Below are 71,089 nucleotides of genomic sequence, written 5' to 3'. Positions count from 1 at the left end.
TTTGGGATCCATGAGAGGTCAGTGCATTGACATATGTCTCTTGAGTATCTTTTAATCTGTAGGTCCCGACAACCTCCCCCACCCCTCAGAAATTAAGTTGTCCCTTCTTTAGAGTTTCCTACAGGCTGAATCTTGCTGATGGTATTCTTATAATGTATTTTAACCTGCTCTCTATCTCTTATATTGGCAGATCTAGAGGCTTGGTTGGGGGTGGTGGTGTTGCTGCGTGAGACGGCTTTATAGGTGGGGTGTATTTCTATTACCAAGTATATAATGTTGATTCTCCTCTCCTTGTGAAATGTTACTAACCATTGATGACCCCAATCCAAATTTATTTACTTGGAGTTGCAAAATGGTGATATTCTAATTCTATCATTCCTTCTTCATCTATTAGCTGGCATACTATAAAGTAAAACCTCCCTCATCAACTCTTTGGTTATCCTGAGGTCCAGATCGGTAGGAAACAATGGACCAAAAAAAATAAAATAAAAGTGGGGGAGGGGGAGAATTAGCCAGTGCTGAAAGGGGAAGTCTCTCTCCAAGTCTGTAATGCCTTCCTGAGATGTAAAACATCTTAAGATACAGAAAATAATAAATATGATTAATACAAGTCTCAAAAAAAAAAAAAGGAAAGAAAGGATAAATGCTTGGTTCTTTCTCATTTTTAAAGATTGATTTATTTGAGAGAGAGAGAGGGCGAGGGGTGGGGAGGGGCAGAAGGAGAGGGAGAGAGACTCTCAAGCAGACTCCCCACTGAGCACAGAGCCCCATGTGGGGCTTGATGTGGGGCTCCATCTCACCCTGAGATCATAGCCTGAACCGAAATCAAGAGTCGGATGCTTAACCGACTGAGCCACCCAGGTGCCCCTGCTTGGTTCTTTCCCAGTTCAAAGGTGAATAGAGATTTGGTTCCTTAACATCACCCAAAGGTAATTACTTGAGTAGTTCCTGCTCTGGTGGGCTTTTATATCTCTGTGAGCTCAGGGACTTAAACATATGGGACTTACTTCAATCCACTGCACTTTTCAGCTTACCAAAAATGTTTAAATGGTCTTATCTTTGGCCTATGAGAGCCTTCTCAAGCCTGGTTCCAAGAACTTTGAGACCACCTGAGTAGACTGAGAGCTTCTTTGTTTCCTGATAGGAGAAAGCAGGCTATGTTTGAGCCCCCAACCCTGCAATGGACCATTTCTTCAAGAACTCCTGATTATTTTTCGAGGACGATGTTCCCTGGAGATCCTAGTCTCAGTGCTGGGAGTGCTAATTCCGACTGGTGGGGGGGGGGGGGCGGTCATTGTGTCTAGGCGGTCATTGGCCTTTCCCATGGACAGAGCTGGAAGACTTGTGCTCTTTATTGGAGATTAATCACAAGGCGATTTTCTGATACTTCAGTTCACATCAAGGATCACAGGGATTTGACTTCATCAACCACAGAGAAAAGTCTTCAAATATACCAGCATAGTTACGCATTTGATTTAGCCCACAATACAGACATGAGTCTCAGAATAATAATATGAACACGACCACCAACAGCACGATTCCTGAAAGCTATTCATGGTTCTGTTTCCAGTTCTTTCTGTCCTGGGAGTAAGCCCACTGAGAATGTACCATCAAGTGGTGGCACTTCAGAGTCACCTGCAGAGACACCTCTGGTCACAGGGGCGCACATCCTTTGGTCCATTTGTTTCCTTTTACTTGCAGGTTTCCGGCATTGCTTTTTGATTTACTTTTGTTTTGTAAAATTATGTAAAATATTTATGACTCCAAAATAAATTCTGTAGAACTTGGTGTATGAAATAAGTCGACATTTATCCTCGCCTCCTATGGCTTATCCTCTCCCTTCCTCTACTTGTAAGCATTGAAAATTTATGGCCTATTCTTCCATTTTTATTTTTATTTTTTAAAAGATTTTATTTATTTATTTGGCAGAGAGAGAGAGATAAAGAGAGAGCACGAGCAGGGGGAGCGGCCAGCAGAGGGAGAAGCAGGCTCCCCACTGAGCAAGGAGCCCGACGTGGGGCTTGATCCCAGACCCTGGGATCAGGACCAGAGCCGAACGCAGACGCTCAACCAACTGAGCCACCCAGGTATCCCTAGTCTTCTATGTTTAGATGCTTGTATATATTTGTGTAAGAGCTGTATTGAGATATAATTTACAAACCACAAAATTCATTCTTTTATAATGTGTGTGTGTCATGTTTTCGTAAACAGCTGCATATAATAAACACTTCTCTCTGCCTGGTTTTTGTGCAGACAGTATACCCTAGGGGTCCTTGCGTGCGCGTACGTACAGAGCTTCCCTGCCCATTCGCATGGCCGCAGTGGCTACAAGTCGACCAATCTCCCACTGGTGGACATCTCGCTCATGTTAGATTGTTGCTTTACAAATAATGCGCATGTATTTTCAGATTTTGGCCAGTCTACTCTTGGGATAGATTTGTAAAAGGGAAATTGCTGGGTCAAAGGGAAACACATACCATTTTTTTCTAGACATTCCCCAATTCCCCTCCCACCATACGCGTAGGAGAAGTTCTTTCCTCCCAGCCTTGCTAGCATTGCTTAGTGTCGAACGGCTGCGTTTCCGTGAACCTGTTAGCAGAGAAATTACATCTCAGCTCAACATCACTTGGAGTTTCTCTCCATCTGAGTGAGGTTGAGGGCCTTTGGGTGACTGACAGCCACTCTCAGTTCTTGGGAACCATGTTCTCATTTCCTTTCCATTTTTCCATAGGTGGGGTGGCTTCTAGAACTCTCTGTGATAAGTGTGCAAACATGTTTCCTTTTGTCTTTTGTCTTTTTACTTTATAATAGGGCTTTGTGCCATGTAAAAGGTATTTGTCATTGTCGTTATTTTATATAAGCAAGTTTATCAATACCTTATTACTTCTGGGTTTGAAACAGAGTTAGGGAACTTTGTCCTATTTCTGGTGCGTGGATTTGAGATGTCTCCCTAACAGTCTACTAAATTCTCATATGTAGTTGGGTCCGTTTCTGAAGCTTCTTTCCTGGTTCTTTGGTCTGCCTATCTATCCTTGGGCCCAAGTTAAACAGTTTTATTGCAGAGATTTTATAATATACTCTAATGTATAGTCAGGCTACCCTGTTTTCTCCCCAGTGTGGCTCCTTTCCAGGATTTTCCCAGTTATTATTGTTGGTGTACAAACCATATTTTTAAAGTTTTAACAAGGATTTACACTATCTCAATACATGGATCTTCTTTAGATCCTCATTGAAACAAAAACATTATTTAAAAAAAAAAAGGTTTGTATCAAAACCAAGGAAATGCCCACATTGGGTACTTAATGAAATTAAGGAGTTTTTGTTAACGTGTGTATGTGTGTGTACTTTTGATAATGGCAATTGAGAAGTTGGGGTTTTTTTTTGAGTTCTTATCCTGTGATAACAGATTAAATCATGATTTTTATTTGCTTCCAAGTAATCCTGGTGGTGGTGAGAGGGGAGATAGATGGAATAAGATGGGCAGAAATTGATAATTCTTGAAGCTGAGCGATGGGTACTTGGGGGCTCATTTTATCAATCTATCGGCTTTTATGTATGTTTAAATTTGCCCATAACAAAAATTTTTAAATAGATAAAGGGGCATCAGGTTCTAAATTTTTTGAAATGTGGAGCAATATGAGACTTTTTAAAAAAAAATCAGATTTAGCAAAGAGTGGGTACTTTGCCTAAGGAAATTTGCAGCCAGAGTGGGGACAGCAGAAGTCACAGGTAGGGAGAAAATGCTTTGCAGTGGGCAGAGTACCAGCGTAGCTCAGGGCCAGGTACTTTTGCTAATCCTTTTCTCCAATAAACATTTACCTGTAACTGAACTATATTCTTCCCTGGGACTTAAAGTTCCCATATAGGCATGCCCGATTTATACACCAAGTGAGTTCCTGAATATTCTGTTTTGTAACTGTTAGCCTAGCATATCGCCCAGAGTTTGCTTTGGATGGTCCCTGAAGTTCTTAAGCATTTCAAAAGGACAGAATAAATAAGATGTCATAAGTGTCACTTTTAGGGAGCTCCTTTTATTTTTGAACAATGAATTTTTTAGAAACAAACATTACAGACTGCAGACCACAGGCCCCCTCATTTGCCCTTTCCACGCGTCAGCACTTCGTAAGGTCATGTTTGTGCCATGTTTAAAACCAGCACTCGATCCTGCAACTTGGTACCCTCTATTGATGGCAGAGCCTGAGGACGGGGAGATTGAGGTTTTGCTCACCAAAAGTTAGTGTTTTCTCAGTCCTTATCAAAACTTAAGAGATTGTGTGAGGAAAAGAAAATACAGATGGAACTGGATCATTGGAATTAGGGAGGAGGGAAACAAATATATTCTCCTTGATTCCTTTTTAAATTTAATCCTGGCTACATATATTACCTGTTAAACATGAATAGATAGAACTACTTTGAGAAACAGCTCTGTATTGACTGACAGTGAAGAAATAGATGCTATGACCCACACAGCCCAGCTCTTGAGATATACTTCAGAGATATGAGCACCCGGGCACAAGTACAAAAGAATGTGCTAGCAAGATTGTTCACAACAGCCTAATACCAGAAACAATGCAAATGTTCATCAGCAATGAACCAATACCAGCCAAATACCGGAAACAATGCAAATGTTCATCAGCAACCAAAAGGATAAATATGTAGTTGAATATTGACGTATTGGATAATCATACAGCAACGAGGATGAATAAACCATGGCGATATTCTGTAACACGGATCAGCAGTACAACAGATCAGCGGTATAAGAGTAATGCTGGTGGAGGAAGCAAAACAAATAAGATACAGTTATATTGTTTATAAATAAGTTGCTAAAGGATGCACACAGAGGTGTGTTAAACTCTACCATTCACTAAAAAGAATGTGGCCATCCTAGAAGACAGGACAGTGGTTATCTGGTAGGGAGGGGGAAATAAACGAGAAGGGACACATAGACACATTTCGGGTTCTGGAAATGTTCTTTTGATCATCCTGGTTGGTAAATGCATGGGCAGACAACGTTAAATGATTTATCAAGCTGAACATTTATTTACGTGCACCTTTCTGGATATGTTTTACATCTCTCAAAAAGTTAAAATAAAAAAGTTAAGCAGAGGAGTTTTAAAAAGGCATGGGAAACATAATAATAAACATGACAACATAACATAATAACCTAAACATTGTCTATACATAAAAATACATCACTTATAAAACAGTCACTGTGGACAGAATTATCTATAAAGTCACTAAACTGTTGAGTCATATCAATCACACTTACTTAAAGCATGTCAGAGAAACTAGAGATACATAAGGGATGCAAAACATCTAAATGTGTTAACAACAGTGCTTTTTGCTGAATTAGCAGTTTAAAAATATGCATCTGTGTGTCCAGGTTAAATAATGATTTGTAAAGAGAAAACATACAAATGGAAAAAAATAGTAGCTCACAGGGATAGATTGAGATGTTTAGAGAAAAGAAAACCCTGAAATATACTGCTTTGTTGCGGGGGGGGAATGAGGGCTTGGAATAAAACTGTTTTACTTTGGGGTGTGTATATGCAGGGCAGAGCGGAGGGGACTGTTTTGAGTCACAGAAGGAAATGACTACTGTTACTACCAGCTCAGCCTCTGGACGTCCTTATGGATTTGCCATGCCCTCAGCAGCCAGCAGAGCCCTTGCAAGAACCAAATTGTCCCAGCTATCTGCCAGCCAACAGCTCAGCTCAGGATGCGTTTCTAGATTTTAACATTGATTAATACAGCACAGATTAGTGATGGATCATTACAAGAGTTGTGTATCCCTTCCCATGGCATCGGGTTTGAGAAACGAGAGCCAAAGGGCAGAAATATAGGGGCAATTCCACAGACTATCAGCATAAGTAGCAGAATCACTCTGAGCAAAGAGAAAGGAGGATGGGAGCACGGAGTCTGCTACATGCCTGGTGCCATGCTCGTTGCTCTTCACGTGACGTCGTACAATCTGGCTGGTCGTGCCTCCCACTAAGTATGTACAAACCGTGAAAGATGGACTGTTCTCCCCCATTTCACAGACGGGGACACTGGGATCCAGAGTGGTAAAGTAACTTGTACAAAGTAAGTGTTGGGACCTGCGGAAAAGTGTGAATTTCAATGAAAAAAAAAACACAAATTGTGATCATCCACAAGATGTGAAGAAAATGTAAATGTTTTAACTAATACATTTATTATGAATGAAGGCTAAGCATTTAGGGCTGTAAATAAATTTTCCAAAATGGAATTCATTGCAGGCTTCCTGATTTCAAGACTGATTATATAGCTACAATAATCAAGAGTGTGTGGGATTGGTGGAGGGACAAATACTGGGCTCCATGGACCAGAAGAGAGATCCCAGAAATAGACCCACGTGAATACACTCAACTAATTTTTGATAAAGGACCAACAGCAATCCAGTGGAGGAAGAGTAGCTTTTCAAACAACGGTGCTGGAGCAAATAGTCATCCTCTTAGAGAAATTAACTTCAAGTGGAAAATGAACTTAGATGTAAAAAGTAAAACTATGAAACTTTTAGAGAAAACGTGAGAGAAAATCTTCAGGATCCACAGCTAGACAGTTCTTAGACTTGATACCAAGAGCATGTTCAATAAAAAGAAAAACTGATAAACTTGACTTCAAAATTTAAGATTTTGCCCGTGAAGGACCCCTGCTATTAAGAGGATGAAAAAGCCAGCTACAAAGTGGGAGAAAATATTTACAAACCATATATCTTATAAAAGATTACTATCTAGAATATATAAAGAACCCCTAAAACTCAACAGTAAGGGGCGCCTGGGTGGCTCAGTCGTTAAGCGTCTGCCTTCGGCTCAGGTCCTGATCCCAGGGTCCTGGGATCGAGCCCCACATCGGGCTCCCTGCTCAGCCGGAAGCCTGCCTCTCCCTCTCCCACTCCCCCTCCTTGTGTTCCCTCTCTCACCGTGTCTCTGTCAAATAAATAAATAAAATCTTTAAAAAACAAAAAAGAAAAAAAACCCTCAACAGTAAAAAAAAAAAGCAAACAATCTCATTAAAGTATGGGCAAAAGACATTGCACTGAAGAAGACATACAGATGTCAAATAAAAAAGATGCTCAACATCATTAGCCATTAGGGAAATGCAAATTAAAATCACAGTGAGATCCCACTCGGCATTTACCAGAGTGGTAAAAATAAAAAGCAGAGCCAACACCAAATGCTGATGAAGTTGCAGAGAAACTGGGTCAGTCATACGTTGCTGGTGGGAACACAGAATAGTACCACCACTCTGCAAACAGTCTGGCAGTTTCTTTAAAAAACTAAACACGTAACTAACATATGACCCGGCACTGGCACTCCTGGAAATGTATCCCCGTGCAATAAAAGACTTAGGTTCACACAAAAACCTGTATGCAAATGTTTATTTGTGATAGCCTCAAACTGCAGCTAACTTGGATGTCCTTCAATTAGAGAAGAGTCAAACGAGCCACGGTATGTCCACACCACGGAATCTACTCAGCAATAAGAAGGAACAAGCTACCGATACGCACAACTTGGACGGATCTCCAGAGATTCATCTTTTTTGCTAAGTGACGTATCTCGCCTCTTTGCCATTTTCCTGGGCTCACGGGATTTCTGTGGTTCTTCGTTCCTTATACACCATGTGTCTCTGATGAAAGGCTAATTTAAGGCCCTGGCCTTAGTGGCTCTAAGAGCAGTCTGAGTAAAATTCCTACTGTTTAGTCCTCAGTCAAAAATGGAGATTTAGAGCAATGAGCAATGTTTACAATGAAACGTTCTCATGTCTTTCCAGTGCAGCAGTTCTGACACTTTTTGGTCTCAGGACCTCTTTAGATTCCTAAAAGTTACTGAGGACCCCAAAGACCTCTTGTTTATGTGGGTTCTATCTACCCATATTTACTGCATTGAAACAAAAACCAAGGAATTTTAAAAATATTTTACTAATTCATTTAAAAATAGCAGTAATAAATCCTTTACGTGTTAACATAAATATTTTTATCAGAAAGAGTTCCATTTTCTGAAACAACATAACATTTAGTGAAAAGAGTAGCATAGCTTTCCACTTTGCAAATCTCCTTCAGCACCTTGCTTTCTAGTTGGCAGATCTTGTCAACAGCTGATTCTCACGTCCGCTTCGATCTGTTCTCATCTGTTGGTTGGGTTGAAATCTATAAGGAAGCCCAACCTCCCACAGCTCTGCAGTTGGAAAAGGGAGAACCAGGAGGACCCCCTGAAGGCGAGGGCTCCCCCAGGGATCCGTGGACCACGCTGTGAGAACCACCGATCTAGTGGATTTCCTCAGATCTCATTTAAGTGCTTCTTTCCTCGAAGTTGCAGAACATGTGAAAAGCCTGACTTTTTGTCCAAGTCTTTAGAGGACTTTGGCCTTTTAGACAACCCAGGGAATAGTAAACGGAAAATAGGGTATGAAGGAAAATGGCACCTCCAGAATGCTTTTTGTGGGGAGAGCGTGTGATGTCTGTTTTTTTTCTTAAAAAGAATACTCTGGAGACGAGGTCTGAGTGAGCGCACGAGGCCCCAGCATTTGGCCGAACTGAACAATGAGAGGAAACCAGCCTGAGCCCCAGAGGATGCACAGGTGACCCAGTCCTGGGAAAACGGGGCGTTTTAAGCGGCTATGTAAAAGCAGCGTCCATCTTCGCTTTCCCTTTAACGAGATTAGTCTTGCTTTTCCCCTCCTCTTTATTTCACTTTGTGCAGGCCACCTCTTGGCTCTCATGGTAATGTGATTAGCTGGCCTGTGGCCCACACCGAGGCCACTGTCACAAAGATCTCTGCTTACTTGAGTGCACCTCTCTCCTGAATGCAACATCTTGTGTTTATAGTCACAGGGGTATTGTTAACTCTGGGATTCCAATAGAAGGGGATATTTACGACCTCCTCTTACCTCCCCCACCCCCATAAAAGTTGATTCAGGGAGACATTTAGGGAAGAAATAGACAGAAGACAGATGTGTTTCCTTCCCCAGATGCTGAGGAGCTTCAATTGTTCTGCATATGTAATGACCTTTTATGGCTCCTTGCAAATGCCTCTTTTGACTTTTAAAAAGGTGCCAAAGTCAAATATAGGCACTTACTGAAAACGTTTTAGTAATCTCACCGGACGCTCCAGCTGGCTAGAAACCCTCTATCAGAGGATATATAACAAGCATACATGCCTTTCCCATTTTAAGAATATAACCGTGATTTCTTTGCATTTATATTTAAGACTGGTAACATACATGTAAAAGGCTATGGGGTCTTATTTGGGCACCAAATATCTTTCATAAACATTTAATGGTTCAATAAATCCTTTAAAAGCAGTTTATATAATTACAACAAGAAGGAGATGAAATTAATGGAGAATGTGGACCCTCGCTTTTTTTTTTTTTTACAAATATGTTATTATCATGTTTCTGATTTTGTATGGTGTTTTACAATTTACAAAACCTTTTGATGTACAATCAGCTCATGCGATCTTTACGACAACACTGTTTTGAAGAAACTTCTTTTCTTTTCATGTAAATCATTAAATCCGATCATCCCTGAAGGGGAAGTGTGGTTTTAGTGATTTTGATAATTTAGGTTAAACTGAGCGGAAAATGTCCAGGATTGGGAGAATTTCTGTCCTCGGCGCTGCATTTTTATCAGCTTTTTGCTGCGCTCCTCTCACTTGAAAGATGGTCTGCTCATAGTTGAAGGCACTTGGTTTGGTCCCAGCAAACAGGGTGTCAATGTGCACTTCTGACTTGGTTTCAGAGGGATGTGTATCAGAGTATTGGGTGCTCCACAGACCTGCTCCTCCTGTCATTTCTCCCTCAGAGCCTGGAGCTGAGATACAAATCCATGATTGATTTAAAAAAATGGCAAGAGAGCAGAGTCCATGGATTTCCCAAAGCACAGAAATCATTCTGTCTAGAAGACACAGTTCAAATATCTTCTCATCAAAGTCCTCGATATCCCCCAGTCCAAAAATGCTCTTTTTTGGGTTCTTCTTTCAGTTATGTGTGCTCAGTGGTAGGCTGGTAAATGTGCAACAACCAGCTCTTTGGGGGGAAAATGAGCCCTGATTTGTAGAGTTAGTGATTCCTGTGGTAGAAACACTCCTACCCGGGCTGACTTCGAAGCACCACCAAGATGCACCCCATGGGCTCTTGCCCAGGTACCCCGGTTCTGGCACACCTCTGTGCGCCATTCTGCATTTCTGCCCAAATGACAAGTCAGATGTCTACATGTTTGTCCCTCCAGCGAGATTTATAACCACGGTGAAGGCAAAGAGAGTGTTCTACGGGTTTTTACATCATCTACAGTGCCTGGCACAGTGTCCCACAATAAAAACTCCCTATAAATTGTCCCTGAATTGCATTACTGTTTTTATTGTTGCTCTTCTTCTTGTTGGTTAATATTTATTGAATTTAAATGTACTCTTCTAAGAGCTTCATTTGTCTTATCTCATTTGCTGCTAATGAAAACAAGAATGTGTTAGAGACTATGGAAAACAGTATGTTGGTTCCTCAAAAAATTAGAAATAGATGAACACTTCTTAACTGTACACTTGGAGATTGTTAAGTGATAAGTTTTATGTTATGTGGGGTTTCCTCTTTTACCACGATTAAAAATTTTAAAAATAGAATTACTCTATGATCCAGCGATTCTACTTCTGGGTATATCCCCCAGACGAATGAAAAACAGAGACTTGAACAGATATTTGTACACCCGTGTTCATAACAGCACTAGTCATAATAGCTAAAAACTGGAAGTAATTCAATTGTCCATTGACAGATGAACAAATAAACAAAATGTGGTGCATATACAATGGAATATTTATTATTCAGCCTTAAAAAGAGAATTCGGACATGTGGTACCTCATGGATGGACCGGTGAGGACATGGTGCTGAGTGAAATAAGCCAGTCGCAAAAGAACAAATTCTGTATGATTCCACCTAGATAGGTGTCTGAATGAGTCAGAAACAGAATGGTGGCTGCCAGGGGCTGGAAGGAGGAGGGAATGGGGACTTAGTGTTCACTAGATAAGGGGTTTCAGTTTTGCAAGATGAGAAGAGTTCTGGAGCTGGATGGTGGTGATGATTGCACAATAGTGAGAATGTATGTAATGTCACTGAACTGTACAGCTGAAAATGATTAGGATTTAGGATGGTAAATTTTATGTTCTTTGTATTTTCCCACAATTTTTAAACATAAAAAATGTTTAAAAATGTATTAGAATAAATATATTTGTTGAAAGAGCTGTTACCAGAAATATACTTGTTCAGGGCACCTGGGTGGCTCAGTCGGTTAAGCGTCTGCCTTCAGCTCAGGTCAGGATCCCAGGGTCCTGGGATGGAGCCTTGAGGGTCTGGCTCCCCGCTAAGCAGGGAATCTGCTTCTCCCTCTCCCTCTGCTCCTCCCACCACTTGTGCTCTCTCTCTTTCAAATCAATAAATAAAATCTTAAAAAACAGAGAAAACTCTCCATATCTGAACTTATTTATCTATAAACTGGGAATCCTTCATTTTCTTACAGTTTTTTTGTAAGGTTCAAATGTATGAGGTTGTGTTTTAAAAGTACAAAGCATGATATATGCCCACGTGTGTAGAGTGTTAGAACCCAATAGTATATATTGCAGACACATTGATATGAAGTATTAGATTTCTTTGGACCTTAGATCAGTGATCTCATGATAGGCATCTTACCATACTGATCCAAATATAAAAACACTTATGATCATCATTAGCATGAAAAATGTTTATTAAATATTTATTAAATTTCCATTTTTGTTGTGTGTTGGTCCTTGTAGCCTGGGTGATTATTTGTCTTCGAAAATAGCAAAGAGTTATGTGACCAGGAATCCTACTCCTACTTAGGTACACCTATTGCTAATGTCTTAGGAAATGCTCTCTCACTTCCAGGTTCCGTAGGTGATAGCTCACTTCACATCCCAAATTTCTGAATTCTGAAAAGCCACAGAAATTTCCAGTTTCCATTAAAGTTTTGTCCTGTGCTTTTATTAATCAAGGCTGTTGTTAGTACAGTGCATAATTTTATCCTCAAAGGTGAAATCTGGCCAAAATATAGATGGGAATAATTCAGTAAGAATTTTATTCCAACTACTTTAGCCCTTTGTCTATAATTATCTGGGCCATATATTCAGAGCATGGTTTTCTACTTTGGGTTACGTATTATTGAGTCAGAGACTTCTTGTTAAATGAACGGTGTTTTGGGGTTCATAGCAAGTCCTCCCAAGGCGCTCCTAGTAGACCGTTTCACTCAGTTCCACAGCTCAGAAAGGAGTTCCAGCTTCATCCCTTCCTCCTCCTTACCCCCCAGCCCCAGAAGGGAACTTGGACTTCTGGTGTTTAAAGACAAACATACCAACTGTGCTCCAGTAATAGACACCTGCATAAAGACATAAAAGAGTCCTTGGTTCAAATAGTTAGTTTTACATTCTTGGCCAGTTGTAGAACCGCACCCCACCCCCCGCCCCCCGGGCTGGGGCTGGGGCTGGGGGAAATCGAGAAAGACTTGAGGTGATAGCACGTTTCAGATGAAGCATGCGCACACAGCCTGTCTTACTGGGCTTACAACCTCTCCAGCAACAGGAGGGAAGTGACTGCTATGTTAGCATACCCCTAAAACAGATGTGGAGATGGAGGTACAGAGGGGGCAGACCCCAGATGGTCGATACAGAGAGCCCCTGGGAGACGGGGGCACCCTGCAAAACCAGGCACTCCCTATCCCCTGCTTCCTGCATCCTGGTCATTAACAATATGACCCGAGTGGAGAGCTAGATTTACTAGAAAAAAGGGGGACAATTGAAACCTCATCAATTAAGCCCAACAAGGAATGCTTCCTCCTTCAAAAACTAAAATGCTTTTGTCGTCAAAAGACCTTTTCATTAAAGCAGTTATGTCAATATGCCATCTGGGCACAAAGAAAAGAGTTCATTTGAATGTACGTAAATGCTATTGGTGTTACAGTTATTCGAACTGTAGGTGACAGTTGTGTTTCAGCCAATGCTGCCTGCATTCCTACTTCTCCAGGTGCCTCTTGGAAACTGGATCATTGTAGCTCAACGTGGTCATTTCCCTAATGAAAAAGGAATTTATGAGGCTGCCTACTTTTGTCAGGCTTCTTACTCAAGAAGAGTTGATCTTACTTTTGTCCTGTTCAACCTATTACTAAATATTGGTTCTGAATAGAAGGTGCTTCTAGAACAGAATTACTTATAGTATGAGTTTTTAAATTTATTTTTCCTGTAGTGCCTTTCAAAGAGCAGATTTTAGCGTTCAAAACTCTAGGATGGCTTCCAAATTAGTAATTTGTTTATTTGAACTCTTTCTCCCGAGAAGTTCACAGGTGAGCGTTCTTCCGAGAAGAGAACAGTTTCAAAGTCTAGGATACTTCCTTACTGGAATGACGGTAGCAAGGGAGGCTGGGAGCGGGTCTAGAACAGTCTGGGATGGGAGGAGGGCAAGGACACAGCCTCCCCTGGGATCTGCAGGATCCCAGTTCATTTCAATAAAAATGCAGGAGTGGAAGACTGAGAAATGTTTTTGTCTTGTTATCTTTTTAAACGAATGGACTGTTTTCGAAAGACAAGGAGACCTGTCATCATTGACAATTAGATATTGTGAAAAGTAAAACTCAAAAAAATTCCACACTTGACCAACAATCGCACGAATGCAGTTATTCACACAGGGTAAAAAAAAAGCATTTTTAGTCATCTGATAAAGCATTATAAATGTATGTCATCCATACATATCCTTGGACATGTCCTCTGACACTGGAATTTGAGTTTTATGATCTGCCTGTGTAATTGAAGAGTTTGGCTAAGTTTCTAAGGGAGAGAAAATTAAACACCTTAACAGCCAACACCTTGTTTCTCAGGACATAACCCGAGGCAGATTTTTATGGCTGCACTAGGCTTTTAGTCCCTGGCTGGCACTCTCTTCCTAATTCTCAAACTGCTCCTAGCACTTCCTCTTTATGGTGGGGGGTGGGGGCTGGGCTTCCGGCCACAAGTGCAGACCTGCCGGGCCCAGCTCCCCGCACACTGGCAGCCAGGGCCAGCCCCGGAGGGGGCACAGGGCCTCCAGGTGGCGGGCTGGTGCTGAAGGGGATGAGCCCAGGCCTGGCTGCTGGCCAAATTATAAACTGAAGGAAGTGAGAATGGGAAATACAATCACCATGTCTGAAAAAATAACTAGTCTTTCTTGACACTCAATGGTGGGCCCGGACGGCTGCTACCGGCTCGCAAGAATCTCCCACACCAGTGATTAAACATAACCATTATTAGTAATTAAATTATGTAAAGACAAAGGTAAGAATACTCAAAGATGATCACGTCCTAATTTGCTTTTACTACATTTTACTATTATCTCTGTCCCGTAGGTATTTTTTGTTTGTTTTGTTTTTGTTCTTTTTAAGGATTTTATTTATTTACTTAAGAGAGAGTGAGAAAGAGCATAGAGGGAGAGAACGAGAGGGAGAAGCTCTCTGCTGAGCAGAGAGCCTGACATGGGGCTCCATCCCAGGATCCCCGGATCATGACCTGAGCTGAAAGCAGACGCCAAATGACTGAGCCACCCAGGCGCCCCAAGAATGCTGTATATTTTCTTATGTGTACGTTGTGTGTCACACATCTTCTACATCAGTAACATTTCTAATAAAGCTATATATATATATATGTATATATTTATATGAAACATATCTCACACACACACACACACACACACACACTACCCCTAAGAGCTGGTTACTAAATATCTATAGCACACCAGTGCAAACCTTGGTGCTGTGTAACTCCAGACTTCTAGGACAGTGAGAGGCTTGAGAAGCTTTTTTGACGTCAGCCCAGTTTGAAAAGCTAAAAACCATGGCCTACCTACTTCAAACAGTTTCCATAGGGCATAAAAACAGACCTCCTCCAGTCCATTCGGCAGAATTATGCGCATTTTTTATTTAGCAATAGGGGCACGGATGGATTACATTTAAACACAAGTGCGTTTACATGTTTACATGTAATTACTGGGCAAGTAGAGGCAGATGCTTATATACACCACTGCACACAGCAGGGCTAATCAAACAACCCACAACAAACGAAACTGACAATAAAGAAGAGAAAACAACAGTGAGTTCTAATTGAAAAGCCAGAGAAGCCAGCAATTGTAAAGAATGACCAACTCAAGCGGGCGCTGATAACAAAGTGCTCCTCCCCCAAACTGCAGGAATCCCAACCATGCGGCCTAGGCCACAGAGCTTAGCCCTGGCTGGGGCAGCCAGAGCTCTGGGAAGGAACCAAAGTGGAACTGTCAGGTTATTCCACTCCTGGGCTAATTTTGGTTCAAGAATAATAAACTGTACTGACTCCTAATGACTCACTGCTTAGGTCACAAATCATTAGGCATTAGTCATCTATAAAAATATAAGTGTCTGGGGGCACCTGGGTGGCTCCGTCGGTTGGGCGTCTGCCTTCGGCTCACGTCATGATCCCAGGGTCCTGGGATCGAGCCCCGCATCGAGCCCCCTGCTCGGCGGGAAGCCCGCTTCTTCCTCTGCTTGTGCTCTCTCTGACAAATAAATAAATAAAATCTTAAAAAAAAAAAAATAAGTGTCTGGAAGTGCCTGTCATTTGCAGGTGAGGAAGTTCTCCTCTGTTCCTGGCTCAGCACGTGGGCTGTGCATCAAGGGAAGCCCAGGCATCCACGTCCTAGGGAGCTCTGTGGCATCCCGGACGTTTCACACACGGATGCTCTGTCCCCCAGACGTGACTCAGACTTTGGAGTCTTTGTGCTAAATAAGATCCTTGCTGGTAGTTACTGGCAGTGAGGGAGGCATCTTCGTGCAAGCATCGTCTTTGGGTCATCAGAGAGTCAGTCGGGGCTGGGGCCGAGTCAGCCACAGATCGCCTGTGGTTGGCCCGGGGCTTCCCTCCTCTGTAGGTGGATGGAAGGGCTTCCCTCGCTCTGGTCACTCCAAAGGCCTAGGTCGGTGCCAGGCACTCAGGCAGACAGGCCCCTATCATCCAAATGAGGGCGGAGCGGCCGGTTATCGCTGCTGGGGAAATCCTGGGTCTGCTTCATGGTGTGCTTTAAAGAGCTTATCTTTCTGTTTATTTGTTCTCCCGATGGAAACAGCGTTGGCCCAGTGACAGACGGCACCCGGAACTGACCCGGCAGCCCGACCTCCTCCGCCTCGTCCAGGCTTGATTTGGGGGTTAAAGGTGATACTTTTTGAGAAAGGTAGTAAAACATTAATGGTGAGTAAAGTTCCTTCTCTTTTGCCCCTTAAGTTCACTGGGTGATCCTGTTTGCTCTATCAAGTGAACTGTATTTGCCAAGGGTAATTGGAACTCTGCGGCTCGAATGACCTTGATTTCCTCCTGCTGCTGGGCTGTTGTGTGGGGTGAGCGCTGCAAGGTGTTATCACTCTCAGTCAAGTCCCCCTGGCAGGACAGATGCTGCAGGTTTTGTGAGAAGCACTGGCCTCGAGACCGGAGTACCCAAAATGTTAGCAAGACACGGACTTCCCAGGGCCTACCCCTCACCTGCAAACTCGCTGACGGTGTGCATCACGCACGGAGGCGCCCAGTGACGTTGAAAGCTGGGGAGTCTGACTCACTTTCATCCTTGAAGGCTCTGATTTTGTTCCCATCCCTTGCCCCCAGACTCTTGGGTGACCTTGGACCGTGCTTTGGATTCGACATCTAGAAATGTGATGTATTTCTTTGTTCGTTGTCTTCCCACTGGAATCGAAGCTCTGTGAGAGCAGGACCTTGGCCTGTTTGTTCATTGCTGCCTTTCCAGGGCTTGGAGCAGAGCCGGTACTCAGTGCCTGTTTGTCAAATGACCAGATGGAGCCCATCACCTGTCCTACACTTGTTGCCCATTGCCTTTGAGGCACTTGCCATCTCCCCGGGCAGACGTGGGTGTTATGCAGCAGTCGTGAAATAATGAGGCAACAGCGTAAGACCAATAGAGCCAGGAGCTAACACATGGGCAAGGCGGGCACGCCTCGGCAGGAAGTCATCGGGCTCAGACGCCCTCCTGGGCCAAGGGCTGAGGTCAGGCCGGCGCCTCTGTGTCTGCTGGGCAGAGATCAGGTTGGTGCGGGGTAGGGGCTGGGTGAGCATGAACGAGCAGAAAATACATTCTGGGTTGCCCTAAGGACATGGAGAAAACTGCTAGTTTTAAAAATTGAACTCAATTCTGTCTTAGTTGACTTCAAGAGCATGGTCAAAGTCATTTCTAGCAGATCATACCCTATCTGGTTTGGGGCTGTTCCTTAGTGCCTGGAAACATCTATACCATGCTGGGGCTCTTACAGTTCCATTGTTTGTGGTCCTGAGACTTGGCTTTCCTAAACACAGCCCAGAAGGTCTCCTCTTCCCAACGCTGGGCAGGCTGCTGAGAAGTTGCCCATCCGCGGAAGCACATAGACAAGGTGAGACAAACTAATCAGTCATCACATTTAAAAAAAAAAAAAAAATGTCTCTCAGGACTCCTGGGTGGCTGTCGGTGAAGCGTCCAACTCTTGGTTTCAGCTCGGGCCGTGATGTCAGGGTCGTGAGATCGAGCCCCGCGTGGGGCTCTGCACTCAGCACGGAGTCTGCTTGGGATTCGCTCTCTCCCTCTCCCTCCGCCCCTCCCCCTGCTCTCTCTCTCTCTCTCTGAAATAAACAAATAGAATATTTAAAAATAAACAAAATTTTAAAACAGGAGGCCGTTTGCTTACACGGGGCCTGAGGTTCGAATGCAGAAAAGCACGCGCCCATCAGCAGTCACAGCTGACGCCTGGGCGAAACTCTGTCTCCGCGCAGGCTGTCCACGGAGGCCTGGAGGCGCGGGGCAGACCTGGAGCCGCCGGCGGCCGGGCTCAGACAGCGGCTGTTCCGCAGCCGGCCCTCCGGAGGCCTGTCCCCGACGCCCCGTGTCACGCTCCGCGCGGTCTCAGACGGCAGCGTGTGCCGCCGCGGTTTGCGGTGTGATGAAAGGCCCCCCGCGAGATGACCGAGGCTCCCAGGAGAGGCCACAGGAATCCCTGAAGCAGACAAACTGATATTCCACGCCTTGCACCATCTCTGACGAGTTAGGTTTGTCCTTGGCCCAGAGAGGTGGCTGCACAGCATTTGGCAGCAATCGGGCCAAGTTCTTATTTTCCAAAATATAAAAATCAAAACCACATCCTTGAGGCAAATAACAAATCTTTCAGGATCATGATTACCCAATTTGGCTGTTTACTTTAATCAAATCACAAACTAATGATCGAATTTGGATTGGATTATGGGCCTATAAAGATAACCAAGGATCCAACGTAAGTGACTGTCAGTCAAAGCCTTTTCAGACAATAGCTAGCATTACAACACGCCAATTACATTTTTATCAGGTAGTTAAGATAATTACCTGTGGTAAATGTGTTAGCGGGACAAGTATAGATTGCTGTAAACATTTGCTGACCACTTTAAAATGCTGCCCGACCGTTCGGGAGGAATCAAGGGTACAATAGTATGCAGATGTATTTACACCAGCTGATGTCATATAAAATCCAATAAAGTTTTTCCCCCCGAAGCCTGTGTGTCCTTTTGCCACCACAAGATGGCTCTGTACCGTTTCTTCTCGGAAGCAACATGGGCTCCAGAGCCAATTCCCGTTTGTGAAGCATCGCAAGCCCTTGGGTGGGCTATCATCAAAACTGGACAGGCATCTTGAACCAGTGACTTCAGCCCCCTTCCTGGGCCAGGGAAGCCTCCTCATCCCTCCCTCTCTCTCAAGTCTCTGATGCCCTGGGCTTTCTTCCAAATGCTGGATCCATGTGTCCAAATGAGGGTGCCTTGCCTGACATTCTCCCCCACATGCAATGCTGGTGAAACTGTATACAATTTTTAATATGCGCCTTATTCCTTTGGCTCTTTGTGTTAAGATGATTCTTTTCCCAGCCTCCCAAACTTAATGTGATTCAATTCTTGCTTTGTCAGGAATGTTAGCCGCATCCCCATTCCTTCATCTCCTATTCCTAGATGGTGCCAACCTCTGCTGGTCCCTTTTTAAGGAAGTCTGGGCATTTATTTCATTATCTCCAAAGCATCTTCTTTTTCTCTCAGCCTATGAGCCTCCAAAATGGTTTTACCGCATTTGATTGTTCTGAGTGTTTACCACGTATGAACTCATTAGGCTTCTTGACTCTGCTGAATCAGTTACCAGCCAAATTTCTGCTTTGCAGCATCCAAAATTTTCTTGCTACAATCTTGTCTCTTCTTCTTTTGTCCTTCTGGGATAATATGCTTTTTGGGAAAATGTCCATTCAGTCTTTTTATTAGGGTGTCAGAAGCAAGCCATCAATGCTCATACTTCATCCACCATCTTTATTAAGAAGCCCAAAGTGAGCCCTCTGCATGGAGGTGCTCATGTTCTTATGTACTTATCACAATAACCTTGTACTGTCAATGTCCCCATTTTTCAGATGAGGAGACTGAGGCACAGAAGAGTCGAATAACTTGTTCAAGTCCCCCCAGCTAGGAAGTGGAGAGGGAGCTAGAACTAATTCCAGGCAGCCTGACTTCAGCATTATGTCTGGAAGAAATAGAAGAACCGACTGACGGGCTGTTTAAGGATTGGTCAGACCCCAGGTACACTGTGGGCGTGCTCGTGCGTGTACAGGCATGCGTGCACGTGCACACACACCGTACCCCACTGGGTGCACCGCACTGGTGAGAGAAGGATCCGGCCAGTATGTGATAGCTGAACACATGACACTTGACACTGGACACGTGGGTGATGGCAGTTGGTTTGTCACCTATAGTCACTGCGTGGGGGAGGAAGACACAGCATGCCATGAAGGGCCGTGGAGCGGTGCCCCCTGGTTCCCATGGCAGGATATGATTGGTTTGTTTAATTCATGGGCTGGCAAGTAGGTGAAGTTAGGTTGAGGGCTGGGTGGAGTGCAGCGGGGCCGGCTGACAAGGGATCTAGTCGGGTGGGGTGTCCTTCTTGCTGGAGAACATACCTGGTCAGAGTAGGGGAGCTTACAGTTAGGTCTTTGGGGACCTGTGAGGCTCAGAGATGTCAAAGCAGCACATGAAATTTTAGGTATTACAACACACACACACACACGCACACACACAATCCTTGCTGTGCACAGTTTCCCCTTGCCTCTTCCCATCAGAAGCTGAGAGTTATTCCCAGTGAAGAGGGTAAAACAGGAGGTCTCTGGATTGGTGGGCATCTAGCACAGTGGAGGGTTGGGGAGACGGAGAGAAAATGTATCTAACAAACAGGGAGATTTCCAGTCTCATCCTCCGCAAAGCTTCTGGGATTCTAGCAGCCAGAAGCATACCATCCGCAGAAATCTGGCACGCGTAACCAGCTTGAGAGAAAAGCCCTCACAACACCGGGGTTCCCAGTGACATGGTGCAGCTCTCAGTCAGCACCCATGGGCATAGGGAAGCAACTGGTCTTGAATGAAATTTGAGGGGGCAGCCAAGGGTCTCCACGCAGCTGAAGAAACTCTGTAACGTAAGGCAAGGCTCAACAGAAAGGGAAGAAAGCAGAGTCGAGACACCAGAATCCAGGCAGGGAGGTGAAGATTTCAAAACCACCATCATTAATATCCTCAAATAGAGAAGAGAGGATACCAGATGCATGAAACAGGAACAGGATGCCGTTTTTTGTTTTTGTTTTGTTTTGTTTTATTTTTAACAAACCCAGAGAACAAATTTAAAAAATTTTAAAACTTGATAGCAGAAGATATAAAAACATACAGATAGTGTAGAATATTAAGAAAACTCAATAGATAGTTTAGAAAATAAAGGTAGGGAAATATTCCAGAAAATAGAGCAAAAAGCAGAAGAAATGAAAAATAGGAATAATAAGGTGAGCAATGAGGGCATTGGAGGGCATCATTTAAGAAGCAGTTAGGGAGAGGGACGCCTGGGTGGCTCAGCTGGTTAAGTGTCTGCCTTCAGCTCAGGTCATGATCTCCGGGTCCTGGGATCTAGTCCCGCATCAGGCTCCCTGCTCAGCGGAGAGCCTGCTTCTCCCTGTCCCACTCCCCCGCTTGTGATCTCTCTCTGTCTCTCTGTCAAATAAATAAAGTAAAAAAAAAACCTTTAAAAAAAAAAGCAGTTAAGGAGAATCTTCCGACTACAGGACACAGGTTTCCAGAACATCTGAGCCCACTCTGCCTGGTCCAGCGGTCAAGTAGACCACACCAAGATGCAGTACTGCATATCCCTGGGAAATCTCAGGACAGCAAGGAGAAGGAGAGGATGCTGAAAGCTTCCGGAGTCCTCGAGGAAAAAACAAAATCAATTCATAGAGGAGATCTCTATATAGATCTAGATGACATATAATATATAAAGGATCAGGAATCAAAATGTCCTCAGACTTTCTAGCACAACGCTAGACGTGAGAAGGAAATGAAGCCATGTCTTCAAAATCCTGAGGAAAAAACATTTCAAACTTGGAATTCTATACTCAGCCAAACAATATAGTGGGAGGGTAGACAAAATATCTTTTTTTAAAGATTTTATTCATTTATTTGACAGAGAGACACAGCGAGAGAGGGAACACAAGCAGGGGGAGTGGGACAGGGAGAAGCAGGCTTCCCGCGGAGCAGGGAGCCCGATGCGGGGCTCGATCCCAGGACCCTGGGATCATGACCTGAGCCGAAGGCAGATGCTTAACGACTGAGCCACCCAGGTACCCCAGACAAAAGATCTTTTTAAATTCCCGAGTACTCTTTCCCAGGAAGCCACAGAGTGATCCACCAGGATGACAAGAAGCAAGAAAACTTGGCTCCGGGGGACAAAGAGGGGTGAAGGGAGCCCCATGGATGACGAAGAGAAGGGACCCAGGATGATGGCCCTGTAGCAGGTCCTGGGAGCAGCCAGTGTAGACAGGAGCAGGTTGCAAGTAGTCTGGGAGAAATTTCTCCGAGGAGGTAAACCTGACCCAAATACCTGAGGTGCTTGAGCACATTGAGAGGACATTTTGATAACTGGGGGCGGGGGGGGAGTTTAAGTTGAATTAGATGTAAGTACGTAAGACACAAAAGACGAGGTACACCAAAAAAACCAGACAGTCTTTAAATTCTGGATAAAATTAAAAGATTTGCAAGAAGGAAAGAGAAATCAGTTTACTACCTGGGTCCGCCGTTAATCGCATTGATACAGTCATGTTAGGATAAATCCCGAAGACTGGTCTAACTAAAGCTCCCACTCAAGCCCAGCAGTATGACGCGGTGGCTGAGCTGAGAGCCAGACTGCCTACACCTAACCCGTAACTGCCGCTTATTAGCCGTGTGGTTGGGCCACTTGCTTAACCACTCTGACTCAGTTTCCTTATGGGTAAAATGAGGATCATAGCAGAACCTAGGGTTTGGGGGAGTATTAAATGAATTATACATGTGAAATGGGTAGAACGATGCCTGGCATGTAATAAGTTCTATATAAGAATAACCTAGTGTTTTATAACCGTTTAGGAGTATGGAAGAAGTACGTGTGCACGTGTGCGTGTATGTATTCATCTCCATATTGTTTGGGAAAATCAATAGAAAAGGATACAACACTGTAAAAATGTGATTAGGGGATGGAAGTGAACATACCAAAAAAAAAAAAAAAGCTAAGATGAACATAGAATGGTTGCTTCTGAAGAAGAAATTGGACGGACCCTGGGGCGAAGGTGGGAAAGGCAGAGGTATGTTGTTTTTCGTAATAAGTCTTGTCAAATGATTTGACTCTCAGTTCCCCAGAAGCAGACCCTGAGACAAGGATTTGTGGGCAGGATTTAGCAAGGAAGCACTCCCGGGGGAGATAGGAGCGGAGGGCTGGACTCAGGCTGACCCTGCTGCAGGCAAGGTTGCCAGGCTGGCCTCTCCCACACCCGTGGCTGGGGGCCAGGCGCTCCCACAGGCCCGCAGGTGCAGGAGGCTCCCGCAGCCCCCCGGGCATGCCGCCTCTGGAGAGGGTCCTGGGTGCCGGCCCCCAGAAGGCTGGTGTCAGGCCTCAGAAATGTAAAAGGACGTGGGTCGTGGCCTTTAGATAGCTAAAGGTCCTAAAAATAGAGTTCAAAACTCTCCAGTTTGTATCTCCAGCCAGACTCTTCCAGACCTCACTGGGTTGGCCAATACTTGTTCAACTACAGGGACTCTTAGAGGTCTATGGCTGGAGGGTGCTGAGATAGCCTTCCAGGGGATTTTTTTTTTTTCCAGGTACCTAAGTACCTCAGTGTGTACGTTTAAACATGGGGTAGAGTTCTTCCTTGAACCCCTGAAATCCCTCCACGTAGACCCCACACCTGCCTTGTCAGTCTCAATGCTATGCTGCTCAAGAAATATAACATTATTGGGGCACCTGGGTGGCTCAGTTGTTAAGCGTCTGCCTTCGGCTCAGGTCATGATCCCGGGGTCCTGGGATCGAGCCCGCATCAGGCTCCCTGCTCCGCGGGAAGCCTGCTCCTCCCTGTCCCACTCCCCCTGCTTGTGTTCCCTCTCTCGCTGTCTCTCTCTGTCAAATAAATAAAATCTTAACAAAATATATCTTTAAAAAAAAAAAGAAATATAACATTATTTACTGTCATCCCCCACAAAGCAATTTATTTTATTTATTTTTTTATTCAAATTCAATTACTTAACATATAATGTATTATTTGTTTAAGGGTATAGGTCTGTGATTCATCAGTCGTATATAATACGCTGTGCTCATTACATCACATACCCTCTCCAATGCCCATCACCACGTTACCCCATCCCCCATCTCCCTCCCCTCCAGCAACCCTCAGTTTGCTTCCTATGATTAAGGATCTCTTACAGTTTGTCTCCCTCTCTGGTTTCGTCTTGTTTCATTTTTTCTTCTCTTCCCCTAGGATCCTCTGTCTTGTTTTTTAAATTCCACCTATCAGTGAGATCATATATGATAACTGTCTTTCTCTGGTGGACTTATTTTGCTTAGCATAACACCCTCTAGTTCCATCCATATCATTGCAAATGACAAGATTTCATTCTTTTTGATGGCTGAGTAATATTCCATTATATATATATATGTGTGTATATATATATATATACACATACATACATATATATATATACACACACACCACATCTTCTTTATCCATTCATCTGTCGATGGACATCTGGGCTCTTTCCATAGTTTGGCTATTGTGGACATTGCTGCTATAAACATCGGGGTGCAGGTGCCCCTTCAGATCCCTACATTTGTATCTTCCCCCCAAAGCAATTTAGATAGAAACAATAGTGTTTAAGTAAATTTTAGTACAATTATAATATTCAAACAACATTTTTTGGCAAATACAACCAGCAACAAAAGATCACCAAAGATTCTTAATTGCTCAAAATAACTTTGAAAGAAAAAAACCAGTCCTTCAGTTTTCTCCAGACACTGCCCTACCTTTCTTCCAGATTTACATGCTTTCATTGATTGCTAAATGGAAGCTTAATAAAAAGTTTGTATGTGATGACATGATTGAAATTCACAGAAAGTCTTTTTTTTTTTTTTTTTAAGATTTTATTTATTTATTTGACAGAGAGAGACACAGCAAGAGCAGGAACACAAGCAGGGGGAGTGGGAGAGAGAGAAGCAGGCTTCCCGCCGAGCAGGGAGCCCGATGTAGGGCTCGATCCCAGGACCCTGGGATCATGACCTGAGCCGAAGGCAGACGCTTAACGACTGAGCCACCCAGGTGCCCCAGTCTTTTTTTTTTTTTTCCAGCAATCCTGCTGTAAACAAGGGGGCATTTCACACTCATGTTTTTATATTTTTTTACCACCAAAATGGCACTGGCCCAAGCATCCTGGTGGTCAGCGGGAAGGCTCTGTGGAACACACCCCAGCATCATGTGGGGCTGGCACAGCATCTCACACAGAGACCCCCAATAAATATCTGAAGGAACCAACCTGAAGCCATTACGTGCAGGCTCCCTCCCTTTATCACAGGTACCATAAACACATATCACTCTGTGGTAATCGCACCATAAGAAATGGTAAATCGCTGTGGGAGGTGAGTAAGCAAGCCACTGGTTTATGGACAAGATTTATTGTCACAAATGATCACACAGGAGAACACGCTCCCTTCGAAATTGACAGTACTTCCCCTCCTGGGCTGTCCACCCTTTGGGATGTTGGAGGACACTACTGAGCTGGAGACAACCCATTCAAAATCATCACTAACTCTAGGATTTAAAATGATCACAACAACCACAACAAATCAACCGAAAGATCTAAAATTCCAAACCAAGTTGCTGGCTCCCTTTCGTTTTAGCTGCCCTAAGCGTTACTTATGAAAAATCTTTTTCTACTCACCTACTGGAGCAGGAATTCTTTTTTTTTTTTTTTTCTTAGAGAGTGTGTGCACACAGGGGGAAGGTGGAGCAGAGAGAATGGGAGGGAGAGAATCTTAAGCAGGCTTTACGCCCAGCACAGAGACCATCACTGGGGCTTGATCTCACAACGCTGAGATCATGCCATGAGCCAAAACCAAGAGTCCAATGCTTAACCGCCTGAACCACCCAGGCAGCCCTGGAGCAGGAATTCTTAACATGGGGTCCAAATCCATGAGATTGTTGGACAGTTTTTTTGCTTAGATGTGTATTTTCTGGGGAGAGGACGCTGGAGACGACCTCCCAGTTGTAGTGGTAGGCAGGAGGGTGACAAAGGGAGAGCTTTTGGTGTGCAGTGGAATATTTTTTTTGTACATTTGGTAGAGGAAATACCTCCATTGGGGAAGGAATGACAAAAGGCTGGGAAAACAGAAAAGTCAAACAGAAAAAAAAAAGTCAAACAGAACCGTTTCATCAGCTCTAGCTACAAACAGATGAAGGCATTTCTCCTTTTATAGAGGGGGAGGGGCCTAGATAAGAGGGGCAGCAGCTGCTCTTACACCTGCTCAAATCTCTGGTTTGGGAAGATTAACATTTAAGACCAGCAATTTTCTCTTCTCCCTAGGTAAGTGAACATTAATAGAGATCCATTTGAGATTCTGGGCCAAGTTTGTACCATCACAGACACTGGAATATTGGTTTTCCAGGATGCATCCTGCACATTCTCAAACACAGCCCCAAATGTTCCAAGGAGTACAGAGACCCTCCCCTTCCCACCCCGATGTGCACAACCTTCCACCTGAAGAGAGATGCCTCCCATCTCCAAAGCTGGCCCAGAGACCAGGGAGAAGGGATGGAGTGAGATCAACCCCATGCTTTTATCATTGACTTTTGTCTTGCACTGCTGGTCAGATCAACATAGCAGCTGGGAATCCCTTGAACATGAACTTTGGAATAAGACAAGCCCGATAGTTTGAAAGGTCCAAGAGAGAAAGAACCTGCCTCCACTTTAAAACCCTACTCTTCAGAGGCTGGAGGCCATGAGGCCCCCAGTAATCTGGGCTGGAGAACCCAGGCTTCCTCATCCTCTGTAGGAGGGCTGCTTTGGAGAAGACACCTTGTCGTATCATTGTTCTGGTGATGTCTTGTGTCTGCAGAATTTGGGGCTTTATGATTGAGGGCACTTCTAGGTAAAGCATCTGCATCCAGTTGGCCAACTTCATTTACCCATCTGTCCTCCATTCCTCTTCTTTCTTTAATTAATCCAATCATGCAGCAGCTATTCAGAAAGGGCTGTATAACAGGCCCCCCCTTGGCATTTTTAGCAACTGGATTATAGAATTTCCCTTTGCCAAGGTCTGACCAGGAAGAAGGACTTAGTGATGTAAAGAGAAAATAGGCCAACAGAGCTGCATGTGACTCATACGGCCAGGGTGAAGAGGCAGTGGCGTTTGTGGAAGGTCGGATAGGCTGGACGTCACCGTTCACATACCCCCGTGAATCTAAGGAAAGTGACAGTCATGACCCCACAGTGGAGGAAATAAAAACACAAGATCTTGAGTTCAGAAACGCAAGAGAGAGCCTGGAGCGCTGGCCTCAGACAGAGCACTGTACCCACAGTTGTGCCCAACTATCTCAGCTCTTCCCCATCTCCGTAATGGGGCTGCTCTAGCCCCTGGAGCCTCACTTTCCGGGGAGATTTAATCAATCTTTTTTGAGTAAATGAATGTCACAAAGAATATTTTAAAAGTTGCCACCTGGGGCGCCTGGGTGGCTCAGTCGTTAAGCACCTGCCTTCGGCTTGGGTCACGATCCCAGGGTCCTGGGATCGAGCCCCGTGTCGGGCTCCCTGCTCGGTGGGAAGCCTGCTTCTCCCTCTCCCACTCCCCCTGCTTGTGTTCCCTCTCTTGCTGTGTCTCTCTCTGTCAAATAAATAAATAAAATCTTTAAAAATAATAATAATAATAATAAAAGTTGCCACCTGCTCTGTGCCAAGGTAAGAAGTACAAAGGATTCTCCAGCCTCAAGAAGGGTGCAGGTGTCACTCTTAAATGTAGGTGATAAATAAACATCTCCACTATTAGTAAAAGGGCTGTTTGACAGGACCGTATGGAAGCCACAGGTGTGGGGACAAGAAGAGGTCATATAGTGTGGGGACCGCAGGGATGAATGGGCAGGCATGTGGCCATTAGGCTGCCCGCTGATGAAGAACCCCGGGGACATGGAGTTTCCGCATTGGTGAGTTCGAATAACAATGTCTGCCCCACCAACGTAGGGGAAGGATGAAAGAGATGGTGTATTTAAAGTTTTGTAGAGTTTTTGACCATTTCTATGGGTCAAAAATTGACCTCAGTGATTGAGAAGGAAAGGTGGGAATGGTATTTCAAAGTCAATTCATAGGATACAGGGACCCCATGAAGCATGTGAGAGAAAGAAAGGTAGAAAGTAAAAACATCATCAGCATGCTAGAAAGTGATAGTTACATCTTTTGTTCAAGGCAAAAATTCTTAATCTAACCAAGAAATATTTATTGGCACCTACCATGTGCCAGGCCTTGTGCTAGATGCTGGGGTTACAGTGGTGAACAAGATCCATGGAGCCTGCCCTACAGAGCTGGCATGCTGCCAGGGAAGATGAATTGAAGAATTTCAGTGAGGCGCATCCAGTGCCAAGAGTGGGGACATGCCAAGTACTGTGGGGTCCAGAGCAAGGCCACTTGGCCAACTGGAGCAGGTCTGGCAAACTCTTGGGAGGAATTGACCCTAAGCTGCCACCCGATGGATGAGTTGACATTTGCTAGTTTTGAAGGACAGGAGGGAGCAAGAAGGAGTGATACAAACCAAGGGAAGAGTATCCAGGGAGATCTGAAGGGAAGTGAGAGCTGGGCAAGTGTGAGGAATGAAGGAAGCACGGCGTGGACAGAGCGGAACTGGTGAGGAACAAGGCCGGAGATAATACCAGCTTCTCTGAGGCCTTGCAAGGGTATTACTAAGGAGTTGGGACTTTGTCCTAAAGGCTATGGGGCACTGTTGCGATCCCTGGCATTTGGGAAGGACTTTGGTGGTCATGTGGAGAAAGGATTGGAGAGAGTGAGCCTGGATGCAGGATGCACCTGGAGAGCCGGTGATATGATGGGCTGGACCATGATGCTGGCAGTGGGGGTGAAGGGAAAGGGATGGATTCTGCCCCTCATGGAAACCAAAAATCCATTCAGAAATGGGGCAAGAACTCCCTAAAGGTGCCTGCTCACCTCTGCCAGTGGTGGTGTTTGGTGGCTTAGTGAAAAAAGCTAGCGGAGGAAATTATCAAACACAAAAATCTTGTACAGGCTGTGGATGGAAACTGCGCATTCAAGCACCTGCCCCTGTGGGTAATCAGAGGGTAATTAGGCCTTGCTCGCTAGATGGAATCTGGCCACTCCAGACTAAAATGGATTTGAAGTGGGAGGGAATGACGAAGTCCAGGCCTGTGGCGGTACCCTGGTGGGGCAGTAACAGCTGCAGGAGATGTGATGGACAGACCGAAGCTAGAGGAGGGCTAATTTGAGAAGCCAGGATGGAACTGCACGGTGAGTAGACAACCAAGAAGAAGAATGGTACTGGGTCTAAGCATGGTGCACTGGATGATTCCAGGGGAAGTCATGGGGGACATTCAAAGAACAGGTGCTGAGAGAGGGCAAGAAATCTGCTGACACAGCACAGCTGGGAGCAAGAACAAAGATACAGGTGACAGCCTGGGGGACGTCCTTTAACTGGGCAATTAGACAATCAGTGACTCCTCAAGGCTCCCTGAGAGATGGGCAGTATAGTGAGAATGTGGCCAAGGGGTGGAATCTCTCTTGCTCAATCTGAAGGCAAAGTGGAGGGAACTTTGCCTAACCATTGTCTTCCAGCTCACTTTGGGTTGACCTTGGCCAATGTAATTGTGCTCAGCCATTCATTCATTTTTTTTGGTTTGAGCCAATATTTGAGAACCTAGTGTCAGTAACAGTTTACAGATGTATAGCACTTCATGATGTTCACGCAGATCACAGTAATGATGGCGACAAGAGCTAACATTTACCGAGCAGTTCCTTTGAGCCATGTGCATTGCTATATGCTTTACATGTGTCTTCTCATTTAGTCCTCACAACCCATGAGGTAGGTACTATTGTCCTAAACTGACTGATAAAGAAACTGAGGTACAGAGAGGTTAATGAGCTTACCAAATTCTTACATGATGCCCACAACAACTCTGTGAGGGAGGTAGGGCAGGGTGTCCTCTAGTTTATAGATGAGGCAAAGCAGGTTGGGAAGAGTTGCCCAAAGTCATCCTCAAGCAGTGGTGATTGGGGCCCAATCCCAAGCTCTTTCTATCACATGCCTATAAAAGAGGAAAGAGCATGTGGTTCTGCTTCTTTAAGTTAAAGGTGTGTTTTGGGGATGATGTCCTGGTTCCTTGCCTGATTCCCAAGGGCAAAGGCTCTAGCTAACCACCTTGTTTGTGCTGGACCAACCCAAGAGAAGTAAACATTGGAGATAAGAGTAAAATTGGGATGAAAGGAACCACATGTTGAAGGTCTTCCAGAGCTGTACACATTGGAGCTATTTTGTCCACTTATCACCATAACTACACTGATTCTTGTCACACTGTGCATCTGACTCGGTTAGCAAGAGACTTGTATAATGGCTGGATGCTGTGTCAGGGTCCCCTCTCTTGTCAGAAACCTCCTTGTTCAGATGCTCTCCCCTTAGTGTGAGTTCAGGATCACCAGGTCTAGGGTTACTTTGTGTAATGAAAGACACTGACTCTATGTATTGCTTATACTGCATAACAAATTACCCCCAGACTTAATGGATTAAACCAACATACGTTTATTATCTTACAATTTCTGTGGGTCAGGAATCTAGGCATAGCTTTACTAGGTTGGCTGCTTCAGGGTCTCTACCTGGCTGTGATAAAGGAGTCAGTCAGGATTAGGATCTCATCTGAAGGTTCAACTGGAGAAGGATCCACTTCTAAGCCCATATGGTTGTTGGTAGGATTCAGTTCCTATTCAGTCCTGCTGGAGTGAGGGCCTCAGCTTCTAGTTGGCTGTTGGTCAGAGGCCACCCTCAACTGTTTGCTGTGGGCTTCCCCAATACGGCAGCTTGTTTCATCAAAGTGTACAAGCCAAGAAGAGGAAGGGAGTCTGCTAGGAAGATGGGGAAATCCCAATATTTTGTAACCTTATCATAGCCCATCACCTCTGTCTTATTCTGTGAGTTAGAAGCAACTCACAAGGTCCAGTCCACACCCAAGGAGAGAGGTAATTACACAAGGACATGAATACCAGGAAGTAGTGATTACTGGGGGTTATCACAGAAGCCTGCCAACCACAACTCTAGCTTGAGAGTGAAAGACATAAGGCAGCAGCAAATGGAGAAAAAAATAAAGGCTACTAATTTTTGATTACTTATGTCCTGAGCCTTGTGCTGAGCACCACACAAGAATTAATTGTCTCGTGTAATGCTCACAACAACCCTGTGGCATATATATTATTATTCCCATTGTACAGATAACAAAGTTCAGAGGGATTAAGTAACTATCTCAAGGTCAAATAGTAAATGGTAGAGCCAAGATTCAAAGATAGATCTGCCAAACTACAAAGCCCATCCAACACCTGTGCATTCAAATGTCTCCTACTTGCCTCCTTCTCTCTGGTCCCATGGTCACCCCCTTGAGCCTGGACCTCCCACTCTGTTGACAATAATGTACCTTACTGTGCCTCTCTAACTTTAGGATCACCCTTCTAATCCTATTCTCTACATTCTTTTTCTTCAGTACCATATTTGTTAGTGTTAGAAGGTCTAAGTCTTGCTGAATAAGTGGGGGAGGACTGGGGAGATCTGGAGCAATTTTGGGGAGGATCACTCTGAGCAGAATTCTCTCCAAATGGCTGGGGAGTGGCCTAATTTGAACACTGCTTTTCTGATGGGATCACAGCCCACAATGGCACCTGGAAGGATCAGGGCCTTCCTCGGGTGTAACAGAAGATGGGGAGGTGAAATCAAATGCAGGAGGTGAAAGAAGGGAAGAAGCCATGGGTTCAGTCAGCTGGGTGGATGGTGGCCACACTCATTGGGACCAGAAAACCCTGGAAGAGGAGAGGGAAAGAGGAGGGAAGTTTTAAATGTGCTGAGTTTAAGCGTCTGTGGGTGTTAGGGGATTTTAAGGATCTACCGTTCATTTTGTGGGGTCTGATAATAGAATGAAGATATGATTATAGAATTAGAATCAGCAGTTAGAGCTAACTCTCAAAATGAGATGATGTAGGAGACTGCTTTAAAATACTCTTTAAAGGAGGGGCGCCTGGGTGGCTCAGTCAGTTAAGCATCGGCTCAGGTCATGATCCTGGGGTCCGGGGGTCTAGCCCCGCACTGGGCTCCCTGCTCAGTGGGGAGTCTGCTTCTCCTTCTCCCTCTGCTCCCCCTGCTTGTGCTCTCTCTCTGTCAAATAAATAAATAAAATCTTTTAAAAAATACTCTTTAAAGGAGTATTTTGCTGGACTTTAAAATAGTCCAGCAAAAAAAAAAAAAAAAAAAAAGCAGGGGAAAGTTGGGGATGGAGGCATTTAGAATGAAAACAAATTGATGGTTGTTGCAGTGGAGTGATGGGTCCATGGGGTTTCTCTGTACTATTCACTCTATTTTTAAGTAGTCTTAAAATTTTGAAGATGATGATGATGGTGATGATAAGAGCAAGAAGAGGCAAAGAGGAAGAAGGGCACAGACTATTCCTCTCAGTAACTTGGCTGGGAAGGGAAGAAGTGAAACCATGCAATGGATAGCAGAAGCACAGAGACATAAAGGAGTTTTTTGTTTTTGGTTTTTTTTGTTTGTTTTTTGTTTTTGTTTTAGAGATGAGACACTAGAGCACATTTATTGGCTGAGGGAAAGCACAAGAGAAGAGAGTACAACTTAGCCATTGACACAAAACTGCTTCGTAAGAAGCTATCCACAATATAATGGCTCCCAATCATTTGTGGTCAAGATGTGTAGATAGGTGGACAGTCAGCTGATGGTAGACTGATTGACACTGGGCTCAGGGGGGATGACTCAGCTTTGTTCTTCACGTCTCTCTTCTCCCTAGCCCAGGCGAAAGCAGAAATGTCCTCCTGGGGGCAATGCCAGAAGCCTAAGAGAGCAACACACAAATTCTCTTGAGGCCTAGGCTTGGAAGTAGCACACTGTCACTTTTAACTTACAAGCCAAAGCAAGTCACACAGCTGAGCTTAGCATCAAGGAGAGAGAAAATATCTCCAGCTCCCTTCATGGGGGGAACAGAGTCCCACGGCAAAGTGCATAAAAAGCTGAGGCTAGTAAATGCAATTTTCTAGCTAGAAGAGGCGTATCAGAATTCTGTGTTAACCTTTTGGCTTGACTTACAAGATGCATAGTCTTTCCAGGCTGAAGCTGTTCGGGTTTGGGGAAAAGAGCTTGAACCTCAGGTGGGCCCAAGATTCTCTTTCAGGAGTCATTAGCCATGGGGAGTTAAGGGGCCAGATTGTAAAATCAGGGCTGAGCCAAAGCCCTTGGAAAACCGCAGTCACAAGGGCAGAAACTCAGAGTCTCATAGAAGAAGCTGATCTAGAGAGAAGAGTGGAGAAACAGACAAGGATGACCAGAGACCTGCGACTGTGGGGGCATGAAGCCTGGGGGAGAAGGGGGAAGGGAAAAACGTGTGCACACGCAGGCACACATGCACTCATATGCATACACACATACATACGTGCACACACCCAGGCATACACCTACGCAGGAAACAAGGAGTGTCCTGGAGTCGTCTAAGAGATGCCTGGAGAGAGGCTGAGGAGGGCAGCAGACCCAAGTAGCGACAGTCAGACTGAGAAGCAGACTGTCTGCGGATGACTATGATCCTATGAGGTCCTTCTGCAATCAGTGCAGAGAGGTTCCCTTGAATGCTTACCCTAAATCTCTTTTCAAGTAGATTAGTTTGAGTGTTCCTTGCACAGAAAGATTCCTTGATGAAGACATTCATGTAAAACTTTTCAGGTTTCACACAATACTTCATAGCTGTGCTCATTTAACTAACAAATAATGTGTGCAAGTCACCTTGCTATTGAGGATTCAAAATATGATCCAGTCTCTGCCCTTATGGAGATTAAATCAAGATCGGGGAAACAGGAAATTATAGCCTGAATAGTTAAAGATAACCCAGACATTTGAAAACTTTCTACTCAGTGCCATAGAAGGAAAGGGCTACAGAAGTTCAAAGGCAGAAAAGATGGGTGAGGGCTGCAGTAATCAGGTAAGGCTTATCTAGAGGAAATAGGACCTGATCTGTCAAGAGCAGGAAGGAGCCTGGTGGGGGGCTGAGCTCAGGGCCCCCATTTCCCACCTGAATGCTGTTACCTGAGCTGCAAGGCATAATAGCCAAGAGGACTGAAAATGCTTTGCAATTACCAGTCTTGCACACTTAAACCTATAAAATCTCAGATGTTTTAGGGAGGTATGCTGGCAGCTGCATGACAGGCTGTTTTAGGTGTCTAGGTCCCGAGTCCAGAAAAACAAGACAGAGCGTGAGAAGGGAAATGGGTAGGACAGGCATAAAAGTCAGCTAGGCCAGTGATGGGCAGAGGAAGGAGGAGGATCAGGGACTCTGATATCACTGGAGGCCCCAGGTGTCATCATTTTCAAAAGTGACTCTTACGTGCGCAGCCAGGGTTGAGAACCACTGTTCTAAGATTTCATGAGTAGGAGACAGAATTCTACCACTGTTGACAGGGCAAGAGAGGGAAGGAGGTATAGCCAGATGGAGGAGGTAAGATTGATTGCTTGGTGTTAAAATAAAAATAAAAAAATCCACTTGTCATCTAGAAATGTGGGCATTGGAAAAACGCACTGGGGAATAAACTGCAGAAAGGAAGAGGTGGAGCAATGGATTTGTTCCCAGGAAAGAAGGAGACAGAAGGAAAAACGCATGGCCTGGATCCTATTAGCTGCTTTATATGAAGTGTTGCTGGGAAAACTGAAACTTGGTGGTCAATGGGCCTAGCACAGTGGCCTGGAATAAACAGAACTGTTGGTTCACATAATCTCATTCATTCCAAAAACGATTATAACAGGTGTGTATTATTTAATAGTCCACTTGAAAGGTGACAAAAGAGATTCAAAGAACCTTATCTAAACTCCTACAGTTTAGAACCCAAAGTTAGGTGTAGTGGGAGGTTCTCCCACCACAGTACATCATAGCAGAGGGCTGAGAAGGAGAATGTGGGTACTGAGCTAAGAAGGTGGGAAGAACTAAAGAGAACTAAAGAGATGGGGAAAGTCAAGAAGGCAGGAGGAGAGCTGTGGGCACACTGTATGGGGTCAGGAGGCTAAGGGAGTATCTCGAAGAGTACCATGTCCAGGGTGCAGGGGGCATGAGCCAAAACCAACACAAAGGAAACCATTTAAGACTCTCCGAGTTGTGGGAGGGAGGGATGTGTGTGGACTTGTTCCATGGAGCGGGGCTAGTGCAGCAATCAAGAAAAGCAACAGGTGGACCCACGTCCCAGACACCCTCTCACAGTCCTCATGACCCCCTGAGACAGGCATTATTATCATCATCTTCACTGTAAAGATGAGGGGACTGAGCTCAGGAGGGAGTACTATGTGAGGATCCCAGATCAGGACTGGCCAGTAAGCCCTGGCTTATTTTCGAAACTGCACTTCTCTGCAGGAACCTGTTCGTCACCCTCTGACAAAGACCTGTTTCATGATTTGGAATGATGCAAGATGTGAAAAAAAACGCACCTGGCAGAACATCAGACAATCCATCCCGTCATTGTTACTCTCATCCAAGGACAGCCGTTAAACATGTGATCCTCGTAAACCAAGACACCTATATTCATTCAAGTCTCTCAACAGCGCTGCTCAAATTTTAATGGGCATCGCACCACCTGGAGATCGCTCTGATTCAAGTAGGTCTGTGGTTCTGATTTCTAAAGGTGCTGCCGGTCCGCAAACCACACTTGGAGAAGCAAAGACCTTAGGGCAGTGGTTCCCAAACTTTCCTGCACACCGGAATCCCTGGGCGCGTTTCCAGAACTTCTGATTCCTGTTTCCTACCTCCAGAAATTGTGGCTTAACTGGTCCGGGGTATGCTCTGGGTTTGGAATTTGTAAAAGAACTCCACATGATTCTAACGTGCAGACAAGTTTAGGGAGCACGTAGAAAGCATACGACCAAACATGTCCATAAAGAAGACAAACCAATAATGTGAAGACAAATTAGTTTAAATTATGCACGGCTAGTGCTTTGCGGAGGGTGGTGGCGGATGGGAGACAGGTCACAAGCCAGCTGTGCCTCCTGCCCTGTAGGGCGGCTTAGGTAAGGGCGACTCTCGCCCGGGAACGGGAAGCCAGGGCCCCCAGAGCCGCGCGCGGGAGGGGCGCCGGCCCGCGAGCGGCTTCCCGGAGCATGCGCGAATGCGGCGCCGGCGCGGGGCGGGGCCTGTTGTCCGCGCGCGCCGGCGCTCCCGTCCCGCCTCGCTGGGGTCGCGGTCCCGGAAGTGCGGCGGAGTCGCGCGTGGGGTCCTCCCCGTTCGCTGCACGTGCCTCTGGGCACGTGGCTGAGCCACGGCCCCGGGCGCCCTGGAGCCGCCGGCCTCGGTCGCGGAGGCCGTGTCATCCCTGACCATCGCCGACGCCTTCGCCGCGGCCGGCGAGAACCCCGCCTCAACGCCCTCCGCGCTCAATAGGAGGTTCATCTGCTCCTTCCCTGACTGCAGCGCCAATTACAACAAGGCCTGGAAGCTAGACGCGCACCTGTGCAAGCATACTGGGGAGGTAACCGGGCGCCGGCCAGGCCGCGGAGGGGCGTGGCGTCCAGGCCCAGGGACTCATGATGCAGTGGCCCGCCAGGTGGGCTCTAGCCATGAGGCCCGGGGCAGCACGTGGGTGCACATGCCTATGCAAGACATGTTCAGCTTTGGCACCCTGGATCCCGGAGGCGAACCAGCTCTGCCTTGGGTTTGGGAGGAGCTGAGGAGAGGTAGACACGTTCTGAGACCGAGACATCCTTGTCATGGGCTGGGGGCTTACCAAACCGCCGCTTCCCCTTTGATCTTGAGTCTTGGCCAGTCATCACCTCCTGATAATCTGTAAATAGGTGCAGAGGAAGGATTCATTTACTCTCATACTTTCTACATCCCCTACGCTTACCCCCAGCAGACACCTGACTTAATCCCCGGCCTCCTGGAACTGGAATGGAGGGTGACTTCTAAGTACTGGAGGTTTGGCAAGCAGCATGCGTTCATTCCTCCATAATTAAGTACCTTTCTAGCCCTGAAGAAAGAGTAGTGAACAAAACAGACCAGGCATCTGCTGTCACCGACCTTATGCTTTAACTGGGGCAAAGGAATAAGGAATGAGATGCTGTAAATTGAGAGCTCCTGGAGGATGATCAGGAAAGGTCTCTCTTGACCCGAATGAGAAGGAAAAGATCCAGTCATGCAGACATAAGGGAAAAACAGTCTGGCAGAAAAGGAACCTGCGATTCGGTGTGATTGAGTTGGGGACTATACAAAAGGAGGTCTGAGCAGCAGGTCTGGTGGGATCATTTGTAGGCCAGGGTAGAAATAGGGTTTGGAGTTTGGGTTTTATTTTGAGGGCAATAGGAAGCCTTTGGAGATGACCCCTGGGGAAAGGGAAGCTCATGGAGGCCAAGGAATCTGCCCAATTTCCCAATGTTTGACAGAGCCTGGCTTCACACTGTCTCATCAGAAGGCCCTTAATTTCTTTCCTTTCCTTTCCCTTGACCTTTCCCCTTCCCTTTCCTTCTTTTAAAGATTGGTTTATTTTAGAGAGAGAGAGAGAGAGAGAAGATGGTGGGGAGGGGAAGAGGGAGAGAGAATCTCAGGCAGACTCCAGTGCCGAGCTGGATCTCACAACCCTGAGATCACGACCTGAGCTGAAATCAAGAGTCAGATGCTCAACTGACTGAGCCACCCAGGCGCCCCTGAAGGCCCTTAATTTCTTAAACCAGGGACCTGCAGCCCCTGCCTTTGCTCCTAGCACCTATGTAACTTAGGGGCCATTCCTTCATGTGTCCTCATGGCCCCCATCCTCCTTATCCTCTCCAGCATTGGAAGGTTGATCATTTCCTCCAACTCTTTTTCTCTTCTTCACTGACTGTTTTCATTGCTCCTTTGTGCCCTTGACTTTACCCATGCCACCCAGCTGTCTTGGCACTCTTACCCAGTGACTGTCTTCGCTCAAAACACCCATTAAGTTCTGCCACCCTGTCCTTTCTCTTACCCATTCTGTCCCTCAAATTGTGGGTTCTTAAACTTCTATGTCCAAGTAGGGAAGCATGTGGTCACTTTTGTGTCCCTCCCTGAGAACCCCTGGGGCAGCATGAGCCTCCTGTCCCTTCTGTGGGTCACCCCCAGAGCCATGGTCCAGGGGAAGGATAGATTGTGTCCTTGGGGCACGGGGGAAGTAGCTCTGCGACCCCTCCCTCAGCTCTGCCCTCTAGACAATAAACTGCCCTCTCTTTAAAACAACAACAAAAACAAAAAAAGTAAGACTTAGGAATACCGTGCAAAGTTCTGTGGATCTTCCCCCAGTCATACAACTCTTCTGTCTTCTTGTCTACTTGCTTTGCTACTAGTACTAACATTTGAGGCCTTGGTACCTCCCTCTTGGACTGTTCGGGGGTTATGTTTTTCATAGTTAAATAAACAAAACTGGTAATTTGGGGGATGTTTTTGACTTTTCCTATAGGTTCAGAATGGAGACCCTTCCTCCCTGGGTCCTAAGTGTTGGTTGCAGTTAGGCTAGGAGCTGATTGCTTTGCTCTGGCACCTGTGAACATCTTCCTGGAGGTGTGCCAGGCATTCTGTTAGCACAGATACTGGGCTTGTCCGGGATGAGACGGAACCTCCACGTTCCTCTGCCTAGGCTTCGAATGGATAAAAACACGCTGTGGTGGAGATGCGTGCATGTAGGCCATGCTGTACCTGCGCATAGGACTTGCAGACAAGTCATCTTCGGGGAGGGGGGGGCGGTGTTGCAGCCTGTTGTCAGGTTAGGAGCAGGTTAGCAGTGCTGTCTCTTACTGTGAAGGCTGCCTGCTTATTCCATACGCTACTCCTAGAACAAAACCTGCCGCACCGCCTTTGTGAGAAAGCTGCAGGATTTGTAAAACATTCTCTAGCCTTGGTGCTCAGCACTTACTGAGTGGAACCATCTCTGGAGGCAGCGTCCACATTTTAGGTCTTTAAATAATGCTGGCGTTACGAACTAGGGCAGGATTGACATGTTTTTCTTCTTTCCTTCCTGCTAGAGACCGTTTGTTTGTGACCATGAAGGGTGTGGCAAAGCCTTTGTCAGGGACTACCATCTGAGCCGCCACATCCTGATTCACACTGGGGAAAAGCTGTTTGTGTAAGTAGAGAACAGTTTTGAGGACTTCGAAGTGGTTGCGTTTGGCATACCGACCTGGTAAGAAAATGGATGGTTCACTTCCAAGACCAAGAGTGTGCAGCTTCTCTCATTTGCATCTCCTGGTCCAAGGGGAGACTGGGTTTGAATGTGTGGAAGAGAGGAGGGGGTTTTGTGCGCGCCCTTTATGTAGGATAACTTCAGGAATGAGTTTATCTGAAGTTCTCTTGAGTTTGCATCCTCTCTTCTCCCTTTAAAGTATATACTAACTGGGAAACCCACCCCAAAAGACACTTCGTTCAGACCAGATGGGATAATGGTTCCCTGGCAGAGTCTTGGCTCCACAGGTACAGCGTCTTTATGAACCAATAAATAAGCTGCCGGGATAAGAGACAGAAGCATGAAGAAGTAGAGCTTTTAATAGCTTTATCTTGTATTTCTTCACATTAAGCCCCTGCACCTCTCCCATACCAGGCTTTATTTTATTCTTCTTGGAGTTGCTGCTTATTTCTGAAAGGATGGAGGTACTGCTTGTCTTTTAAATCAACTACTTCTTTAAAGCAGTGGATCTCAGATTTAGGGAGCATGAGAATCACCTGGAGAGCTTGTGAGAATCACCTGGAGAGCTTGTTAAAAACACAGGGTGCTGGATCCCACCCTGGAGTTACTGATTCGGTAGGTAGGGAATGGGGCCTGAGAATCTGCGTTTCTAGCAAGTTCCCAGGTGATGATGCTGTGGTCTGGCATCCACACTTGGAGAACCACTGAACAAAATGTTTCATGGAAACAATTAGTTTTCATTGAAAAAAAATAATAATTTATTAGATATCCAGAGCTACATATAGGAGACCATGTCAAGAACTAGCTGTGTGGCAGGTTTTGCAGATGTTAAGAATTTGATATCATAATTGTGTTCTGTGAGACAGTTCCTCGCACAGTAAGGTTTTCTAATGATCTGAGTTGATTTAGTTTTAAGATGATGGTGAAGGTGAAGTGTCTCATGTCTCACTAAGGTCCAAACAGTCTGAGGAGGTGAGTTGTCGGTTGTTGATACGGGATCACCTTCGCTGTCATTTTCCACGTGGAGAGCCACCTCTCTGTGTGACCAGTGTGCTAGCCAGCAGGAACGGGACAAACTACCGAGGGGGTAAATGTCCTTATCTCAGCCCCCAGTCACGCACACAGTGTATCATCAAAATAGATGACCCCAAGTGAAGCTTAATGGATTTTAAAATGTAGTTCAACTAGCCCAGCAAAGAGTAACTGAGCGTCACTGGAAAATAGAGCTGGGCTATGGTCTTTGACATGGAAGTTTCACTTTGGCGAATTTATTCTACAGATACACTCGTGCCTGTATTAAATGCATGTATGAGGTTACGTGCAACACTATGAGTAGTCACAGAGCATTGGAATCAACCCGCCTGCTCGTCACGAGGGACTGAAGAGCATATCAACACAGTAGAGTACTCTACAGCTGGGAAAATGTATGCAGATGTTATCTGGGAAACTGAGAATCTCCAAGGCATATTCACTGAAAGACCAAGGTTCAGAAGAGTGTGTACAGAGGGCTGCCTTTTTGTGTGTAAAGAGGAGAGAGAGGTGGACAGGAAGAATCTGCATTTATATTTACTTCTGTCTGTTTAAAACTCTAAAGGTTACTTAATAAAACCAAAAACGTCGCCTGGGAGTGGTGAGGAGTCATGCAACCATGTCCCTTTTTATGCTTTTTGGTTTCTGAGCTAAGTTACTGTATACTATTTAAAAGACGAAATCTTCAAGGAAAACAGGCTGGGTACAGATGCACAGGGTGAATGGGAGAGCTGAGGGTTCTTCCCTCTGGAACGAGGCAGCTCTGTGGTAATCCCTGTCAGCTCTCTCTCTCGCCGGGCCTGTCTTCAGCTCCAGGTCCCCTGCTGGACAGTGTTACTGGGCTGTCTCTCTGGCTCCTTAAATTCCCTGTGGCCAGAATCCCTCCCAGTCCAGTCTGAGCTCTGCTTCCTTTGGTCTTCTCCCTCCTTCTTGTCGAGTGGCATCCCTGTCTACCCGACGACCCACAGCAGAGACAAGGCCGCTCCCCTGGGCGCCTCACCCTCTCAGTCGTCCTCTACAGCAGGCGGCTCATCAGGTTCTGTTACTCTTCCCTCAGACCCTGTCCCTCCTGCAGCTGCCACGGTCTTACTCCAGGCTCTTACTCCCACTGAATGGTGTTTTCTCTGCCCCCAGACTGCTTCCTTTCTTAAAGCTGGGCACGGGATTTCAGCGTAGCTTTCATAACAAAGTCCAGGATCTTAGTATGTTGTGTAAATGGCCTTGGTGACCTGGCCTTTTTATGATCTTGCCCCATTTGCTTGACTCTCCGACATGAAACTGTGGTCCAGTGGTGCTTAACTGACCAGCAGCACCGCCTCCAACTCTGCTTGCGTCTTCTGGGTCCCTGTGCTTGCTGTCTGCTTCCTGTCACGACGTTTCCGGGCCCTGTCCTCTTGCCCCACACTTGTGTTGGGTTAGATGCCTGGGTCAGGATTCAAGTCCAGAGTGACAGAAAAACTAGTGGCTTAAACAAGACAGTCTCTGTTTTTCTTGCTTAAGTGCAGAGGTGGACAGTTGAGGGGTATTCCACAGTCAGGAGGTCCTGGGCTTCTTGTAACTTGTCTCTGCCGTCTTCATCTTGGGACTTTGACATCATGCTCCAAGAGGACTGCTGGAGCTCCAGCTGTCACATAGGCCTTCCAGCCACCAGGGTGGATGAAGGAGCAAAAGAGGTGTGCCCCCTTCTCAGACACTTTGTGGTTGTTTAACAGGATGGGCCCGAAACAGCCATATGGCCACCCGTAATTGCAAGGAAGGCTGGAAAAACCTCTATTTCTGTTGACTGCATACCCAGCTAAAACTGGGTTCTGTTCTGAATTCTGCTCCTGAAGTCAAAGACAACACCGGTTGGAATTCCTAGTAGCCTCCGCCACAGCGCCCCTCCCGTGTGCAGCACAGTGCCCGACAGGACTGTTATCCAGTGTGTATCCGTGAGTGATAGCTGAGATTAGGGCTCTCAAGGAAGTCCTGCTTCATCCACCAGGTTTAGGAGAACTCATCACAAGAAGAGCACACCTTAAAAAAATGCAACTGCACAAAGAATTTAGATAATTCAAGGGCAAGATATAGAAACGCTCATTAAGGGGGACTAAAATGGCTTGATGATATGCCAGAGGGCATAATGGTTTGTGGTTTTGCTCTAAATATCTGTTTTTACCTCTGATGGTAAGCTGAAACTAGTGTTTTTGAGGTTTTTTTGGAAATGCAGCTTATTGTGACATTTCAAGCAAAATTAAGGTTATCAGATTCTAAATTGAGAACAGTTTAACTTAAACACGATTTAAGCCTAAGCAGGGTTTGGGCTTTTGGAACTAGTGTTTTCCACTTTCCCTCTGCCCAGTTTATTAAGCATGGTCTGATGCACTGTGCTTCATTTCAGGGCCTGACATGAAAATGCATCTCATTACATGGTAATCATATCAAGAGTTGAGAGGCTGACACTGACTTCGCACTTTGGAATTTGTTAAAGACTATTTTATACTGTATTTTGGAAAGTACTTTTATAAAGTTGGAGGATAGATGCATCCTAAAAATCCTCTTCCTTTGGCTTGTTAACATTTTGATTTATACAATTTCTTACAGTTGTATAGCTAGTGGTTGTGATCAAAAATTCAACACAAAATCAAACTTGAAGAAACATTTTGAACGCAAGCATGAAAATCAGCAAAAACAATATGTAGTAAGTATGAATGATTTTCTCTGCTTAAATTCTCTAAATATTTTTATGCTTATTGTCTGTTTCTAAAATGCTCATCAACCAGATTTTGTCTGCCAAATACCTGAATTTAACCCAACTACTAGCTATCATAATAGCGACTTATTTTGAAAGCAAACATTTTTGTGCTAATGTAGTTTATTATTGGTAGACTGCCCCAAAATGAAACACTTCTGCTGTTTCAGATGTGTTCATCTTTAAAGCCTCCTGGCCTAGAATTTAACAGTAACTCGATGGGAGCAAGTAGCAAGTACAGAGTCTCCACAATCTGTTTATCTTGAGGGAATTCTCTTGTGAACGGTTCTCTGATTTTTCTCCGGACTAATGAACCTTTATTAAACAGTGCACTTTTGAAGGTTGTAAGAAGGCCTTTAAGAAACACCAGCAGCTGAGAATCCATCAGTGTCAGCACACCAATGAGCCGCTGTTCAAGTAGGTGCTTCACGTGGCTGAGATCTCTTACAGTTCAGGTGGGAATAAGATTGAAACGCAAAGGTTGGGTGCAAGTGTTCAGAAACCATATCTTTTTTTTTTTTAATATTTTATTTATTTATTTGACAGGGAGAGAGAGCGAGAGAGGGAACACAAGCAGGGGGAGTGGGAGAGGGAGAAGCAGCTTCCCGCTGAGCAGGGAGCCCGACATGGGGCTGGATCCCAGGACCCTGGGATCATGACCTGAGCCAAAGGCAGACGCTTAATGACTGAGCCACCCAGGTGCTCCCAGAAACCATATCTTAATCAACACTTTTCTATACTGTGAATGCCCATTTATAGAGTGGGTCATTTCAAATGTTTGCTTTTCTTTTCTAACAGAAATAGTTAATGTATTTCTGAAGGATTTGTGAGATTAGTACAATTGTGGTTAAGCTTGAAGGGAAAGCTAAGAAACGACTTTATTCAGTGAGAGCCCATTTATTTTTATTAAAGATTTTGTCAGAGAGAGAGAGAGAGTGCACACAAGCAGGGAGAGTGGCAGGTAGAGGGAGAAGCAGGCTCCCCGCAGAGCAGAGAGCCCGATGCAGGGCTCGATCCCAGGACTGCCAGGATCATGACCTGAGCCAAAGGCAGACGTTCAACCGACTGAGCCACCCAGGCGCCCCAAAGAGCCCGTTTAATTGTGTGAACTGTCATTATGCAGACACGAAGTGTTCCTTTCCTATAGAGCAGAAGTCATGGGGCTTAGTGTGCATTAGAGCGGCCTATCCTGAGGGACAGGAACGGTGACTGGACACATGAGGGTGGACTTGCCGAGAGGGTCAGGGAGCCCCAGCCGCCTGCTCGGAGGGGCGTCTTGAGGGGCACTGGCTGGCCACTCTGCGTGCCGCCGTCCTGCCCGGTGCCTTCCTGGCCCCCCAGAGCTGCGCCTTGCCTGGGGTCACTGCAGGGCCTGTGTGTGTCCTCGCTGGCAGGCCTGCCACCTCTTGTGCCGCTGGGGCCTTTCACACGGAAGCGGCCCGTGCCCCTGCATGGCTCACCAGAGCCGACCCGTCTGCCGCTGCTCTCCTTCCACACCGTCCCCAGGCAGCAGCGTTAAACCCAGTAGAGACCATTCAGAATGCCTCAGGGGTTTACCTCCGCCATCTTGTCGTAGCCAGGAAAACAGTCCATTTTCAGAAGGACAAAGATGAAAGTTTTAATTTGATCACAACGCAAAAAAAAAAGTCGTCATGACTCTTTTCTCTCAGTTTGTTTTGTCTCAGGGCTGGTCAAGTAACTTGAATTTCACTTGTGATTCGGTGTCAATTTTAAATCTCCTCTTTATGATTAGTTTGGTTGTGGGGAGAGACTTTGGTAGCAGAAAAGGACAGAGTAATATTTACCCTCAGCAGATGCTCCACAAAAATGGATTGGCTCATGCGTGACGTGTTGTTAACCCAGGTGTGCCCATGAAGGATGTGGGAAACACTTCGCCTCACCCAGCAGGCTCAAGCGACACAGCAAGGTCCACAAGGGTATGTCTGGTGCTCACTGGGGGCCCCCCGCTTCGAGTAGACCCCGGTAGTGTGTGTGTGTCTAGTTCTTTGACTGTAAGATGCTTTCTCTTCTACGCCGTGGTCACGTGGAGAAACTCGACGCTATCTAGGCAGGGGCAGCATGCTGCTGGTTCAGGTTTTAGACCCGACCAGGCACGGCACATCCTTGTCTGTTCTTCCACTCCTGTTGTCGCTGTTCAAAGCGAGTGTTTTACCATCTGCCACAAGGGCCTGGTGGCACTCTATGCTTCTGAGAGTGTTAGCGCTCCGGCCTCGGTTGGCTTTTCACCACCGTTTACCTCTTTACTACCTGCGTCTTCCTTCTCCTTACTGGCATTCACAGGGCTTGGGGAATAGTTTGAGGTTTTGGAGTAATCAGATTGTAACTTTTTCAAAAAGACTTGATTAAATTACTTAAATCTATTCTCTGTTTCCGTGAGGGATTTTTTATTCTGTATTCCAGTTTTCTAAGTATATAATGTATGTTTTTGTTTTTGTTTTATTTTAACAAGAGACTAGTAGCTGAAGAGTAGGAGGTAGCCTTGTTCCTTTTAGTGTCACTCTGCTATTTAGTTGGTGAAACACAGGTTGGCTGTTACAGTGACAGATTCTTTCAGTCCTGGTGCCTCGCACGATGTCCATTTTTGTCTGCCGCGTTTCCCCTGGGTTCTTATTTTCTCCCTTAATTGCAGCCTGAGTCTTTCCTGGTTTGTGGAACTTACCAGATAGTAAGACTAGAGGCCAGGGGTAGGCACACAACCCCTGAGACTTAGTGTTGGTGGTCGGCCAAGCACAGAGGACCACAGAGCTCTTTCACTGAGGAAAACAAGAGGCAGGCATAAAGCAGGGAGGGCAAAGGGGCTGCGAGGCACCGAGGTGGGGAAGCACGGCAGCTGGGAGCCCGTGGGCGGTATATGCAATGTACCGGGAACAGCGTGCTCCTGTCAAGTCTGCTGACATAAAACCCTATGTGGAAAACCTTGCTACGCGATTATTTGGTTTCCCTGTAAAACAAACTTAGTTTTTATTCCCACCTCTAAAGACTAACAGAATATTATTGGGAGACTGGAAAAAAATTATATAGGCTTATAAGTTTCCTTTCTAATTACAGTTGGTGTTTACACTGAATGTTCACAAAAGGCAATGCACCAGTGTATTTTTTTTCTAAACAGGCTATATGTGTCAAAAAGAATGTTCCTTTGTGGCAAAAACATGGACAGAGCTTCTAAAACATGTGAGAGAAACCCATAAAGGTAAAGCAGACATGTATGGCACAGTGTAAATATTTGTCGTTTAGAGTGAAATGTTAAACATGTACCTTAAAATAATAACCATTCTGTGTGATGTTTTGTGACGTGTTGGGTACCTCAGTTTGACGAATGAGCAGACAGAGCTGTGGTCCCAGGTTCGGAAGGAGCTATGCCAGGAGGTGCTGTGCACGATTAGTTTTTTTTTTTTTTTTTTTTAAGATGTTATTTATTTGAGAGAGCGACTGCATGAGTAGGGGAGGGGCGGGGCAGAAGGAGAGGAAGAAGTAGGCTTCTTCTGAGTAGGTTCCCCTACTCGGCGGGGAACCCCATGAGGGACTCCATCCCAGGACCCTGGGGTCATGACCTGAGCCAAAGGCAGATGCTTAACCAGTGACTGAGCCACCCAGGCGCCCCTAAATTAGTAGTTTTAAAGGCTCTGGCAAGTCTAGAACCACAGGTGTTCTGTGGGACAGTTTGGGAAACAGTGCTTTATGTATTGGAGGACAAGGAAGGAAACTGCTCTTTTTAATCTCCCCTTGCCCGCAGCCACCATGCTGAGAACCCCTGCTCCCTGGGTAAGGGAACAGAGTGACTTCTGTAATATAAGAACATGGGAGAATTGAGACAAACTTCCAAGCAATAAAAACTGGAGTTAGTTTTTGATTTATGATGATCATGACATTTTCGGCATCAGATACATTACTTATATATTCAAATTCATTTTTTTCTGTATGGTGATACCTGGGGAAGTTGGTTAAGTTTGTCTGTCTACTCCACCAGAGGACACAAAATGTGAAGTATGCCAGAAAACATTTAAGCGCAAGGATTACCTTAAGCAGCATATGAAAACTCACGCCCCAGAAAGGGATGTATGCCGGTGTCCAAGAGAAGGCTGTGGTAGAACCTACACAACTGTCTTTAATCTCCAGAGCCACATTCTCTCTTTTCACGAGGAAATGCGCCCATTTACCTGTGAACATCCTGGCTGTGGCAAAACATTTGCAATGAAAGTAAGTACTCGTGCTCACAAATGCAGTCCTTTAGGTCTGTGGCTTCCCAGCTGGGTTCTTGGGAGCCCTGGACTCCAAGATGGTGCCCCAGGGCCTACAGGTGGGGAAAGCCGGGTGCTCTAGCCCTTCCACTCTGGCTTCAGCAGGAGGTTCTCAAGTCTGCAAAACAACCAGATTTGCCTACGCCAGTGGTTCTCAGAGCGTGGTCCTGGGCCAGGAGCCTCAGCATCACCTGGGAACTTGCTAGAAATGCATATCCCCAGGCCCCCCCTCACTGAATCAGCAACTCCAGAGATGGGGCCCAGTAATTGGTGTTTTAACAAACCCTCTCGGTGATCGTGTCTGACTTCGAGAACCAGTGCCTGTGGTACCACATGCTTATTGACTGTAAGAGTGTGCTGGGACCTGGGGGTTCTTTTAGACGGTCATCTTCCAGGGGTTGAGAGAAGTGGGCAACAAGGACAGGAGGGACCACAGCACTTGGGAATCTAGTCTGGATCTTGGTGTGATTTGAATAGGTAAGAACGGGACAGGCCTGGGCGGTTCTGCGACCCGCTCTCTGGCAGGTGCTCTTACAAGTGCGAACCGTGAGTTATGACTCCGACTGAAGAGCCACTGAGGCAGGCGCAGTGTGTGTCCAGACCCTTAGAAAACTCCCGGGGGCTGCTGGTGGTCAGCACTATCGAGGACAGCAAGACCTTGGTCACATTTTCCACTGGGGTTTGGGAATGCTGCTGACGTAGGTTCAGTTAAAAGAACCTTCTTCAGCTTGGAGTAGCTCACTCAGAACTGGTTTCCCCTCCTCTTACTTATGAAACTAAGAGCCGCCAGAGGTTGAGACTGTGTAAGTTCCTAACCTGGGTCCTTGGGAAAGGTAGTGATTAGGTCTAGGATTTGAGGAAGAATTCTGCTGTGGTGGGAGAATCTTTGTAAGCAGAGGTCATAGCCTTCAATGGTATGTAACAGAAAGAAGGTTGAATTTATTTAAATAACTCACGGAGTTTTCATATTAAGAGATACCAAAATGGCAGTGTTTTAAAGATTTAACTGTTTTTCTTTTTCCTTCATTGTAGCAAAGTCTCACTAGGCATGCCGTTGTGCATGACCCTGACAAGAAGAAGCTCAAAGTAAGTTGAGTTAGGCAAGCTGTTAATTTTAAACATCAGTTACCTCAGCCAGATGCAATCTAGAATGTTTTCAGCTCCTTAGTACCATGTGAACACGCACTGCTATGGAAGGGATGGCGTGGCCTTCACTTTCTTCTAAAGGAGTGTTGTGTGCCCGGTGGGGGGTACAGCTATTAGAAGATCAGTTCACACAGCTTGATTGTGAATTCCCATTATCTTGTTTTCTTATTTCCAAAGGTAAAACCATCTCGTGAAAAACGGAGTTTGGCCTCTCGTCTCAGTGGCTATATTCCTCCTAAAAGGAAGCAAGGACAAGGCTTATCTGCGCCTGAAAACGGAGAGACACCGAACTGTACTGAAGACAAGGTGCTCTCGACTGTTGCACTCCTTGCCCTCAACTGACCCTCCCACCGCTTTGTTTAAATGAGACCACAGCATTCAGCTCAATTATTTCTGCTCAGAAGCACACTTTTCTTTATTAAAATCACTGATGCACAACATCTGATTCTTGATTGTTTCTGTTTTCTTTGTTCAGAGTGTCTTCTTTCTGGGTTCCTTGAGTTTCTCTATACGCATTCTCTTCCTTTTTGCTCAAATGACGAAGAACACACATTACAGCTTTTCCTCCCCGAACAGGCTGTGGCCGGGAAGAGAAGGTAGCTATTCCAGGCATAGTCTGGAGTATTTGATTACAGATCTCCTCCTAGAAAGGGAAAACAGCCAAAAAGATGAATTTAAAACCAATGTATTTGATGCTTTCTAGTGTTAATGCTTTAAAACACATAAAAATCAGCATTCCTGACTTGCTGTTATTTAAATGACTACGTAAATCAAATTGTACTTCTCGGGTTAAGCTGATTGAAACCTGTACGACAACCAGGCAGTTTTACAAACAACCATGTAACTAACTAATGCACTAAAGGTTGATAGTTTTAAATTCCCACTCTGGCATGACATTGAGGGACTATGTTTGGCTCCAGCTACCATCTCAGAAAAAAGAGGTACAAAGCAGTGGGTTTGGGCATTGGCAGAGGACCTCTTTATCCCCCAAACTGCAGTTCCCCAAACATTACTAACACAGAGTCACTGGGGTGATTAGAAAAATACAGACACCCAGTTCTAGAGATTCTGGGCTGAAACCTAGGCCTCACAATTCTAACCTGGAATGAGGGTGAAAACCACCAGACTAAGGCTGCCTTTTAGCTGCTAAGGTCTTGGACTCTGAGACCAAAATAGATATTCTGTAAACTTATCCTGGGAGTGTAAACTGGTACTTTCCAGAAAGACAATTTGACTTTATATGTAATACTTCTCAGGGGCATTATTAAACAGGAGACAGACTTTTAAAAATGAATCTGTTTTGTGGTTTTTTTTTAAAGATTTTATTTATTTCACAGGGAGAGACACAGCAAGAGAGGGAACACAAGCAGGGAGGAGTGGGAGAGGGAGGAGCACGCTCCCCGCTGAGCAGGGAGCCCAATGTGGGGCTCAATCCCAGGACCCTGGGATTATGACCTGAGCTGAAGGCAGTCGCTTAATGACTGAGCCACCCAGGCTCCCCAAAAATGAATGTTTTTAAATGATAGATGATATTATGCAATTTGTAAAAAAGAAAAGTATATAGCCCTGAAATTACGAAGTGCAATGTTTTCAGGTGACGAAATACTTAACTATGCTTCAATGGAAAAAGTGATGTACATAGAGTATGCTTACATTTTGAAAAACAGAATTGGACAGCTACTGCCATCACTGGGTAGAATTAGCAGTTACTTGTCTCTGCCTTTGCTAATTATCCAGATTTTCTACAATTGTATCTTTAGATCAGAAAACAAAACCACGAGCAGTTCCTCATACCTGCTTGTACTCACCATCTTATGTTCTGGCTCCTCTGTGTTCTTCCCTTTTTTTATGGTAATTTGAACTTTGTATTTTTTCTCAATCCACTGCTGAATCTGTTTATTCTTTGTGTCCAAATCATGTTGTCCAATAGTTGAAGAAAAAGTGAGTTCCTTTGTCAGGGTAGGTCCTAGTTTGAAACAGCGAGACTTGGTGCTAGGACTGTTTACTGGTCTCTTCACAACACCCGAGCTGTGTCACACCCTTCCTGAGAGATCAGGTTGGCACAGGGGCCCAACGCTCCTCTTAGTTTCGAATGTTTTTTTAAACAAGGGAGATGGACAAACTTAAAGGTACCAGTTTTTTACCTGCCAAGTAAGAGTATTTAGGTCTCAGACTTTAAAAGCAAAATAGATATTCTGTAATGTATGAAATGCTTCCATTATTATTACCCTCATTTGATGAAAGAAAAAAATGGTCCTTTCAAAGGAACGAGTCTAGCTTTATGATAAACTTGACTATCCTCATTTTTCCTTCTGATTAGAGCAGCATCTGGGAAGTACTCTTCATCTGACTCCTTTTGTGATGGCCTCCTAGTGACAGTGGAGTCATCCAGACTGCATCAGACAGGAGGGAGCTCCCTATGTCCTGTACTCTGAAAATGGAAACCCTGACTATTCAAAATTATTTTACAGGGAAGGAACAGACTATTTAGTAAAAGCATTGGAACAATTCAGAGTTTTCATATGGGGGAAAAATTAGGTCTCAACCCATAAAACACTCTACCCAGGAGGACTGACTAAATGTGAAAAAAAATACAACTTTAAAATAGGAGAAAAGAAAGTGTATGTTTGTGACCTCAGGATAGAAGAAGGATTTTGTTAAGGAAAAAATTGGTAATTTCCTCTATCAAAACATTACTGGGTAATTAAAAAAGGACAAAAAAAAAAATTCTGAGACAAGGTTTTTGCATCACACAGAACAGAGAACTCTATAAATCGGGGGTGGGGTGAGGACCATGAAAGTAGAAAAACAGGGACTATAAATAGGCAAGTCACAGAGGAGGTAACTTAAATGGTGAAAGGAAGTACAAATAAATAGACAGGCTTTCTCACCCATCAGCATGGCAAAAATTAGATGACAATACCAAGTGTGGGTGGGGATGTAGAAGAGAAGTTTCATACATACACTGCTGATGATCTACCCCACAGACTCTGGAGACACTGACAGGCTCATTGTTCTTCATAACGAAAGACTGCAAACGAGCCCAATGTCCATGCAAAGGCCCTAAAGCCATGGTATACAGTATATTCTTAGGATTCTATTTAGTAATTATGATAAATTAGCTACAGCTGTTCTATAAACATGGCTCTTGAAAACAGCGTGACATAATTTTTGTGTGTATAAAATCCTGCTATATACTGTTTATATGTAACCGAAGTTTAACGACACAGACGGACCTACACCCCGAGTCCATGATGGTGGGGAGGGAGCACAGACAACCTCAACAACTCTGTAATGTTTTATTTTGTTTAAGAATCTGAAGCACAACAATGTTAATGTTTGTTCATTCTGGATGGTGGATAGTAGGTGTTTATATTTTTCTGTATGCTTTCTAATTCCCAAAATAAAAGTAATTTTTCCTTTTAAAAAAGTCCTTTTATCAATACCTCCTTGCTTCCTTCAAGCCCTGCAGCTGGTCCTAGGTCTCTCTCAGAACAAAATAATGCCTTCAACACCTTAGCCCTTCAACTATCACAACAGGAACGTGTCTTCTCCAAGCTTCTCTGGGCTGTTCAACTATTTTTCTGTGATACAGTTTGAAGTCTGTATCATCCTAGTTGGCCTCTGAAAACTTTTTGTTTTCTAGTCAACATCCTTGTTGAATGTGCTGTTACAAAAGTGAGCCACAGATAGTGTGTGATTTTCTTAAGACATACCACCTCACTGTGGCAGTTTCGGGACCAGTCTCCTGGTCCCTGTCCCAGGCTGTTCAACAGAAAACAATCTTTCATAACGAAATCTTTCAGCACTTAGTGGGAATCATGAAAAATCTTCACTTACTATCCAGTTCATGGTTCCATGAAGGCATCAATGACAAGGCATTGTAAGGTGATTGGCAAAATGTGCAAATGAGCATTACTTACCAACACTGTAACAAAACACTGGGGTGTGAGAGATGCTCTATGAATCACCTCGGAGATTAGAAAGCGCTTCCAAGCCATTAGCCAAGCACCTCCACTTTAGAGATGTGGGGGAAAGCGGGGGGAGGGTGGCCCAGCCCTGGAACAGGGACTCCAATCCGCCTCCTCCGAGTCTCATCTCATTCCCGCCGCCAGGGCTCTGCCACCCCCAGATCAGAGACAGAGCTAAGGACCAAGGGGAAAAGAGGTTCCATCACTTTGGGGTGTTTACCTTATTTTCCCCTCCTTTTACACAGGCTTAAAGGAAGAGAATGCTGACCACAGGGCCTCAAGGGAAAAAGAAGAGGAACGGAAATAAGGGAGAGCTGAAGAAAGATGTGGGCAGTGGTGGTGAGACCGTGAACTTCCCTGTTTTTTTACATGCCCGTGGTCACGGGCACCTTGGCAGATGCCGCTCTCAACTGCTGGTCTGCGGTCCCGAGGACTCAGTTTGCAGACAGCATGACACCTACCAGGTTTGGGGCGGGCCTTTTCCAATTCCCGAAGTCTCAGTTGCTCCTTGTGAATCTGTGCCCCCGTCAGGAGCTGGTAGTGCGGAGGTTCCACGCCGCTGTCCCGTTTAACGAGCCTCAGGTCCCGCTCATTCATGAGCCTGATCACGTCTGCTCGGTGCATGTTTCCCAAATCATTGCCTGCCTCATCCAGCACGTGAATGACTCGCTCGTGAATTTTTCTGCCAATGTTGCTAAAAGCTGGCTCACTCTTTTTCTTCTTCTTTGCTTCATCCTGGGCGTCTGCAACAGTACTGAAAGCTTTTGCATGAATCAGGTAGGACAGTCTTGGGACAGAAGCTCCAAGGGACAGCTGCGCTGGTATGGTCTTGTGCAGGATGTATTTACCAAGACACCTGCTAATGCAATTATTTTCAGTCTTTATGGTTTGTAATGTGAGCCTCTTTAGAAGAAGAGCAGCCATCCTAAAAAGTAGGGAGAAGGTTCGTTACGATTCAATAAGTTCATCCCCGAGCTTTGATGCTGTGGTGCATGGAGGGCGTGTGTGAGGCTGCAGGCCTAGGTCATCTGTGAACGTTGTGGATCCGTGCCTGGAGAATTTACACCAATGATGTGGACTGTCAGGTGACTGTGGTCATGCTAAGTCGCGGAGGTACTGTCCCCAGCACAAGTTATTGTCAGAATAAACCATATTAGCACAGTGCTGTCGTTTCCCATCGTTTCTTACCCCAATACTATCTCATTTGACTCTATTTCCCAAGGATCTCGTAGTGCCAACTCCAAAAGCAAGGATCATCCTAAAGGTTTACTTAGGAGAATGCAGTATATAAAATCCTTGGTGACTCATAAATACCAATTCATAAGCTTTTAATACAATCAACTGCTAACAATTTATCAATACATCTGCTGGTATACAGAAGACAAGAGCACTATTCTGGGAAGGGGGACTCCCCACGAAGGAAGGTGATCCCCGGGAGCACTAAATGAGACTCTCAGAAAGGAAATACACTGATGTGAATCAGAGTGCCGACCTCAGAAACTCTACGACGACTCACAAGGTACGGCATGACGAGCAAACGCTAATGACACATTAGGCACACACTGTGATCCTGGTTTACTTCATGGGAATAACCGCTGTTCTTATAAATGGCATTCTGATTTTGTACTGGCTTTTCTCCCCCCGATAAGTGTCTTTCTCCTTCCACTCACACGTTGGGCCAAGCCTAGAAGTGCAGGCTGGAGGAGGGATGGGAAGACCCACTCATGTCATCTGGGGTGAGCAACACAAGAACTCAGGGAGGTGGGCCTGTCCACGACCAAAGAGGAAGGGATGGGGGCCTTCAGCAGTGCTTCTCAAAGAATGGTCCCTGGGTCACCTGCAGGAGAGTCACCTGGAGTGTTTGCTAAAACTAGAAATGCCCTCTGGTCCCTAGCTTTGATGCCACCGGGTTGTACAACCCCTGGACCTAGCCCCATCATCACCCTGCCTTAGGCCTCTAGTGACCAGTGAGAGAGAAAAAACAAAACAGACACAGTAAACTGAACGGAAAGCAATGGGACGCACATACTCTCACTTCTGTCCTCACGTAGCTGGGCAACACCCACATCTGTTGTTCCAGCCTCTTCCCTGAATCCCTAACTTGTAGGGCTGACTGCCAGCCCGCGCTGTCCACTCAGACAGCTAATGTCGCCCAGAGCGAACGTGTCCCCCGCCGGCTCTCCGTCTTCCCCCTACGCTGCCTCCTCCCTCAGTCTCCGCCAGGTCATAGAGCACACGCCCTCCCGGTGGCTCAGGCCCAAAGCAGCGAAGTTATCCTCCACTCTCCTTTTTCTCTTAGCAATTTAGCAGTGCATCCTGCTGTTCAGCGTCTAAAAACAGCCAGAATCCAACCACTCCTCACCTCCGTTGCTATCACCCTGCTCCAAAAATATCACCCTCTCTCACCTGGTCTACAGTCAGCCTCCTGACGGCCCTCCTGCTTCTGCCCTTACCCCCTATAATTTATCACCTACATAGCACAGTGATCCTTTTAAAATATACATGGCAGATGACATCCCTCCTCTGCTCAGAACCCTCCACTGGTTTTCATCTTGCTCAGGGGGAAAAGCCAAGCCCGTGAAGGGGCCCACAGTGGCCCCTGCCCACCTCTGCCCACCTCTGCCCACTGCACCTACCCCGCCTCTTCCAGCTCTGTTCCAACCTCACTGGCCTCCAGGCTGTTCCTTGCAAACACCAAACAGTATTCCTCTGGATCCTCCTACCCAGAGTTCCCTTCCCTCATCAGCTGTGTGGTTCATTTACCTCAAGCCTTGGCTCAAGTGTTACTGCTCAGTGAGGCCTCCCCATCTACTCTGTAGAATACTGTATACCCCATCACTTTCAAATCCATTAGCTTGCCTTTGAAAAAATCCACTGCCAGACATATTATATAGTTATTTGCACACATGTCCATAATCTTTCTCACTAGAATGCAAGCTTCACGAGAAAATATAATTGTCCATTTTGTTCACTGCTGTGTTCCTAACACTAGAGCCCAGAGCCCGGCTCGGCACGGACATGCTGAGTGAACGTTTGAGCCAAAGGGAACAGCCAGAGGGAAGGTGGCGTCTGCTGGCGTCTGAGCCCTGGGTCCTCAGATGCGTCATTCCCTAGCAATACACACAGATGCTGGTTACGCACGCTCTTCACACTCCGGCTGGCCCTTCAAACGCCACTGACCTCAGTGAGATCTATGGCCAGATGTTCCGCCCACAGCGAAGGAGATGAACTCACAGTTGCGACCTGGTTGGTACTCCAGCTGCAGATGTGGCAAAGGCTCTAGAATCGGAGCAGACTGGATTTTAAATAGCTGAGATACTGTTTAACAAAAGAAGTCAGGTATTTGTTGGTGGACGAAGCCCCCAGACCAAAAAAGCAAGAAAGCCTGAGGAGACCAGAGAAGACTTTTTTCCATTTATCATCAGAAAAATAGCCACAGCACCAAATTTCACTATGAGTTAGGATGGCACTGACAATAATGGATGAAAGCTGACTGCATCCTGGGTAGTGAATCCTCAACACATTAAAACAGAAAATATTATTTCAAAATGTAGCTTTTTTTTTTTTCAAAATGTAGGATTTTTAAAAACAAGTAAGCATATGAATAGACTAGGCATAGGAAAAAGATGAAAAGAAATTTGTGAAAACCCTGGTTGTTTGTAGTCGAGGACACAAGTGATTTTTTTCCCCTATCCTTCCTAATTATCATTTTTTCCTCAATCTTTTACATGGAAAAAGTATTTTTTATACTAGTAAATAAAATATATTTATTTACAAAATAAAGACTATTTCAGAAAAATTATGTAGAATTTTTTCTTAAAGCTTTAAAAACACTTTCCAGGAAAAGGTAAAGAGTAGAAAAATACTGTAACTATATTTTTAAATTCTGTACTGTTATTTAAATTTTAAGAAGTTTTTTGGGGCACCTGGGTAGCTCAGTCGGTTAAGCGTCTGCCTTTGGCTCAGGTCCTGATCTCAGGGGCCTGGGATCGAGCCCTGCATAGGGCTCCCTGCTCGGTGGGGAGTCTGCTTCTCCCTCTCCCTCTGCTGCTCCCCCTGCTTGTACTCTCACTCTCTCTCTCTCAAATAAATAAATAATCTTAAAAAAATAAAAATAAATTTTCAAAAGTTTTAAATTTTCTTGACTTATACAGCAATTAAGCTCCAATACTAGCTAAATTTTGGCTTTATGTCAGCAAAGCTGAACGTATACATATTTCTTCAAAATAAGCTTTTCATAGATAAAATATAAATACAATGTTAAGAAAAAAGCTGTGAAATTATTAAATTTGAATTGCAAATACCAACTTAAATTCTAATAATTAAAAAGTTTTTTTAAAAAAGATTTTATTTGGGGCGCCTGGGTGGCTCAGTTGTTAAGCGTCTGCCTTCAGCTCAGGTCAGGATCCCAGAGTCCTGGGATCGAGCCCTGCATCGGGGTCCCTGCTTGGCGGGAAGCCTGCTTCTCCCTCTTCCACTCCCCCTGCTTGTGTTCCTGCCCTTGCTCTATCTCTCTGTCAAATAAATAAATAAAATCTTTTTTTTTTAAAGATTTTATTTATTTGAGAGAGAAAGAGAGCGTGCGAGTGAAAGCGGGGGGGGGGGGGGGGGGGGGGGGGGGGGGGGAGAGGGGGAAGCAGATTCCCCGCTGAGCAGGGAGTCAGATGCAGGGCTCAATCCCAGGACCCTGGGATCATGACCTGAGCCGAAGGCAGAGGCTTAATCAACTGAGCCACCCAGGCACCTCTAAAAAGCTTTTTATTAGGAAAAGTTTCAAACATGTAGAGGAAGAATAGTATAATAAAGCCCTAAGCACCCATCACGCAGCTTCTTAATAGCACGTAGCCAAACCTGCCTCCTCTCTGCTTCAACTACTCTCCTACGCCCCCAGCCGCCCATGAACTATTTCAAGGTAAATCCTATCTTGCCAGCAAATACCTCAGTAAGTCATCTCTAAGAGGTGAGGCCTCTTTTGTCTTTTTAGTGACCATAATAACATTACCCTAACTAACAATCATTCCTTTATATTATCAAATATCCAGTTTTCTGATTTCCCCCATATTACTACAATTTTGCTTGTTTACATTTCATTCACAGGTTGGGAGCATGGACAGACTCCCACTGGCCAAATGTGAGGTAATTTCAACATTAAAGAACAATGGCTGAAAGTTGTTTTAACACATGGAATATGCAAAAATCTATAAAAAAGAAAGATCATTTGCCAGAACTGCATGTGACTATTGCCCAGACTCCTTACTGTGAAAATTGGTAAAGAAAAAGGACTAAGCATTCATCGTACCTTTTTAGGAAGACCTGTAATCAGCAATCATCCCCAGGTGGTGAAGAAAAGCTCTTCGTTAGAGGAGAATGCCAGCTAATAAATGGAGAAGAAAAGTAATTTAGAAATCACCATTTTGCCACCTTCAATCAAATCACAGATCCAGGCAAGGGTGGATGCAAACACCACTAGGTAAAAAGCTAATGAGGAAATAAGGTATTCAAATGGTGCCAAAGGGTGACTCAAAGATGACCTGCAAATTGAAATGGGAAAAACACACTTTGGCTGTCACCCTCCTTAACCTAAGGTCCGACTCAGTATTCCAGCGATGGGACAACCCGACATCCTAGTGCCTACCTCCTCCTGTGCCATGGCCTGGGTGCGGTGCCTTCTGTGAAACAGTCCTGCCAAAAAAGGTTTAACCAGAACCTGGTCCGGCCTCTAGACCTGGTTTCCAGTCTCCAGGGAATTCAAGGGCCAGACTCGGGAACAAATCAGGCACCACCACAAGGGAACAATCTGACAAATACAGACTGTGAGACAAGCCAAGTGGCTTGGTGTCAAAAAAAAAAAAAAGTGTTAGGAGGAATGAAAAGAGAAGGGGCTTATTCTTGAATAAAAAGACAGAGGAGACATAATTATAAAATGCAATGTGTTTGAAAAAAGCAACTACAGAGATGTTGAGACACAAGGGGACAAGCTGAATAATGACAAGATTCCTAATGGAGCGGGTGCTTTCTGAGAAATACTGTGAATTGTCTCAGGTGGGAAAATGCCATTCTTGGGAGGGGACTCTGAAGTATTCAGGGTAGAGGACCATGACATCTGCCACTTGCTCAGACAGGGTTTGGCAGAAAATACATGTGCAGCATGGCAACATCTGCTGAATCTACGTTATGGTTACACGGATGTTTGGTTATTGAGCCTTACAACTGTTCTGTATGTTTAATTTTGTTCATAATTAAAAAGTTAAAAGAGAAGCCAGCTGCCCACAGGAAGGAAAAAGTTCCCTACTTGTGCCAATACGATTGTTCCAATCTGTGTAAATTATAGACATCAGTATAATTTAATAAATTGGCATTCTGGCTTTATAGATCTTCAAAAAATGTTAGTTTTCATTAGTTTCAAGGCTGTATCTAAATGAAGCCTATGTCTAGGGAACTTTACAGATTTCAAAGTCTGAATTGTTTGGTAATGCAAATCACCTTTATTCTCCATCTAGTTTTCATCAGAGCAGTCTAAAAGTGTTTCACCATCATGAATGAAGATGGTTTCAATTCGAAGTAGAACTTGTGCAATGTCTGGCTAACTAGTAGTTAAAAGTGAACACGTTTTGGAGTAGCGGTTCTCAGAAACTGGAGGCCTATCAGCATCATCTTTTTCAAACACAAGATGTTTCCCTGTTCCTCTCTTGTTAAGAACCACTGGGTCAAGACCCCCTCAAAAAAGAAGACATAAGAAAATACATGATAAAACATTGTAACATTCGTGGGTTCAAGTGGTTTAAGCTAGGCTGTCTGGGAGTACAAGAGCAAAGGTTAAGAAAAGGTTAAGAAAGCTTTCCAGGTGGGTGCAAAATAGAAAGCCTTGCTCTCTCATGAAATTTCTCCAATTAAATGTCTTTGATATCTCTGTATTTTATTGAAATAGCTTACTGACCATCCAGGAACAAATAGTAGGCCGAATGAACCAGCAGTCTAAATCGAAATAGGTTCTCATGTTCTTATGACAATATGCCTTATGACTAAAGTGCCTTTAGTCACTTACTTCCACAGCTGTCCCTTCTGAGACATCCAGAGCTATGTGAAAAGCCAATTATCTTAAAATCATTTACTTAAAGTACACAATCGTGTAGTAAGAGATAGCCATGTCTGGTTTCACGGTAACTCAGACCTGATGGAGATCATCTTGTGCTGCAGCTATCTGCATCTGTTGGGAGTTTTAAATTCCGCAACTGACTCCACATTGTAGGGAGAAAACATGTAATTTCTCTTTCGTTGTTCCTTATTTACGTGAGATTGGATCACTGAAAAACTCCACATCCTGCAAGCACTGGAGGATAAACTGACAAGCGCCCTCAAAGCCCCCTCACTCTTCTGTCTTAGCAATTCCCACTCATTTCAGTCCTCACTCCTCTGCTTGGACCTCTTCAACACCATCACTAACTGGCCTGGGACCATGTAAGAAAAATGACAATTGCATTATTCCAAATGCACACAACACAGAATAATTTTAATGTCTGATCCGCATATTTCATAAGAAATTGAAAGGATTTTAAACAGTAAGCCATAAAGTGGGAAATTATTAAATAAATATTCGGTTACTTCCATACGCTGTGTATTTCGGGAGAGCTTAGGGTTGTGTTCTTTATACTTTCACATTAAGTCTGCAGTTGGTTAAAATGAACAATATTCTTTGAGGACTACTTCTCCCCACTTTTATTATGGAAATGTTTAAATATACAGAAAAACTGAAATATACAGAAAATGATACAGTGAACACCCCAATACCCCTTCATCTAGATTCTACATGTTGCTATCTTTGTATTATTTATCCATCCATTTATTCCTCTTTCTATCCATTTCATTTATGTTTTGATGCATTTCAAAGTAGTTGCAGACAGTGGCATCCTCAAGTCCTTCATCCTCAAATTCTGCAGCATGCATTCCATTAACTAGGGTTCAACATTTGTTAACAACTCTTTCCATTTTGAGGCAAATTTTACATATAATGAAATGTACAGGGGCACCAGCGTGGCTCAGTAGGTTAAGTGCCTGCCTTTGGTTCAGGTCATGATCCCAGTGTCTTGGAATCAAGTCGCATGTCAGGCTCCCGGCTCATCGGGAAGTCTGCCTCTCCCTCTCCCGCTGCCCCTCCCCCCCGCTTGTGTTCTGTCTCTTGCTTTCTTTCTCAAATAAAGGAAATCTAAAAAAAAAAAAAATGTACAAATCTTAAACATCTCTTTTAATTAGTTTTGACAAGTACAAACACCTCTGTAACCAAAACTCCTGTCAACATGTAGAATATTACCATCACCCCAGAAAGTTCCCTCATGCCTCTTCCAAGTTAGTCTCCAACCCCACCCAGAGGCAACAACTGTTCTGGTATTTTTCCATCATAGTCTGTTCTCAGATTTCATATAAATGTAATCAAGCAGTATGTACTCTTTGTTGTAAGGCATCTCAGCATGTTTTTGAGATTCATCTGTGTTGTTGCATGTGTCATTGTTTGTTCCTTTCTATTTCTGAGAGTTGTCCCAGTATATACTACAAATTTTAAATCCAGTTTTCTGCTGATGAACATTTAGAATGTTCCTAGCTTGGGGTTGTTATGAATCAAGTTGCTATGAACATTTTTGTACAAGAAAAAAAAAGTGATCAAATGATTACTGCCCCAAAAGACAGCTGCATTCCCCTTATGATACATTATTTTGCATTACCAAGTACCTGTTCAGGAGGTACTGATAATGTATTTGTAATGAAAGTTCTACGAGTATGATTTAAATATGTGGTTATGAGGGATTAAACTGCTTGCATGCTCACCGCTCTTCTTTCCTATATAGCTGATATTCACAAGCTCATACTTACCGATATTTGTTATTTCCAGGGAGGCTGGATCAAAGCTACATAGATTCTAGTGGACTAAGTATTTGTGAAATTAATTTTGCCAATTCCTATGACTTTAAGAATCCTCTCTCACACCTTTCAAAGGAGTTTCACAAAGTCCTTGCTTCTGCCTGCAGACCTGCCAACAGTCCATCTGCTCTGTTCCAGTGGGCTCTGCGGCCTTAATACCAGAGGACTGAACCATGGTCACTGAGCCTTCATGGTGCTCTCCCTTGGCTCTGGTTTTGCTCTTCCATAAGGGGCACATAAGGGGTACAAAGTACTCTCCATACTCAGGTTGGCTTTTTAAGAGCTGTAACACCAATTTACAACACTGGAAAAAGCCAACATGTATCTTTGGCCAATTACTTAACCATATTTCTTTACCTATAAAATTTTTAACTTATATTTTAGTTATTTTATTGAAATAGCTTACTGACCATCCAGGAAATGTTTTTTTTAAAGCTTTTAAATCCAGAGCTACAGAGTCAGTATTAACGTTGGACTTATTCCTGTACATGAATCTTGCTCTTCCAGAACTTCCTATCTCAGTGCCCGGCATCACAGTTCATCCAGAGCACCGTCCTTTGCGTCTCTGCTCTCCCTCACCCTCCTAGCTAACCCAACGCCAAGTCTCATAAATTTTACTTCCTAATTCCACTCAAATCCAACCACTTCTCTCCATACCCATTGCCACCACCCTAGTTTAAGACATCTTCCATCTCGTGTGTATTCCCACCAGTCTCCTAACTAGGATTTACCAATTGCAACACTGCAATCCGTTGTCTATGCGCTACTGTCACCACAGCCCCGCCCTCCCCACCATAAAACTGCCCCAGATTACAGGCCAACATCTTTCATGAAGCCTAGAGGACCGCGCCACCTCTCCAGCCTCGTTCTATACCAAACTTCCTATTTGCCTAAACCACACTGGCCGTCCAGCTTCTTGAAATGCTCTTCCCTTAGGTTTAGGAAACGCCAGATTGTTGCTTAGTGCTCCTTTTCTCCGGGGATTCTGATCACCTTCCAAACTACGCCCATCAGCCCCCACTCCTCCTGCTCCCTCATCTGTTTGCTGAGCTCAGCATTAATGCTCAACATTAAATGCTCGCACAGTAGTTTATCTTTCCCTTTTAGCACTCATCCCAATTACAATTTTGTGATTATCTTATCGCTGTTCCTCTCCTTCACCAGACAGTAAGTTCTCTGAAGCTGGGAACGAATCTGATTTATCTGTCCCGTCCCTGGCACAGTAAGCAGTCGTTGACTTTTCAAACGCCCCTCCACTCTCTGTACTTTAATCTTAGACTGAAGCTTTTCACTACACGAATGTGCAATTGCGAATTTCAGTACGAAAGTTTATTTACTTCTTTCGAGAGTCTTATGCCACGGAGCCTATAAAACGATAAGCAGGGAAAAACAGAAATCCCGCAGTCACTTAGCAACCTTGCCCGCTACTCCTCCCCCCGCGGAGACTGCGGGGAACCGGACGGTCACCTGTGTCAGCCGCGGCCACGCCCACACCGGGAAAGGGTCCCCCGGCACGCCTCGGACAGAGACGGGGCGTGGGGACGTACGGCGAGCGTGCACGCGTGCCCGTACGTGCGCCGCGATGGCGGGGCGGGACGTCCAGGCGACCGGAGGGCCGGCGCTGGGTCTAGGTCCTGCGGGTCCCGGATGCAGGGGCAGCGTTCCGGGCCCAAAGACGGCTCTACAGACCGGCCGAATCCCCGAACCCGCGGCAGGGTCTGTGGCGCCTCTCCGCGCTCCGTCCGGCGGCAGGGGCGGCACTGACCTTCCAGGGACACAGCCGAGGTGAAGCCGCTTCCTCCGTAGGCCTGTGCCTAAGCCCACGTCCTCCCGCCTCAGGCCCCCCATCACTGGCACGGCGCCCCTCGCCTTTAGCTTTACCTCTGCCGGGCCGGCGATTGGTAAGGTCTGGCGGAAGAAGCCAGGGAGCGGCCCCCGCGGGCAGCCCCCTTCGCCCTCCGTAGTGGGCGGAGCCCGCGTCTTTAAAGGAAAGGTGACGCAGGGAGGAGCGCCGTTCAGCTGGAAGGCGGAAGTCCTCCGACAGAAAGTGCGGAGGGCGGTTCCTGCGGGCTCTCTCTTTTAATTTAATGTTGAATAAAAGGTTTCATAAATGTTCTTACAGTTCCTGTGACTTAAGGAACACTGCCTCTGCTTTGCAGGTGAGCAAACAGACCCGAGAAGTGAAAGACCGCCCTAGATTCCCAAGCGGGGGTCACCGGAGACAGATTCGGAGATGGGTTCGGGCGTGTACGATTCAAGTAATGTAACTGGGAGAGCTTCGAACAGGCCGCCAGTTTCACGAAAGCGAAACGGGCTCGTGGTAGTGAAGTGGTTTGTCGAGAGTCAGGGCAGTTGCAAACCTCGGGTGCTCCGGGCTGTCACCTGCCCGTGCGGGGGCACACCCCTGCCTCGAGGCCGCTGTGCGCTCCGTCGTCGCACTACGGTGTCGGTCACCTGACCTCTCACCTCGTCTTCAGTAGGAAATTCCTCAGCGACCCAGTGGGAATCAGCAGTCGTGACGTAGTGAAGCCACCTAATTAGAGAATTTGCCGTATGGGAGGAAACTGCATCTACAGGATATAGTCCCGCCGAACACATTGCTTTATTCTCCTTAAATAGCTCCTTGAATCAGTTTTTAACGTGCTTTATTACAGATGTAAACACTAGCTCGGCCTTAAGAGCTCCCAGAGAGCAAAGGCCCGAGTTTCTATTTCCTCATCAGATCCCAGTGTCTGGCACATTAGGTGCTGACTATGTTATTGAAATAGTGAAGTGGTAAACCCAGAAAACAACTCATCTGTGGCTCAAAGTCTAAGCTTAGTATTTGTGTGTGGGCCATTTCCCAGTTAAACAAGAATTAGGCCACCCAAATTATTCCTTAATACCAAGATAGAAGTTTGTTTAGATACGGGGGTAGAGTGACTAGCTGATGCCTTGGGAATGGTAGGTGCTCAACAATTACAAATGCGCAGGTTTCCAGTATTTACCTGTGTGCCTGCCAGACACCCTTCTAAGTGCTTTATTTCTATCAAGTCATTTAATCCTCAGGACAAGCTTCTTACCCTATTTCACAGATGAGGGAACTGAAGCATAAAGAAGTTGGGTAATTTGGGGCCCCTGGGTGGCTCAGTCGTTAAGCGTCTGCCTCTGGCTCAGGTTATGATCCCAGGGTCCTGGGATCGAGCCCCACACACGGCTCCCTGCTCAGCGGGAAGCCTGCTTCTCCCTCTCCCACTCCGCCTGCTTGTGTTCCCTCTCTCGCTGTGTCTCTCTGTCAAATAAATAAAATCTTAAAAAAAAAGAAGTTTGGTAATTTGCCCAAGGTCACACAACTAGTAGCAGAATCCAGAATAAAATGCAGGCAGCGTGGAGCCAGAATTGGTGCTCTTAATGCTAAATGTTTCTTACACTGCTACACTAAAGTAGTGAAGCAGTGGAGTTACAGGTCTGTGAGATATCTGGTGAAATGTGTAAAATTGAAGAGGTTTAATACCCAAACTAAGGGCTTGAAATTTGGTAAGATTGTAATTTGAATGAATTCACTCAAAGTAATTGTTGGTAGATGGAGCTAGCACCTGTTTGGTCACCCCTCTTTGAAGGCATATGTGTCCCAAGTAGATGATTTGGGAAGTTTTCTAGACTGCCATCATTAGGTAGCTCAAGAAAGAGGTGCTTTACTGTTCCTGGAAGGAGATGAGCAGAGAAAGGTGCACATTGAAGACATGCCCTCAGAAGGCTTTTTTTTTTTTTTTTTTTTTTTAATCTCTTATCTTGAACTCTGCTTTGACCTCCAGCTGAAATGGGACGCGGCAGCTTTTAAAAAGTCATTGAGAGTCTTAGATTTAGCTCCATTGTGGGTTTTGAAGACCCTTGAATAAAGATAGTAAGGCAGGCCACTGGCTATTTTGGGTCCCCTTCCTGTATTTGTGGCCTCAACTTCTTGGTTTAGGGGAAGTATTATACTATGCCACAAATCCTCTGTAAACTGAATACATTCATAGAATAGGATGCTCAGAAATTTACAGAGCTTTCCCAATGGCTATTGTTTCTACCGATAATTTACAAAAAACAAAACAAAACAAAAACCCCAAAATATAAAAGTGTGACTCAATAAGACTGAAATCCAGGTGACTCTAAAACTTCTACATTTTCCTCCGCAGAGTAAATTCCATGTTAATTTCCATGGTTGGTCCCAAATCACGGTTTCTCACACAATGCATATATTGGTGTTTTGCTTTGATAAAGGATTAAAGGAAATATTCTGTCCCCCTGCCTTGCCTGTTAGCTTCCAAAGTCCCCTCTCCCCACGGCATGGGGGGAACCTTTGGACCAGGGAGGCCCATGAGACACAGTCTCAGCCTGAGGTCACTGAGATGCAATATATCTGTTCCACAAAGTCATTATTCTATGGGTGATTTCTTTAAAAAGTTATTAACACTAGGCTGTATCTTCATGATGCCACGGTCACTACAGCAATTACTTTAAGAGGCTAATCTGACGCTAATCAAGCCCTGTGTTTATTTTTTTATTTTTTTTTTAAGATTTTATTTATTTGACAGAGACACACAGAGAGAGAAGCAGGCTTCCCGTGGAGCAGGGAGCCCGATGTGGGGCTCGATCCCAGGACCCTGGGATCATGACCTGAGCCAAAGGCAGACGCTTAACGACTGAGCCACCTAGGCGTCCCCCTGTGTTTATTTTGAAGTTACATTGATGAGTCAAAGCCTGTGTGGCTTCACATCTTGAGCATATTCTTCAACAACTAGTTGTTAATGGATTATAGCTAGTTTATATACCCTCACCAACTTTAGATCGTAAGCTCTTATCAGGACAGTTCTGCTAAAATAGGGGAATTGCAGTCTATTATGTGTGAGATCCTATGTGGAGTTACAAGTCTGTGAGGATATCTGGTGAAATGTGTAAATCTAGCTGACAGCAGTTGTCAAGTGGCAACAACTTGCTCACTACAGTGCCTTCTAAACAGCTGAGAGGGTCCACGCTCCCCTTAGTCTACATTTACAAGCTTGTCAGAAGGGACATGGGAAGCAAGGTGTGCAAGGGGCTATGGCAGAGTGTAAGGTAACTCGTCAAAAACATCCTGAAGATACCCTCAGCCCAATACCATGTGTCCATTATCATAACACATGAAAGCTGGAAGCCTTCTTATGGAATCTCTACTGTTTACCCTCAGGCAGAACTGTGATTAATCTATTCCAAATATGTAAGCCTCCACACACTTTAAAAAGAGAGAAGAAAAGAAAACTCGAGGCAGGGAGATTTAGCCTTCCCTAAGAAGCTTATTTCAATGTTTTGAAAGACTGAGGGACTCTCTTCCTTTGACCTAAATCCATCATGTGGCTGCTCTTGCTGATTCCCCAGAAGAGCTGGACGACATCTGGTGACCACATCTGTGTTAAAACCCTTCGTGTCTTCTCAAACTATTATTAGATTCAGGATACATTTGCCATGTGCAAAATTTCCCATAACATTAGACTCCAGACTAATCATTCCTCTTGGCAAAAAATGATGGCACCAATTATTAAAACGTGATGGTGGTTGTGAATGAGCAAAATAAATTCATCCAAAATGAATGACATATTGTAATACACTTTTTTGGAAAAGCTTTCTTGTCTGCTAAATAAAAGAGTAGTTGTATATGGAAGGTCCATTTATCTTCTGTGAAAAGTCTTGTGCAACTGAACGAAGCAGAAAATAGGTCCAAAAGTCTCCATTAGAAAAACGACAGAGCCATGTGTTTCCATTTCAAAGGTACTACATTTGGGGGGTGATTCAGTTAACTTTAGTCATTTTGAAACGTTTAAATAATTTCCATCACCGTTGCAGCGCATCCTGCAGAAATCTAAAGAGCTAGTATAGGAAACCTTAAAGCATGTACAATGTGTACTAGTGTGTAAATCAGAGCGAAACAGAACCAAGTTATTAGCATTTCACATTTTAAATAAAACCTAATAATGTTTTTAAACACATGAGATCTGCTAGTTACAAGGCTCTTCATGGAAGGCAGGACTGACCGCCAATATAAGGTTCGCGATAAAACAAATTTGTATTCTTTTGAGAAGCTCCTCCAGTGCGGAGTTCGCATAAATCTTCGGCCTTTTACACGTTTACTGTATCGGGAAGACTTCCCACTGTATGGCTCAATCATTGTTTGGCTGCTTCCGGCCCCCTCCCCGAAAGTTGCTCGGTTCTGCGGCCAAGATTTTCAAGGCTGTTTTGTTGGCAGCTTAGGACGCATCCGTGACCTTACCAAAGTGGAAGTGAAAGCTCTCGGTTTTTCTTCTTCTTTTTTTCTTTTTGGAACAGTAAATCTATTAATTTTACAGTCAGTTGAGCAGCAATAGATTAATTTGTGTAAAGTCTGTGTTTGCAAAGAAAACCTGAATTGCAGTGGCTTGAATGCTTGAAACTGCAGCGTGGTGGCTGAAGGGTAGACACTCTTAAAACTTGCTGGGGAAGGTTGCAGGCAGTCCCCTGTCACCTGCCTCTCTACACAGGTGCTGACCCCTTGGTCAATCGGGGGCCTCCTGGCGGGATAGCAGGAAGGCTGGGTCTTTTGTGTGCTACAGAGAACGCTTTTCCAAGGGCTGGGCCCGTTTTCTCCAGCAGCCACAGGAAGCAGAAGAAAGAAGAGGTTAAGGGCCACCACGAGGGTCAGAATGGGTTAAATTTAGTTAACATCAGAGGTTATAGCTTTTAACAAGAGCTTCAAGAAAACTTATTCGAAGATGCAATTTGTTTCTTCTGTGTCAACTGTTATTTTTTTTTCCCCTATTGATAGTGACAGCTTAACAAAGTTTTTATATGCTGGAGGTTTTCATCCTTTAGAGAATAAAGGATTTAGTACATAAAGCTTCCATGATTTTCGAATTGGGAGCTTTAAAATAGGCTCCCTGCTTGGCTAAGTCAAAAATAATCTGTGAGGGATGTGGGGGGAAAAAAAATCTCCATTAGAAATGGAGGAATGCTTCAGCAGTCAGATGCAGGGGCTCAGATTTCTAGAAGCTTCTTTGTGTGTATTTTACTTTCAACCATCCTAACATAGTGTTCCCAGTTGTTTTTCAAAATTACCAAAGAGGCCCCCTCTTAAGTTTCCATACATGTGTTTTCTTTAAATTTAGAGCCTAGTACTGGGCATAACTAGTTGTGTATTGTTTCTCTATTCAAGCAAAAAACATGGCTGTAGATTTCTGCATATGTCCTTCACGCTCTGATCATTCTAGTATCCATATTTTCTGTTCAAGGACCCAACTCGTGGTCTTTGGAAAGAGAGTCATGTCAGCTCTAGCCTTTCAATTGGAAACTCACACCTCTCAGTAGGTATGATTTACCTAGAACTGATGCTGAGTGTCTCGCTGATCATATGAAGGCCTCAGGTGCATTTCTATGATAAATAAGTGGCTTGACTTTTTTTGAATGAGTTTTATACATTCACGTGGTTGAGGTTTTAGAATGCTGAACTTGGGTTTCCAGAGCCATGATTTCTATCTGACAGAAGTGTGAGTGTAATCTACACATCTAAGTGCTATACGATAATATGCATTTGACAACATGTTTGCTTCAGGTACAGCGAGGACTCATTTAATTATTATATGGGAAATAAGATGTTTTTTCTAAGAGAATCTTCCAGATGCCTATACATACCTCTCAAATGAACACAAAATGCCTTACCATTTTGGATAAAAGTATTTTATATAATGTATTACAAAGTATTGCATTCTGAAACATGGCATAATGAATTTTTTTTTAAGAACAAGGGCATCATTATGACTATAGGTTATTATACGGTGCTGTGTAATATAGTAGTACTTGTATCAAATGCCACTGTACTACATGTACCAAAATGCATTGGTTTTTGAATCTGTAATTTCTACTTGTCATAGGTTTTCTTACTCTTCTCTTACCATAATACTGCCAACTTCCCCTTCTTGTTGCTATAATTGCTTACCTAGCTTTATAGTTCTCCCCACTTTCTAACGTTCTGCTCAAAGTCAAGTTCAGTCAGTCTCGCCTGGCCTAATGCAGGGGTTGCTTAGGGGACTTCTACTCTCCATCTGTCCTTATTCCAGATCAGCCCTCACACCGCAGCTAGGGTAACCTTGTTTTAGTAAAGCTCCACCCGCACCATTTCTTTGTGACGATTTTCCTTGTCCCACCTGCTGAATTGGGTTGTGAGATTCCGCTCTAGCATTTACCGCCCTCTACAATGCATCTATAACCTACTGGAGTTGACAAGTTAGTCAGTTTACTTGCTCTTCCCAGGCTCCTTCCTCAGCCCCTGAAAGGGGAGCCTTATAGAACTAAAGTCCTGTCCTCGTTTCTTCTTCCTGTTCACAGCTGGTTGGGCCAGAGGAGAAGCCTGCCCTACAGAAATCCAGTCCACAAACTGCGACAACTTGCCCATTCTGACTGGGACATTTGCTGGATGTTAAATGTGTCAGAGATACTAACTGGATATTCATCCTGCTCTTTCCCAGGTTTTAGCTGGGCACATAGTTGCACAGAGTAAGGATGGTATGTGCAACCTCCCCAACAGATAGGTGTGGCCAGTGGAATATATGTATACCTACTCCTATGTGACTTATCCCCTGTAGGTCCTAGGGAGTCCTCATTTATGCCTATTATCCCAGAATAATTATCAATAAATAGCATCCTCTTTCACTCTTACATGGCATATCACATAGCCACACTAAATAAGCAGCTGTGATATGTGCAACTTCCAGAAAATTCTCTTAGAAGGAGTGTGTGCTCTCCCCTTCTTGCTTTCTGCTGGCTGAAAGGTGGACGTGATGGCTGGAGCTCTGATGGCATCCTGGAGCATGAGGGGCTCGTGGAATGGAAACCGTGCATGGCAGAGCAATGGGATAGAAGGAACCTGGGCCCTTACACACCAGCACATGGTGCCTCTGGATTTACTGACTGTGTGAGAGAAACAAGCTTTTATATTGCAGCTGAACCTACTCCTGCAACACGTCACTCAGACAAAAAGTCTTATAAAGTTGTTTATTTCAAGAGTCAGGCAAATGCCACATGCACGCTGGGGTTCTCCATGCAGCCAAGTTTGTCTGCAGGGAGAGGCAGGAGGATAAAACAGACCTGCGGGAAGAACCATGCAGAAAAATAGGAGATCTTGGGGTTCCGTGAAAAATGGGGTAGAAGCTTTCCTGTCTAACTTTCCAATTCCAGTCTCCGTGGAGTCCACTGGTCTGCATTTCCTACCTGTAGATACCTCTTAGGTGGATTTTCTCACAATGACTTTCTATTCAGTGCAATCAGACATCATTATAGCTTTAACTTTCTCTTCACCCACCACTACTGAGCAGCTAAATGACTACTTGCTGTTCCCTAACCATATTTTGTGCTGTTCTGCCTCTGTGCCTGCTCATGCCCTGCCTTCTGCCTGGAACAGAGCCATCTTTCCACCCCTAGCCCAAATGCCCCCTCTTCCATGGAGCCTTCCCTTACTTAGCCCAACTGGGTGAATTTCTCCCTTCTTCGGGCCCCTGACATTTTACGTATGCTTATTCTGTGGCATTTCTTTTCCTCTGCCTCGCAATATAGTGGCCTGAATCCTTGGCATTTCCCGCCCTCTACATTGCCAGCTCCTTAGAGGCAGGGACTGCACCCTTGCCAAGCTATTCTAGCCCCAGCCTAAGGCCTGCATACCTTTAGTGTACATTAAGTATTTGCTGAACAGTTGTGGGCTGTAAAATGCACAACTAAGCCTTTTCTAATGGTCTCTGAAATAAGAGAAAGCGGACTCTCTTGGATAAAATGTATGAGCTTTGGTGCAAGACTTTGTGTCTTGTAGAGGCTTCTCTTCCCTTTTTTTCTGGCTTTGAGTTGAGAGCATTTAACAAGAGACCACTAGGTATTTTATTATGATTTTAGGAGGAATCTTTCTCAATCACTATGGGAAGCTCCGCTGAAGTAGGCATCTTTTGTTGAAGCAAACTTTTGTGCTAAGTAGTATGCTTACTACTATCGTGATTTACAATTACTGAATTAGATGCACAGAGAGTCTAAAAAATTTATGAAAAATATCACAGAGAAAGTCTGTATCATAAAGGAGTAACAATGAGGTCTTTGATTTCCTTGTATTAATTATTACATTATGGACTCTATAATTGCAACCTACATCCCATATAATCATCATCATCATTTTCAAAAAGATGATCAAATGATCACGCATGTGTAACATTGGGTTGACCTTGCTACCCTAAGG

At 44.9% G+C, this 71,089-nt stretch overlaps 2 protein-coding genes and 1 long non-coding RNA gene across 5 annotated transcripts; 2 read left to right on the top strand and 1 right to left on the bottom strand.

The window, feature by feature from the left end:
* Positions 1-22,619: 22,619 nt before the first annotated feature.
* GTF3A (general transcription factor IIIA) lies at positions 22,620-48,402 on the top strand. The gene is made up of 10 exons (XM_035002918.1): positions 22,620-22,689; positions 35,928-36,139; positions 38,640-38,740; positions 42,410-42,506; positions 42,886-42,974; positions 44,421-44,494; positions 45,688-45,768; positions 46,546-46,775; positions 47,849-47,902; positions 48,140-48,402. Exons 1-10 carry the CDS (start codon positions 22,620-22,622, stop codon positions 48,302-48,304), a joined length of 1,173 nt encoding a protein of 390 aa, XP_034858809.1. The 3' UTR covers positions 48,305-48,402.
* MTIF3 (mitochondrial translational initiation factor 3) lies at positions 48,346-62,858 on the bottom strand. Of its 3 annotated transcripts, none has more exons than XM_035003647.1 (5): positions 62,612-62,858; positions 57,233-57,307; positions 52,395-52,858; positions 49,771-49,928; positions 48,346-48,605 (listed from the first exon to the last, which is right to left on the bottom strand). In XM_035003647.1, exons 3-5 carry the CDS (start codon positions 52,855-52,857, stop codon positions 48,387-48,389), a joined length of 840 nt encoding a protein of 279 aa, XP_034859538.1. In that variant the 5' UTR covers position 52,858; positions 57,233-57,307; positions 62,612-62,858; the 3' UTR covers positions 48,346-48,386. The 3 variants fall into 3 exon arrangements, with proteins under 3 accessions (XP_034859538.1, XP_034859537.1, XP_034859539.1); XM_035003646.1 differs by having other exon boundaries at positions 62,728-62,858; XM_035003648.1 differs by lacking the exon at positions 62,612-62,858 and adding an exon at positions 62,314-62,332.
* On the top strand, positions 52,781-57,787 carry LOC118009562. The gene is made up of 2 exons (XR_004678973.1): positions 52,781-53,452; positions 57,031-57,787. It is a non-coding gene; the product is annotated as an uncharacterized LOC118009562 (long non-coding RNA).
* Positions 62,859-71,089: the final 8,231 nt, after the last annotated feature.

This window comes from Mirounga leonina, unplaced genomic scaffold, assembly GCF_011800145.1.
Source record: "Mirounga leonina isolate KUSES-001 unplaced genomic scaffold, KU_Mleo_1.0 Mir_127, whole genome shotgun sequence".
NCBI lineage: Eukaryota > Metazoa > Chordata > Mammalia > Carnivora > Phocidae > Mirounga > Mirounga leonina.
The sequence above is the reverse complement of the archived record's forward strand: the minus strand, read 5'-3'. Positions and strand labels throughout refer to the sequence as shown.

Excerpts from the sequence above, each read along its gene's own strand:
- GTF3A (XM_035002918.1), top strand. The coding sequence starts at position 22,620 with ATGAACATAGAATGGTTGCTTCTGAAGAAGAAATTGGACGGACCCTGG. Across the intron at positions 38,741-42,409 it reads ACTGGGGAAAAGCTGTTTGT|TTGTATAGCTAGTGGTTGTG; the intron begins GTAAGTAGAGAA and ends AATTTCTTACAG. Across the intron at positions 42,507-42,885 it reads ATCAGCAAAAACAATATGTA|TGCACTTTTGAAGGTTGTAA; the intron begins GTAAGTATGAAT and ends TTTATTAAACAG.
- MTIF3 (XM_035003647.1), bottom strand. The coding sequence starts at position 52,857 with ATGGCTGCTCTTCTTCTAAAGAGGCTCACATTACAAACCATAAAGACT. Across the intron at positions 49,929-52,394 it reads AAAGGCCCGCCCCAAACCTG|GACCTACCCTGACAAAGGAA; the intron begins GTAGGTGTCATG and ends GTTTCAAACTAG. Across the intron at positions 48,606-49,770 it reads AGGAGCCAGAACATAAGATG|GAGGAGATCTGTAATCAAAT; the intron begins GTGAGTACAAGC and ends TTCCCTTTCTAG.